We start from the raw sequence: 64,674 nt of genomic DNA, 5'->3' as shown, positions 1-64,674 counted from the left end.
AATATAGAAATTGAATGTAGCAAAGGTAAGTTTGGTTTTATTTTACTAACATAACTTCAAGTAAATAGAATTTTGTGTTACATGACGAATTTCTTTTTTATATACAAAAGCATTATGGTGGTTGCACTTTAAATGCATTCCATATAATAATTAAAAAAAAAATAACGCATCAAAATTATGATGCAGAAGATATATACATTTTTTTAACATCTATAAATAACATATTTAAGTATTGTTTTTGTTTTATCTGATTGTATTTAACACATTGAACGCCATGGAGAGGGTATTAGTTGGGCCTCACTTGTTTAGTCCGTGGGGCCAGTTTAAAAGTCCTTACTTACAACATTTTTGTGATAAGTTTTTAGTGTACCATACCCATTCTTAAAGATCTTACTTATTTTTCCTCACAGAAGACAAACATATTTTTTAAGTTGACTTTGGCTCGGGGTGATGTGGTATCCCCCGCGGCATTAACAATCGCCCAAACAGAAAAACTAAAAAATCAAGGCGGCGTTTAACGTGTTAAATTTTAAAATAAATTTTTAATCCATAATTTGCTTTAAAAATCTAAATTAACATTATAACGAGAGTTCATATCAATCAAGTTTAGATTTATTTGTGAAATCAGAATTATTACTAACTGTGTAAATATAATATGTTGAAGAACAAGTTCATATTCATGTGTTAAGAATCTAATCGTGTTAATATTGTGTACGTATCGCGAAGTTTGAAAGAGTGAAATATATAGGGATAGAGCGAAAGAGAGCAAAGCTAACACAGAAGGACTAAGAGAGAGAAGAGTAGGGAGAGAATCGTTTATCGAGTTTATCAGCTAGTTTTATATTTATTGTACTAATAGTAGTTGCTAGTACTAATAGTAGTTGCTAGTACTAATAGTAGTTGCTAGTACTAATAGTAGTAGTACCAAAATAGCAAAAACAAAGGGAGGGAAAAGGTGTAAATCGATGTTATGAAATGACTTCTGACAGTCAGCATAAAATAAAAGTTACCCAATATTAACGTGATTAGAACGTACACTTGAATACGTATAAAATAAATCGTAATAGTTCAAAATATATATCGTATTATGTATAAAAACATGATAAAATGTAACTAACAAACGAGTTCCTAAGATTTGGTATAAGGGTGGCGGTATTTTTATCATTTATGAAAAAGATAATTTGTAAGGGGTGGAGGGATTTCTCATTACGTTTATTTGTAAGAAAGTGACGAAGTTGCATCGTTTTAGGTTATATTTTAATAGTATTCGTGTTGCTCGGGTTTTAATTTTTCGTTTTTCAAATGAGGACGTTTTGCGGCAATTACAGTTATAAAACAATAATTTAAATAAGTAGGAAAAGGATTCTTCGGGTCATATTTCTCGAAAGTGTTTGGCAGTGAATAGTTTTTACTACATAGCATTTATAATATGACAGATAATATATGACTAGTACAAAGTATTTGTATGTGTTTAAATGGTTACATTTATAAATCGCCCGTTAGATTATGTACCCGAGTAGAAATTTTTCCGCGTTCCTTAGAAGGACCGGACCGGGCATGCCTGATCTGGACCGGATAAGATATGTGACGCAGAATATTGGTCTGGACCAGATCAATCTAGTTTGGTCCGGTCATTTTAAAAAACACGAATGTATATTTTTGACAAAAATTGTTTAATAAAAAAAAAAAAAAGCGAATTGATATTATAAATATGTTAACATAATTATTATGATATTTATTTCCCTTTATTTTTTCCAATGTATTATTCGATCCCCGCACATGACAAACATTTGTATTGGCCATACAGGTGTTTGCCGTGGTCTGGGTGTTTGTGCAGTTCTTGTGGGTCTCCCCACCGTGCCTCAGAGAGCACGTTAAGCCGTCGGTCCCGCTTGTTATCATGTCCACCTGATAGCGATCGTTACTCGTAGTAGGGAATATATCCGCCAACCCGCATTGGAGCAGCGTGGTGGATTAAGTTCTGATCCTTCTCCTACATGGGGAAAGAGACCTATGCCCAGTAGTGGGATATTACAGGCTGATACGATAACCATTTCCTACTACTTACGACTGCTCCATTGTCTAGGAATGGACTCCCTGCTAGACTGTACTGATAACTGTATATATACTAAGTGTGCTTAAAAACATTGATAGCGTGATTCAGGCTCAGTTAGCGTAATTTCTTTTAGGCTATCCTGATCTGGACTAGAGCTTGCCGGAACTGGCATGCCTCATTCTATCCTGATCCGGTCCAGATACATGATCTGGTTGAGCTTGACCTTTTTTCTAGTCGGGTACCTAACTATATACGCATACATTATTTAGATACACCTAAAAATAAAAATATAAATTTAATTTCAGATGTCTAATTTTAAAAATTATTAATTTTTAGAATTTAATAAAATGACTTATTTTTTAATTCATGACATTCATACTTGCGAAAATCCGAGGACCATTATTCCGTTCGCTGTCAATTTTCTCATCTTCTTATTGGTTTATTTACATAGCTCTGAATGATATCACGATAATTATGAAATGTATTCGGCAACTCTAAAGTCCAGCCGGCCTAGCATGCATACAACGAGATATCTCTTGACGAGAGAGAGAGATAATGTCTACATCGAGTATTTTCTCGATTACCCTAACATGCGCACTACGAGAGACAAAATTCTCTTCCAAAGATCATGTTTCTCTGATTGATTGATGATAATGTTTCTCTCCTTGTCGAGTAGAGAAACATTATCAACCATAATCACAACTGAATATCATTCTTATTTCTTATGTCGTAAAGTTGAATTTACAAGGTTATTGACCAATTTCAAACGAGTGACACATGTTTTATTTAAAAATGTTCTCGGCCTTTTGGCTAAGATAAAAAGTGTATATCTAATTTAAAAAACTCTAATATGGAAAATAAAACGGCGTAAGTAAATGAATTTAATTATATATGTAAAACAATATGCTCGTGTTGTGCTTTATATCTTGTCGCACATTAGATAATTGTAATTCTATCACGCATTGTTTGTTTGTTTTTTTTTTTTTTTTAATTTTTAAAATTTTTTGAATTTTTGAATATTTTTTTTTTGATTATTGATTTTACTTTTATTCTATTTAATTTTATTTTTAGTTATTGATTTTTTTAATATAATTTTGTTTTGTTTTTTATTCTGAATGTTGTCTTTTCTTGTTGTACTAACCCAATATGGACTTATACTTTGGTCTGAAATAAAGTATTATTATTATTATTATTTAGAATAAGAAGCAACAGGGCGCAAATACGTTTTTTGTGTCATTATATGGCACACTTCACTCGACTTTTCGCATTTCCCGCTCTTCGTATACCGAAATTATATAATTATAATAGGGAAACGCCACGGTATACAAAAAATAGGCACCCGGTTTTATTTATTTTTTATTTATCGTCTTTCTCGTCGACAATATTGAAGACGAGAAGTTTCTCTTCCTAAAACGACAAAATTCGACAAAATTACGATGTCATGTTAGCTTCCGTAGAGATAAATATCACAGATCACTAAAATTTAATGATTATCTCTTCTTGACGTAACGAGAAGAGTATCGCGTGCACGCATGTTAGCTACTGTAGACATAGAGAGATAATACGAGAAAAGGGGTAGACAAAATTTTGTCGTGGCGCGCATGCTAGGCCTGCAGGCTTCAATTTGCGTACGCTTGTTTTGAATACGTAACGTAAGACGCGACCTTTGCTAATGTTTTATTATCGTTCGAACTAATATAGCCATGGAGTCGAATTATTTAAATTATTTTTTTAAACGTTTCAATCAGTAAAGAACTATGAATTAAAAATGACAGTTGACGTAAACGTATTTTTATATATCAAATCATATGTTTGGAACTTTACGATAGATAGTTAGTTGGATGGGTGGTTTAGAAAAATACTGCATTGCAATATAATTATCATTTTGTACAATTTCAAGACTGAATATTTTAGTTTATAATCCATCATTTTTCATACATGTTTGTAGTAAATGTAATATATTATAATAATAATAATATTTTACATGCTTACATGGCGTCAATGGGAATTCCGTATAAAAAAGTGTCTACTCATTACCATGCAAAAACTAAATAGCGTCTAAGTCAACAAAGGTATTAAAACTATGTATGTATATGTATATCACTAAAAAAACCGACTGTGCTTTAGACCACACGACTGAAGTAAAACTAACGAAACGTAAATCTCTCTCTTCACTAACTTATATCTCCTCAACACCCGTTCGCCTCGCCCGATCACAATTTTCGTAACGCTCTCGTCACGCATTCACCAGCTTACTCCCCAAGCTAAGTGTGCGTAAAGAAGTTTTACTTCAAAATTACAAAACAAAAACAAAAGTTATTTAATAGACCTCTCCATACCGGTCTTAGTCGTCTAATCTACGATTAGCGTCACGCACTGCGGGACATTTTGACGCGAGCACGCAGCATACCTAACTAGAACACGCTTGCGACTTATCTAAATTGCGCGTCTCGCATTTGCATGTAACATTCGTACACTTTTGTTTTCGATATCGGACCGGACTTTTGTATGTCGAGGATCTATGAAGTTTATGGGAGGGGGGGAGGGTTGGTATTATACGTAAACAACAGAGATCACAATGTTTAATAAGCGAGGCAAGACTTTAGTAAAATTTAAAGATGTATGTAGATAAAAATTGATAACTTGGAACTTTTTATTCCAAATTTTTGTACTTTAAAAAGTTTATTATTAATTAGTCGTAGTATGTTTATTGCATATAAACAATTAATCACAGTAAATAGAAATACTACATCGAAAAAAAATACTCCTAATCTCGTATAAGTTTTTTCTACCAGGATAGTTGATTGCAAATTGTAATTGGTTTAGAGGACATTGGTCTTGCATTTCCGCAGTATTTTGCAATCTAAATATTCTGTTTCTATTTAAAATATTCTGCCGATTCGAATGATTGATACTAGTTCGAATTAAAACCGTTATTGAGATAATATTCACTTGTCTTTAATGAAGTCGAATTATAGTTTCTGGTGGTATGGTCGATGGTCCTTAACTTTTTTTACTTGTACATGACTTTGTTAAAATTTAGTTTAGGTATTTTTTTATACTTGTGATAATAATGATATGTCGCTTTTAAAGTGAACTTAATATGTAAAAAGAACCACTTCAGGTTCGGGTCTTTTAACTGTATACTTAGGATTTGATTAAGAGTTTATCTCACACAAGTTACCGATAGGCTTTATGGCAGGGTTAGCGCTAAATTAACTTCAACTTATAAACTAAAACTTTTAAATAGACAGCACACTTCAGCCTATCGCAGTCCACTGCTGGACATAGGCCTCCCCAAGTTCGCGCCAGACATCCCGGTCTTCCGCAATCCTCATCCAGCCTACACCGGCAATCTTACGTAGATCGTCGGTCCAACGGGCCGGAGGGCGTCCCACACTGCGTTTGCCAAGACGCGGTCTCCACTCTAGGACCCGTCTACTCCAACGGCCATCGGTCCTGCGACACAGATGACCAGCCCACTGCCACTTCAACTTGCTAATTCTGTGGGCTATGTCGGTTACTTTCGTTCTCTCGCGGATAGTCTCATTTCTAATCCTGTCTTTGAGAGAGACCCCAAGCATAGCCCGTTCCATTGCACGTTGAGCGACTTTAAACTTGTGGACCAGTCCCTTCGTCAATGTCCACGTCTCGGCTCCGTATGTTCACACAAGCAGGACGCATTGCTCGAAAACTTTTGTCTTCAAGCATTGCGGAATCTTCGAAGTGAAGACTTGACGGAGTTTGCCAAATACACAGGTTGCGATTAAAAACATCAGACAGATGTGGAGTTTGTAATAAATAGAAAAATATATCAATAACTTATCAGTTCGATACGAATATACGTAAGATAAATTTATCAGCAGCCGAGGCTCATGTTAACAACTTTTATTTTTACCCGTTTTTCGATTCTGTAGGTTAATATATTAGTATTAAAATGTCAATCGTACCATTTAATCTAATGTGTTAACCCTTTTTTTATCTCTTACCGTCTTGACAACTTAAGAAGTATTTGTGTCTTTTTCTGGTCCTTACTGTTTTTATTTGAAAGTTTTAGGAGATATAACTTTTGTTAGTGTTGAGTTTCAAGGTTTAAATTTTTTATTATTATCATTTAAGAATATACTTTCGATTTTATTGTTCCCTTGTCGTGTTTGTTTAAAAAATATAATGTAGTTAGACCGTCTTTAGTTTTATTTTAGATTGGTAAAACGAAACTTTGTCTTCTGACTATAAAACTGTTTATCAGTTTTATTATAAGTTAAAGTTAAATCACCTTTAGAAGAATGTTGTACAATTGTTGCTAAAGCGTATTAGCCATTAAACAAAACATTTTAGCTGACTCGTGTATTGTAAATTAAATGCAAACTCAAGCCGTTTCTGTTATCGAAAATCTGTATTGTAATAGTATATGTCAGGATCAAATTTCATGTTTCAAGGCAAAAATAGTTTGCAGGTGCAGGTGAAGCACTGCAAGTTGCGTAGGGAACATTCATATTAAACATAAAAAATCACACTATCAGCCGCTAATACTTTGGCTAAAATAATAAATTAATAAATAATCGCTTTAACGGCTAAATCAAATGATTTTCATGTGCGGAGATCGCACTCGCGACCGCTAGCGCAACATACAGTGCTGTGACCGCTGCGCCAACGCGTCGTAGCGTAGGTATACAGACAAAGCATTTTCTGATATTTTCTCTTTGGAATAAGATTCTTCCTTCTCTAAATTAAACTTTTATTTATGTATGTCTTGTATATTTTAATATTTAATATTTTTTGGAACGAAGTTCCTTACGGCAGGCTTGACATTTGGCTGGGCGACCGAACTGAGAAAAATGTGACACTAAAACCGTAAGAAAAATATATAACGGCAGTGACGTAATATCAGTCCACACGACTGTATAATATGACGTATGTAAAACCGAACTCATTTAACATTAACGCTATAAATGTTTGGCGTTTTTCGGTAAAATAATGAATTAAAATAGCTATCGTTGGGGTGTAGTGTCTATTTGTATATTCTTTTTTTTTAGAAGTCTACTAAATGGTAAACAAATATGGCGTAAGTACGGAAGTCGACCACAGAAAATTAGATAGTGTAATAGTAAAGTGACCCGTAAAGTGACACAAAGAGTAAATTAATGAACAATAAGCTACAGATGAGAGTAAGATTCATTTTATATTCAAATATTGTTGAAATTATTTCAAAACATGATAAATATATTGAATATTTTTGTTAATAATTAGCAGAGGTACAAAATTATGAAAAAATAAATAAATAAATAATCGAGCATCTTTATAAAAGGCAAAGTTATTTTATATTAAATGGGATAGTGTTTTAAGTGTTCAGGGTGAAATTGATATTCAGAAATATTCATAATATAAACTTAAAATTAACTAGAAAATATATATAAAATTAAATATATTTTTTTTTTCAAATTGGTTTGCTTCTATAAACAATCCGAAGGAACTTCGTTCCTACCTGGTGTCCCATGACACCACATAATTTTTTTTCTATGTATTATCGTTTAGAAATATCAAAGAACTGCTGCAAGAACTAGATAAAATTCTTTCTCATATATTCTATCGTATTTAAAACTTTATCAAAAACAAAATATGGCAGTAAAATCAGACTGGAAGTCTTCAATTTTAACTATAATTGTAACTTTATATTTTGTTATGCAATAAAAATCAAAAAACTCGAATAATAATATATTTAACCTGTATTTCGAATCAAAATCGTAGTAAATATTACTGAACGGAGTTTTACGATTTTCAAATTTACGATTCTACTAAATATTTTTACATCACTCCGTCGTCATAATGGGTGGTCGAAATGTTTTAACAAATAACGTGCTCGACGGTTAATACAGGTATACTCGGATGGTAAAACAAAGATGTAGATCAATATTTACACATTGTTTTTGTTACTTCTGATGATTTTGAAGTCTATGATAATGGTTTTGTACTACAATATTTAAAAAAAAATTAACAATTCAAAGTACATATTTTTACACACATCGTCTTTGCCTATGCAACTTCATGTTTTGAACATGTTTGACGTGTTATAAGTTACAACTGATATACCCTAGCTATATACTTAATTTGGTCTGCGTCTGAAACCGTAATATTTTCTCATATATACCCGAAAACATTTGTAAAATATTTGATAACATTTAGAATTATCATCATTACAGCCTATACAGTCCACTGCTGGACATATGCCTCCACAAGTTTACGCCAAAAATAACGTGAACTCATGTGTTTTGCCCATAGTCACCACGCTGGGCAGGCGGGTTGGTGACCGCAGTACTGGCTTTGTCGCACCGAAGACGCTGCTGCCCGTCTTCGGCCTGTGTATTTCAAAGCCAGCAGTTGGATGGTTATCCCGCCATCGGTCGGCTTCTTAAGTTCCAAGGTGGTTGTGGAACCTTGTTATCTCTTAGTCGCCTCTTACGACACCCACGGGAAGAGAGGGGGTGGCTAAATTCTTTAGTGCCGTAGCCACACAGCACATTTATAGAATTATAGTGTGTGCTATTACCAAATTAAATTTTATTTTGGATTTAAAGTTTATTTTTCCTCATTTACAGTCCAAAAAACTCGCAAAAGTTGTGGTCACGTACCGTATACCTTTTATTTTTTCTTTTACAGAGTATTACGACGTTTTTTTTTTTTGTAAAATAAAACCGTGCAAGCGACGGTCATAAAATCTAAAGCCATTCTTAAACTCTTACGGTATAATATCGTAATAATACGCTCACTAGTTGGCCCACCTTTGTTTCACACAACTGAATATATTTTATGATTCAGGTTTCCCTTAAAAGGCTATTGTTATTTACTTATACTTGGCTGTTTTATTACCGCTAAAGGATGAAAGAAAAGCATTGTTGGCTGTATAATCTCTTCGCGAATATTTTTCAATTATAATACTTTGTATTTAGTTATGTTCAGTTAGTTGTCTGTGCATTGATTATCTGTAAAAAGTTCTTAGTTCAGATAGACATATAATATACTTTTTTTTGCCCGGAAGATGAGCGTAATGACTAATAGAGAACCTTTCAAGAATTTTTTTTCTGTTTATAAATGGGTCCGCGCCAAATGTATATTGCCAATTTGGTACTATCTTATATATAATATTCTTGTGTCACAATGTTTTTTACCATACTCCTCCGAAACGGCTGGACCGATTTTTATGAATTTTTGTGAGCATATCGGGTAGGTCTGAGAATCGGCCAACATCTAACGTTTGAGGATCAGCTACTAGCAGCTTGTATATAACTTTCAATTTTTTTTTTATATTTGAATTTCGAACTAATATAAATTAAAATATTCTTTCCTATGTAGATGTCGCTTGCAATTAAGACGCGTTAATATTAACAACTTAAACCCCGCCTTGGCGCAGCGGTCACAGCCATGGATTGCACCTGTTGCGCTGGCGGTTGCGGGTTCGATTCCCGCACATGACAAACATTTGTATTGGTCATACAGGTGTTTGCCGTGGTCTGGGTGTTTGTGCAGTCCTAGTGGGTCTCCCCACCGTGCCTCGGAGAGCATGTCAAGCCGTCGGTCCCGGTTGTTATCATGTACACCTGATAGCGATCGTTACTCATAGTAGGGAATATATCCGCCAACCCGCATTGGAGCAGCGTGGTGGATTAAGTTCTGATACTTCTCCTACATGGGGAAAGAGGCCTATGCCTAGTAGTGGGATATTACAGGCTGAAGCGCATAATAATAACTAATATCCTGCTATTAAGCTTCATACAGAGGTTTAATATAGCCTATTACTACCATTGCCTGTAATTTACTGTATTGTTTCGATATTTACTACTTAGTTGTTAGTTTATCAGTACACTTTAGGTATATTTTATTAGCCTGTTTCAATAGTTTTAAAACAAATAAACAAATATTTTTTATTTATAATATCAATATTATTGACGGCTCGCGACGTGCTCCACATTTTGCATCAGTTAAGAGACAATAAATACGTAAAATGAACGTTAAACTCTGCCGTCCCAGTTTATGACTATAGACTATTAATATCTTGTCAAGCTTTCAAAGTAAAACAAAAAGTTTCTTTCTACACAAGTTACTGGTTATTTCGTTAGTGGGAAAAATATTAAAATATCAATGTATCTTGTAGTGATTTTAATAATTAAAGGGTTGTTAAACAGGTGATAATTATACAATTACACCTAGATACGCTGTAGTGTTATTAAAAATTTATCGTTAAGGAAATCAGTGATATGTTATTTCCTCTAGTAATTAAAATTTTATTACTAAATATACTAAAGTTTATAACGCCACACAGTGTCTCAGTTAAAAAGTTTTATAATTACGGATTTGTCAGGTAGAATTGTTTTCACTTGGACTTCGATTTGAGATGCCTAAAATACCGTAGCCCGGAAAACGTCTGGATGAAACTTGTACTAAAAACTTTCTTGTATAAGACTTTTAAATCGTTATTTCAACTGTCTTGGAATATACGTTACGATACCTTTGCTATATTTGTAACCGACTTAACCCTATTTTTAAATCTTATTTTATAGCTTGATACTATAGGTACGTACTATACGTATTTCATACCATATACATACATCGATTTTTAAGGACCGAATATCCTTGTCTATAATAATAGTATACAAGTATTAACTCGTAACATATTTATATGTATGTATGGCTTATTCAAATTTTTTATCTACACAATAATACAATAACAAGCGTGAGTTAAGTGCCTAGATAGACATACAACGTTGCGTACCAATGGGATCGTCATCAATCATGCGGCAATGCCACATGACGGTAGTCAGAGAAGCGTGGTATGTCGATATGTTTACTTACTATTTACTGATAGATGATTTTATTTACCGAGTTTTTGTTACCAGATTAATAGAGGGAAGATACGGATATCTATACTAATATTATAAAGCTGAAGAGTTTGTTTGTTTGTTTGAACGCGCTAATCTCCGGATTGGTCCGATTCGAAAATTTTTTTCAATGTTATACAGTCCATGTATCGAGCATGGCTATATATAATCACGCTAATACTAATAGTGTAGCACAATTGGAGAATGATTCAAAATCTAGGTTCTTTTTCATTTTTGAGAGCTTCCGCTACGTGCGGTGTGTAAACAGTTAAAGTTTCGCAAATGATTAATGTTAGGCGTTAGCCCAAAGCAACTATTCCACGCGGACGAAGTCGCGGGCAGAAGCTAGTATTCTATAAGGTATAAAGAAAGTTCGATTCCTGCACATGACAAACGTTTGGTCTGGGCGTTTGTGCTTGTGTATTGTGTTGCCGGAACCCCGATACAGAAGAAAAATCCTACTGGGGGTCGTTGAGTGTAAAGCGTTTATTATTATTATAAAGATTATGCCACATTCGTTCAGCTAGACATTTATATAATAAGACTATTTCTAGTATAGTTTTATTTTAGTAATCAGTGATTTCTTATAATCAATATCAATTATAACATTAACAAGGGTAGAGTCGCGGTCTAGACATGCGGGCTATTTATTAATTAACTTGTGACAATGTGCTCAATTTCATTTTTTAACCGACTTCAAAAAAAGGAGGAGGTGAAAAAGGAAAAATGTCACGTAAATACGCATTATCAAAGATTACTCCAAAAGTTGTAATCAGATCGCGATGAAATTTAAATGTCCATGACCACATGATAAACATCGGCTTTCGATTAAATTAAAAATCATCAAAATCGGTACACCCAGTAAAAAGTAATGCGGCTTTTCGAGTTTCCCTCGATTTCTCTGGGATCCCATCATCAGATCCTGGTTTCCTTATCATGGTACCAAACTAGAGATATCTCCTTTCCAACGAAACAAGAATTATCAAAATCGGTTCATAAACGACGGAGTTATCCCCGAACATACATAAAAAAAATATACGGTCGAATTGAGAACCTCCTCCTTTTTTGGAAGTCGGTTAAAAAAGATTTGAATATACGTCATGAACGTAAAAATACAACAAATTGTTACCTGTTTACACCTGGTGCTAGCTGCTAAGTAGATGCGGCCGAGTGGGCTTCAGCGCCAATGGCTTTTCAAATTTTTTACATGCGTTACAATTTTATTATAAGAATGAATTAGGTTTTTTGACGTGACAACGTCTAATAAATCGATGTACGCCGGCTGCATGCACGAAAAAGGATGACTCATTGTCCCGTTACGCTGAAGAAGGAGTCCCTACAATTCTATTTATACAGACGGCCATGAGCATACTAAATATTAACGCTTAAATGGTACATATTTTTCTACAACATCAATGGGTCGTTAGAATAATGCGGGTTGGGACCAAATAGGGTCACCTTATCTTGACATATGACCTTCGTTTGTGTGTCACTGCCATTGGGCGTTTCGACTATTTGAATATGAAATAACATAGAAACAGACTAGAATTTTCGTATTTTTTTTTTATTAATTTATTATTATATAACACTTGTAGATAACCTTATCCCGTATGCATAAAAACTACAATAAAAACTCAAAATTAAAAATGTTAATACAAATAGATATTAATTTATTTTAAAAAAAACTTTATTTAACTATTAAAGTATTAAGTAAAAAGAGTTTTATGACGTCATCAAAAATTAGTATGGCGGATTACTCGGTAAACTACAAAACACTACGATAAGACTTAACAGCAAAATAGTAGCTATAAACATTGAGTGATACCGCGCTGGTTGCTTTGTTATAGGACAATGTAATGAATGAATTCTTAATCAGGTAGAATTCTTTTATTTCTAACATTCCAGAACGCATCCTATTACCGCGTGTGATGCAGTGATGAGATGAACGTCATAGGTTCTTTCATTGTTTTCTGTTACTGATTCTATCTTTAAAACGTTTTTATACTTTTGTTAATAAATTATTTGTGTGTGGTATATTATTATTTATACGCCATTATTCATTTATTTTCTGGAACGAAGTTCCTTACGGCAGGCTTGACATTTGGCTACGCGAGCGAACTGAAAAAAATGTGATACTAAAACCGTAAGAAAAATATATAACGGAAGTGACGTAATATCAGTCACACGACTGTATAATATGACGTTTGTAAAACTAAAATATTACTAGTAAACTTTTTTAAAAATTATTTATGTAATTTTATACTGTCGACAAAAATAAATAAAGACGTGTTTTTTTTATTTCTCTTAAGTTTGAATTATTATTATTTTGTTTGATTTATTTTATTTTACGGTATTTGTTGTTTTCTAAAATACCAAATTTTCTAAATACATTTATGTACTTAATTAAAAACCAACCAAAAAAATTAAAAAAAAAAAAAAATCAAAAACTAGAAAACATGTATAAAATTCAACATTTTTTTTTCAAATTGTGTTGCTTCTATACTATCCGAAGGAACTTCGTTCCTACCTGGTGTCCAATGATACCACATAATTTTTACTTTCATTTTAGAATGATACATATTTCAAAAGTAGGCAACGCTTTAGAAGTTCATAGTACGTATGACGTTAAGTAATTGACTAGTAGCTGCTATAATAATGCTGATGAATCATTCTCAGATTACGACTAATGTTTGCGTATCTGTACTTTTTTTTACTTAGATTCTTCTTATGGATTGACAAATTAAGAAAAGAGCACAGGAAAATGAGAGAGTTTCGGAAAACTTAATAAAGTCTGTCTAGTTAGCTAGTAATCGAGTAAGTGTAGGTATGTATAGGTTTTGGTAAACAGATAGATATTCAATGTACTTACCTGTATATATGTAGATTATTTCCATGTATTAGTCGCTTAAATGTCATAAGGCATTACTTATAACCAGTTCAGTAAAGTTTTAGCTCTAGCGCAGAAAGATAAGACAAATCGAACTGATTTAGTAACCGAACATGGATATTGTTTACACTTATTATTATTATTGTTTTAAAAATAATTCTTATACCTGTAATATAATATCTGTAAATAGAATTTAAAGAAATTTCACAAATCCATTTTCGCAGTTGGCAGTAATCCTGATTTTTTCCGTCTGCTCGTTTGTCACCCCTGTTATTAACCGAGTTCCAAAAAAGGAGGAAGTTCTCAATTCGATTGTATTTTTTTTAAATGTATGTTACTTCAGAACTTAACTTACTTCGCTGTGTGGCTACGGTAGTAAAAAATATAGTCACCCCTCTCTTTCCGTTGGTGTCGTAAGAGGCGACTAAGGGATAACACAGTTCTACTACCACCTTGGAACTTAAAAAGCCGACGGATGGCGGGATAACCATCCAACTGCTGGCTTTGAAATCCACAGGCTGAAGACGGGCAGCAGCGTCTTCGATGCGACAAAGCCAGCCCTGCAGTCACCAACCCGCCTGCCCAGCGTGGTGACTATGGGCAAAACACACGAGCTCACGCCATTTTTGGCGACCTACGTTGTATTATACCGCATAACTTAACATAATTAACTTACTGGGTGTATCGATTTTGATGATTTCTAATGTAATCGAAAGCTGATGTTTATTTTGTTGGTCACATTTAAATTTCATCGAGATCTGATTACAACTTTTTGAGTAATCTTTGGTAACGCGTATTCAACTGACTATTTTTTCGTCTATCTACGTTGTGTTACTTATCGATGTAATTCAAGTCGGTTTTTTTCGTTTGCCAGCAAACACAATTATACCTATAAAAAATATCAGTTGATTCTTACCAAAACATAGCTATTAAGTTGCCCACCTTAGTAACAGACAATCGTGGTGCGTAAAACATATTTATTTATTTAATACATTACACTTTACGTGAATCAATGTATTGTATTCATTTCCTGAATAAAATGAGACAGTCACAAAAACGGTAATTCAACAATTGACGTGTCACTGACACTTCGTCTGATGCAATCGATTCACAGTTGTGCCATTATCACAACTAACAAGACAAATGACACATGACAATTTCACAACGTCATAATCACTACTACAAAACACTTTTATTAGAAGCCTACATAATTTATCAGCATTCTATTCCCAGGCTTGTAAAGCGTTCAAGTTTAAAATGCCATATCATTGTAAGAAGTTTGAGATCGTCCGTAATGTATTTAATTTCCTTGTGTTACAGTACGTTGAACTTAGTTTTTGCGTATCGTTTACCCGTTGAGCCTTTTTTTTAAATCTTGATGCTGGGACCGACCTTATTTGTAAGTGCATCGAACTCAAGGTTAAGTTGTATGTTTTAATAATATGTACCTATAATTTAATTTTATTTAATTTCTTTACTATTAATTATTACCGGTGACTTAAATTTGATAAATGTATAGAATAAAATGCAGTCAATTCTTTCATTAAACAAAGAAAATAAAATCACGTCTTTTATAAGTAAATAATGGGATAAAATATTACCTGTTGCTACTTCTGTTCCTTTTTTACATTTATGACATTTCACCTTTGTTTAGAAATTATAAAAAAAAAATATCTTTATGTTATCTTAAGTAAAAATACGAATCATTTGTTAATACAAATAGGGTTATTTGAAGTTAACTGCCTGTTTTTATTTCCAAAATTTTTTACTTGCATGTCAGCACACCATTGTTAAACGTTTCTGTTTCTTTTATGTGACCAAAGTTAATCTATTTTAATTATTTGTAAACGTTTTGTTAGATGTTGAATGGACTGCAACTTTCAATTCAGATAAATGGTTTTTGCAAAGTACTTTGTGTCGACGAAATCACTGTTAGCCATTATCTATTTTGTTCTATTTTATGAGTGTAGAACAATACCTTTGTTTTGAGTATTAGAAAGTATTCAATGAAGGTACAATACATGAGGATGTTAAATCAAAAAAATGCTTATCTTTTTTTTACCCTTAGTCTCCCCCATAGCTCTGGCCACATTACTCGCCACAGAGAGAACGCTACTTGAGAGCGCTATTATTCAGCTGCGATCTTCTGTAAGAAAGAGATAATTCTTCAGTCCGGCTGCACGATATTTTTAGCAAGATATTTTCTGCTTTGCACTACCTAAATAAGTAGTCATATAGTATTAGCAGCACAAGATTCTCAGCGACCTTACCGCAAGCAATTCTCTCGAGATAAAATTCAAATTCAATCATCTATATAGGTCGAAGCGTGACATTTTAAAATTAATTAGCATACCTGTGTCTAGCGATCCTAACGGACGCATAACGATATCCAATATGTAAATGCGTATGAAATATGTTTATATATTCTTACGATAAATTATACTTTATCAGATATTATGACTTGCAATCTGAATCTAAAAGTTGAAGTTTATTAGTTGAAGTGAAACAGGCACTAAAGGATTCTTTTATCATCTGCTGATGAAAACTATATTATTTTTGAAATTATCTTTGAGATACACTTTATCAGCTTTATCAGCGTTTAAGATCTTAATATCTTTGCGTTTTTACCCTATTGTGACCCTTTAATAAACTATGTCAATTTCTATCAGTATTTCATTTTTTCAAGCGATTAACGACACTAACGGGACAGTCTAAATAAATGTTTAAAAGCGATGAAATTTGCAACAAAATGGCAAAAGTAGTTTCTCCTAAAATAATTAATAATGTATGTTTACTTTTATTTATCTGTTCTACGCTATGTCACATGATTTTTTTTTTTTTTTTATTTAGCATTTGAAAATTTAACTTATTATGAGTTATTGGATTTAAAAAAAAATAGGAAAATAAAGCATAATTAGAAAATATTTAGATCGTATGGTCTTGATTCATATTTACGTAACCATATTATCTCTTGAATCAGGAGTCTGTCACTTGAAAGCAAGAATTATAAAATATTTAACCGTTAAAATATGAAGTTGTTGACCTCAAATTTTGGGGTGCGTCTATCATAGTTTCGTTAGGGTCACTTTAAAAACAATTGATTAATAAACTAACGCATACTTGAAGCTATCTAAGCGGTCATAATAATGAAATAATATGTGCTTATGTTAGCTGTCAATCTTTCATTCATACTTCTTGATAATGTCAGTGAAAATACAACACGTTAGACAATGTGAAAAAAAAGTTAGTTAATGTGAAAAACCTTGATATTTATCCTTAGGTTATTAATTATTTGTTACTCAAATGTTATAAAAGTTTTGTACTATATGAGTGTTAAAAATACCACGAGGTATAATATAGTCTGTGGAAATGCTATGTTTTATTACCAAAATATTGTTTGGTCTAAGTAAATACCACTTAATAGTTTTTATGACCGCCGATCTGTAGTCGAAGATATAAATCTCTTAGAATAAAATAATACAACTAATATTGCATATTAAAATATACCTAATGTCTTTAGAAGGACACGCGCAAACAAGATTTGGGTAACAAAAATTTTAAAAAAATTAAAATGAATAACAATATTTTAAGTGGCAATGTTTAATAAATTTAAATATCGAGGTGTTTGATAGAACTTATTGTGTCTTGAATATTCATTTAATAAAATGTTTATATTTATATATATATATATATATATATATATATATATATATATATATATATATATATATATATATTTAAATCTATACATATAATAAAATGGTAAGAAAGTCAAAACTGTACATTGAATATTTATTTTAAAGAATACTTGGGGTGTGATCTACAATCGATACCGAAGCCAAAAACATAGTTTTTAGAATTTTTGTCTGTTTGTCTGTATGTATGTCCGGGATAAACTCAAAAAGTACCAACATATAGGCTACAAATTATCACGCTATCACCTACGGGGAACGAGCAGTGAACCTTTATTTCTTCAACGCATTCTGTAACAACGTGTAATCTAACGACGCATATTTGAATGTTGTTATTATGTTAATAACCATGCTATAAGCTAGCTTCATACTATAAATAAAGACATTCTGTAGTATATTTAGTATCAGCATTGCACCCGTGCGAAGTCGGGTCGGGTCGCTAGTATTTTATAATATTTTTTAATAAAAGTCTTTAGTTATGAACCATCTTGATGAAATGAATGAATGAACTTGAAAAGTTTAAAAACAATGTTATCTAACCCAAAGTCGTGACCTTGTGTAATTAGGTATTTGTTAGGTGGTTCTTTACCGCTTTTCGAGCGCATTGCGTCACCGTTAATTGAAATAAACGAGGCCGTTGTTGTTCACGAAAAACAGTGAAAAATCATCGCTCGAGTTTGGATACGGTAATTACACGTATCAATGATAAAATCGATAGTTTAACTGCGTTGTACGTAAATTTGGTATGGATTTTAAAAATACGTGCAATTATTATATTATATATGCGGATTAAATTTTATTTAAATTCTATATTCATGGTAGGGAACATATCCACCAATACGCAGGTGGATTAAGCTCAAACCCTTCTCCTACACGGAGAAAGAGGCCTAAAACCAGCATGGATGGACCTGGGATGGTATAGGCTGAATTGTAAATATTTACTATGGAATTAATCTCAAACTAAGTTACTTTAGTTATAAGGAGGAGGTAAAATAGGCAAAGTTAGGACCTCTTTCAATTTAGGAAATAAACTACGACTCGGTTTTACAGATTGAGAAAGCGTTATCTGTACGATAATTTGATAATTTGAATGGAGTTCGATGGTGAAATAGAACAATTATATATCAAACTGTATATAAGATCTATCGAATTACTATCCATGATTTAGCAGCAATCGGATAAATCCAATGTTGGGTAAAGGTTTCTTTGTAACAATAAAGAAAAAGTTACGTGTAACCCGCTACACGTCACTGTAGATTAGCTTCACTGAGTTTTCAAACCGTAGTGCAATAAATTCTTCTGTTGCATAAGAAAATGTGGCTATTGTAAAGAAAGGCCGCTTAAACCATTCATAGTAAATAATGAGAACTATAACATGAGTAGGTTATTGACAATGTAACATATATACGTAGTTTGATCATACAATACAACACAATACAAATATACTTTATTGTACAACCAGAAACCTGTAGGTAACATAAATTATGCAAGAAAAAAAAAAAACAAAATTGTTTTTGCTAGCAAACGAAAAATACCGACTTCAATTACATTGACAAGTGATACAACTTAAGTAGACGTAAAAAAATAACACGCACTAGTCGCTACTACGTTTTTCGAAGGTTCCTTAAGGTTTCTCTGCGATACAATCATCAGATCCTGGTTTCCTTATCATGGTACTACACCTTGGATATCTTCTTTTTAACAAAAAATCATCGACATCGGATAATAAACGACGAAGTTATCCGCGAGAAACCTCCTTTTTTTTAAGTCTGTTAAAAAGAAATATGTATAAAAGGCGTTCTTTACGCTAAAGAGCGATCTCTTCCAGACAACCTTTAGAAAAAGGATATGAATAAGAATAAAGGGGCATAGAAGTGTACTTTAAAATAATATATATAAAAACATATATAACTATACATACACTTAAATAGACAAACTTGCAGGCATGAAACTACATATACATAAATACATATTAAAAAAACATTAAGAGAAATATAGCTAAAAATCAGTAACAACATTATATGTTTACAGTGACATAATTATAAACTCATAACTTAATTAGCGAATTTAAGTAATGACCTTTCAAATTATTTTTAAATGACACTAATTATTGTGCACGCCTAATACCTAGTTACGGGTAAAGAATTCCATAGTCGGGCCGCTTGGGCAGAGAAAGAGCTAGAGTAAAAAGAAGAAAAATAGTACTTTTATTAAAAACTCTACTGATTCAGTAAACTTTGTAATACCTGCCATATATTTTTATTTTTCCTTGTCATAATTTGTTGCAGACGTTCGGAAGCTATGAGTGAACATACATTTTGGCGTTTTATTTATATTTAAATAGATTATAATGTAAAATGAAAAAAAATCAAATAAAGTTAAAAGGCGTGACTAACATCCATCATTAGGAAACTCGTAATAAATTGCTGTATTTTGTAATTTTAGTTTAATAGAACATTTACCTTATGTCGTTAATTAATTGTTAAATAATTTATATGTATTACGTATAAAATTTTTATGTCAAAAATCGGAGTCGGTGACTATTGTATTTAAAATACTTTTTATATAAAAAAAACAAACGGTAACTCATGTGACCACGTGAATATAAATTTGAGCGTTATGGCAAAGTATAAACAAATTGTGTTTTACCACCCGACGAAAGTTATGTTGTTAACATATGATTACTTATTGTTGCAACAAATAATCGCCCTTAATATATAAGTAGCTTTAATCCAATGTTTAAATGATCCGGTGACTTAATTTATATTAATAAATAAAGAAAAAGAAAAAACTCGGTCATAGCTGCGAGGTGCATGCGTAATATTGACTAATAGAGTGGTTAAATCTATGTCAAATCTGTTCCATAGTTTCTCAGAAAAACCTTTTCAAAACTACCTTTGAATTGAGTGGAAACAAGTAGCGCCTTTGTCTTTAGTGAAAAAGATCATTGTTCACGATTAGCGTACACTCATACAATATCCACTATACCTATCGTAAACCTTACATCTATAGTAATAAGGGTGTACATAATACAGCTGTTCTTTAAAGTTAACAACGGCCTTTGTGTCAAGAGCCGAGACCTATTTGGAAACGGTCTGTTTACGTTCAAGATTGAAAACAAATACAATCAGCGCTCTTTCGCTTTTCTTTCCTAATGAACGGTTTCAACGTTTCGTGTATATTTTAAGACGTTGCATTGTTTTCATTTTATCTATTTCGTGATTCATATTCTAGGTATATTATTCAAATCGTGCGTGCAGCCGGGGCTTTGCTCTGTTTTGTTTACTATTTTAACGCAACGTCCTCATTAACCGAAAATTGATCGTCATTAACATATCCTCGTATGAAACTGCAACGTCCCGCAGTGTGCGCGTCAAAATAATTATTATCGGCGGCCGGTTTCCGCACGTGTGGCACCGGGTGGCTCGACGCGCCAGTTGACTGCTCGACGCCTCCCGAGGCTCACGACAGAGCGGCTCGTCGACAAAAAACAACGACCTCTCAATCCGTACAAGTTTCCGACTTAACCCGCTTTTCTGACCCGTTTTTTAATTAATTACGTAACAACAAACGTCATGATGCAACTTCGTCGCTAACCCACTTACCGTCGGAGTCGGTGTATCGATACAACTCATGAAAGCACGTGTTCACCCCGCGCCGTCCGCTGCCCTTGTCCAATCCTAGGAGGGCGAGGGGTACCGCCGCGTCTCCGCCACCCAATCACGGCTCGTTTACGAATTCGCCCCGACGAAACACGAATACAACCGACAGGGACCGAAGAGCGCGACAACCCCCAGTGCAGCTTCAACCCTCAACATGGCTACTATGGTGGCCTCGTCACCGGTCGTTGTGTCGAAAAAACCTTCGATCAAAAAGTACAAGGCGCCGACGCCACCGAGTAAATCAGACGTAGATGAGAACTGTGAAAGTGACAAGGACAAAGAAAATAATGTGGTCGAGCGGGAAGAAAACGACAATACGGAGAATGATTGTATACAAACAAAACAAGATGAAAGGCCGGCATCTCAAGGCTCGCCGGCTGTTAGGAGATTAGCGCCTAGGTTAAACGCCAATGTGGACAGGAGTTCCGTGTTATCTAAAGCGGCTATGTTCGAGGCCGGCAGCCCCAGGTCGAAGGAGAAGGACCCCGCCGAAATGTCGCTCCGTGAACGTAAAGCGTTGTTCGAAAAGAATAAGGGTGCAGCGATCGTTCCGAAGGCTCCCTTCGGCCTCGCACCCTCCGCTAGAACACTGCACGGAGACACGAAAGGTAAGCTAGTTTCAATCTATTTATAGTTCAGTGCTAATGGTCGTAAGAAACACAACAAATAGTTTTTATAACCCTTGATCTTTTAACTATTGGATGAGGTATTCAGAGAAAAGTTTTTATACGCTGTCACATATCTTTTTTTTCACTCCGTTGAGTTCAGGTTCATTCATAATCTTATTTAGGGAGCACACATATTTTTCACAGAACGTTAAAAATATTTTTAACTTTTACATCAATCAGAACTTTAATAGAACATTATTTACTTAAATCGTAAATTACAATTTACAAGTATCAAAATATATATTCGTAAACTTGGAATACCCGTAAATCTTAAATCTCTTCATACATAGATAATAATTTAATAATGTTTTACTCCAATTTTATAACGTAATATGTTTTATATTATGATGACTGCGATTTAGCAATCATTTGACGTATTTTTTATTTTCAAGGTTTAGTATTTTATATGTCAATTATACTACAAATAGTGCTGAGTTAAATAAAAATATAATTCGCGCAATTTCCTTAAAAGTAATTATTAAACTATTAATCGAAGAGGATAAAAACCGATGTTTATCTTTTAAAACGTCATTTATTTATAATTTTTGTTTTTAATTTTATAGTTTCTTTAAGAGGTAATAATAACTTCCTAGTCTGGTTGCTCCAGATGTTGTGCAAGAAATTTTTGCTGTGTCCTATATCATAGTTTTAATTCGTTAATATTCTGAATCTAAACATAAGATTTTAAAAGCCAGCTTATCAAGGAGAGATGTTAAGTGTCAAATATTTCGTTAGGACAGACATAAACGCACAAAACCGGGCAGGTCGTCTAGTATCGTAATAATTTGTAAAAACTCGACACATCGAATGACATTTAATTGAACAGTTATTTTGAGTAATAAAATATCATCTAAAGTTTCTTCTTTCCTATATAAATCAATAATTATGTGCGTTTTTATCGATTTTTGAGATTCTTACAATCTTTTTCACTTACTCGTTGATAAGGATTACAAGTTCCAAGAATTAACGGTCATTGACCTCAGTTTTGTGGCTCTTATTTTGTACTGTTTCCATCCAAAATTGCAAACTGCAAATTATTACTATATTTTTTTTGTTCGGTAAATACGATTTTAAGTTTATTTTTTTTTTATTTTGATTTTGTCTGAACATAATAGATTGTTCTCTTTATTACTCTTTTACTACTTCTCGTTAATTTGTTGCATTTTTATTTATTACTAGCTGTACCTACCCTGCGCGCGTTGCTACGCTTTTTTTGGTCGTACCAACTCAGAAGCCTTTATGGGCTTATGCACAACACTTTGCTGAACATCATGACATGATCAAATGCATAGTTTACGATTCTGTAAAGGACATACAGACAAACATTCATTTATATATAATGTGTGTGCGTGTGTGTGTGTGTGTGCGTATGTGTGTGCGTATGTGTGTATTTTATAATGGTTTTTTAAAAATGTGGTAATTGATATTGTCCAATAATAAAGTAGGATTTGAATTTGTCTAAATAGCATGTGGATAATTTGGATATTAACAGCGCAAATTAGATTTCATTGTCAGTTAAGTCAGCTTAGAAAATAATATTGATTAAAAAAAACCGAACAAGTTCGTATTTATGTATACGAAGCTAGCAAAAAATCAATGTGTTTCGTATCCGCCAGTGTCGGGTCATTGCATACATCAGCATAAGGAGATCACGAATTACTATGTACAAGCGATAATCATCTGTATAGCTTACTATAAACAACATATTCGTTTTACTTTGGTAATTTCGAACGCGAGATGTTCTAATGTTTTAGTTTTCATTAAAAAAAAAAAACAACTTCAATCGACAGCCATAGTACAAAATACATTCTTATAGATAAGTCTAAAAATCTACTCATCAGATATCGCTCCGTCGAGACCTCACGAAAAGCAACAGCTTTCGAATAAAAAAAGAATTTTTAAAATCGGTACACCCAGTAAAAAGTTATGAGAACATACAAAAAAATATATAATCGAATTAAGAACCTCCTTTTAAAGTCTGTATAAACGAATGATTTTTTTTTTTCAATATAGGATCGATCATAAATATATAAAGCGTAATAGCTGATAATACGTTTTAGCACCTGAGTATAACTAGTACTGCTTTGCTATTTAAAGTTTTAGTATATTGTTCTATATCGTTTAACCTTCTTCAATAATAGGTATTTTAAGGCAGAAAATGGAATATTTTAAAGATTATAAATTAGGCTAGATTGTTCCTTGTAAGTTAAATAGTTACATTAAACACATAAAATTATAATTAGTCGAGTTAAAAGTGACACTTAAAACTTGTTTAAGTATAATTTTATACTCGTATTGTTTTATAAATATAAACTTTTCAATAGTAGAATTAAGTTGTCTCTATTCAACACAAAAGCGATACAATACAGCCTGTAATATCCCACTACTGGGCATATGCCTCTTTCCCCATGTAGGAGAAGGATCAGAGCTTAATCCTCCACGCTGCTCTCCAATGCGGGTTGGCGGATATATTCCCTACTATGAGTAACGATCGCTCTCAGCTGATATGATAACAACCTCTCAGAATCTCTCATACTTAAACTTATTACTTAATGAAAGACACCTTACGATTAAATTTCTTAAAAGTAAAACGTTCTAAATTAATTTAATTTTATGCAACTAGTATACTAATCATTTGAGATGATAGTAAAGAGATTGGGTAAGAATATGATTACATACCAAGGTGCCTTGAGAGATGGTTGAAATTGATGTAATAAATCAATTAAAAGTACAAATTCACTGGCATGAATGCAAATTTCATACTAGTTACCCACTAATAGACAGCTTTCGTTAAGGAATTATTTAATTTTGACTATATCTATACTATAAAGAGGAAAGATTTGATTGTTTGTTTGCATTGAATAGGCTCCGAAACTACTGAACCGGTTTTAAAAATTATTTTACTGTTGGGAAGCTACACTATATCCGCGGTGACATAGGCTATATTATTTTCAAAAAATATTAGGTAAAAAATATTTTGAATTTTTTGTTAAATACCGGTTGGTTTGTTAATACGGGTTGGGATGCTAGTATTATATAATTTTCTAATTCAAATATTCATCATCTATATCTATAGTATAATAAGTTTGTACCTTAAATTAATTTGTTACATCCATCTCAACTGTGTGTCGCGGCAACTTCTAAAGTGTTATATTTTTTTGCTACATATATTAATAAACGCTTCACACTCAACGGATCTCCTAGTAGGATTTTCTCCTGTGCTGGGGGTCCGGAAACACATACAATACACAAAAACGCCCAGACCAAGACTAACATCTATATGGTTGATATAAATGTCTGTCGTGAGTGGGAATCGACCCCGCTGGCGCAATAGCCAGTGCGTTAACGTCGTCTAAATAAATATACTATATAGTTATAATACATAACTAACATAAGTTAGCTAAGTCTCACCGTGCACTGTTAAACTGTTAATTGTTTTTGCTGTAAATAAATAAATAAATAATTATACTACACTTAGTACGAAGTAGCTTGTTATTATGATAAGAATTAATTGAACAATATCTCGCTTTCTTTTGTAATATTTTTTCCACCTTTATTTTCTTTGTAAAACTTAAAAATTTTTGAATAGTTGTAGGTACGATTTGTTTTTCTAAAGAGCAGGCCGTGATGAATCATATAGTAGTATGTTAACATCTAAATATAAAAACTCTTTGTAATAATTTTTAAACAATTAATTCTGTCAGTTGTTATTAAATAAATGAATAAAAAAATTTGTATCATAATAACAAGTTACGTCTAGTGTAGTTATTATATCTATAAATTAATAAGCGAAGCAAAAACTTTGTATCCCTTTTTACGAAAATTGCGCGGACGGAGGAGTATGAAATTTCGCACACTTATAGTTTACATAAAGAAGGAGTGCACAGTGATAATATTTTTTTGAATTATGCATTAAAATATATTAAATCAATTTAAAAAAAAAAACATTACATACACTACCATGTATTTGACACACACACACACGCATATTACTCTACTCTTTAATTTTGATTGTCAAGTCCGTAGTCAAATTGAAATTTTTTAAAATGGTTCCTTTATTTTCATAATTTTTTTTTTTTTTTTAATTTTTTTATTATGCTCGAATTTCAACTTTTGGGCGCCACTAGTTTATATTATCATGTTAGCTATGTGTATATTAGTAATAAAATAAATATAATAGTCTACTGTTTTTTTCTCATCAAACCGCTCTTTCATTTACAATAAATAATGAATTTAAGTAACACGTTTATGTTCCAAATCGGATAATTTCAGTATACTAAGATTCATTTCCATGCGACGCAACGAAACTTTAAAATGAATATATTATTGAGAGATAAAATTTTTAAAAATATCTTTTTTATAGTCTTTGTTAAGAGATCTTGCAAAACTAATGATGTAATGTGATTGAAATCACTAAACTTTGTAATACGTTATATGTTTCGGAATTAACTAAAACAAATGAAAAATTACGATAAATAAGCACGGCCCGTCCGCGGATTATGTTTCAATATTCACAGAACGCTTCCAATCTTTTTTAGAAACGAAAACAATACAAAATAACAATGCTCATTATTATTGAATGTTCCTGGAATTAAATTAACTTACGTATGTTAATTCACAATAATATAACCGCAAATTATTATAATTTTCCTCAAAATAAACTACCGGTTATGAATGAATAAAAAATTGCACTTCAATATTAGGTAAGTATACAATTTTTCATATCCTTATAGTGCTATGATTATAAAGATACTGGTCGCTGTTGATAACTGTTGTTCTAGTGGTCGCGGTTTCGATTTGGCTCGTCACTCGTCGCATGGGCGTTTTGTGTTAGTGTTGTGCTTACTTGATTACTTCTGAACACCACTGCTAGTTTCTTATCGTACTTCATTTTTTTAAAAGTGTAAACCGTTTATTTATTTATTAAAGCATTTAAATTATATAAAAAGTTTGTGGTAACTTCGTTTATATATAAGTACTAAGCTATTAATTCTGCATTGTTTATTTCAAGTGGCGTCGATTACACCACAACCACCAGCACAGACGGTTTAACAATACTTAATACGTGTATTAATTACTTATTGTTTATGTTTAAGATAATTAATTATTTATTTATTAAGACGGGGAGGGAGGGGTAAGGGGTCGATTTAAACGCTCGGAAGATTAGTAGGTTATAATTTTACTATTATGTACTGAAAAACTAAATAATTGTGAGATCAATTTTATGCAAAAAATTGAAGAGACTTTTATAGGTAAGTCCTCCGCCATCGACCTTTATACATTATTATTATTTTAAAAAAAATCTGAATCACTGTCACACTCGCAGCATGACTTCAGAACGATTTTACCGATTTCATTAAATTTTTTAAGAAAATTGAAAAATTTCAACAAACATCGATACTGACCAGTATAGTGACTAGTAAACAAGACTTCAGTCGTTTGACAGGTCGGAAAAAAGAAAAACGTCTGTCGATTTCTATTCTCTCGTAACGTAGCTTCGTAACTTTATAGTTGTTTGCAGACATTAATCCGTAGTATCAAATGTTATAAACATTTGACTCAACGGGTCTCACTCACCGCAACTGTTATTTTGAAAATCCCAATATTTTAGCGAAGTTGCAGATGCCATAATGCATTGTCAATTTGTCATGTCCCTTTTATGTTGAGGTTGTCTGAAAGATATGGTTAGAGATAAGACTGCCTTTTGTACATACTTGTTCTCCTTTATACATACATTTTTTCGTTGGATGTAAAAATATCCTTTTTTTAGTTAATAATAAAGCATATTTGTATTGTAGTCGGGATGCAAGTATTTTTCTAACTTTTCTTTCAACAAATCGCCCAGTCTGCTCCAGCCTCACCGACCGAGATGTTTATTTCCTGTAACACAAACGCATCGACGCTGCCTCTGTTTAATGTGATATTAATGGCATCAAATGTAAACATTTACATCTAAGTTCCGTGGATCTAACATTATTTACATACTTTCTACGATTTTTGTTTGTTTTGTGTTTTGTTGTACAAATACATGATGTTTGATAGATCCATGTGATATTTTTGAATTCCTAATATAATTTAAACTTTTAAATCGTTAATAAAATACTTTTTTCATTCATTCAAGTTCGAATAAAAAAATATCTTATAATTAAAATGATACTTGTTACATTTTTTTTGTACCGAATACCTAGAGATATTTATTTTATAAACCAAAAAACTAAAATTAAGTATATCTTTAATAAGAAAAAACGGGACTAATGGAAATTCACTTTTCGATCGGACTTTTTCTCTAAATGTCGGGAATGGTAATATTTTATCGTAAATCATGTAAACAAACCTGATAGTATTGATATAATAAACTTAATGTTATAAAATAAAAATATATATACACTTAGTTAAAGTTCATTTGTTTTAAACTTATTTGTAAAAATTAAAAAAAAAATGGACTACAGTTACACAAAGTCTTGAAATAACCACTTTAAAACTGTCCAGCGCAATAGTAACGATTCTCACTTGAGACAAATTTATTTTGTGTCAATGTGAATTTAGTTCCTGAATCTACATCTTGCACTGTTGTCTGTTCCGTCTTTGTTGAAACTTAAAAAAGTACATTATATCAGCTGACCCGTTGAACGTGTTGCCGTCTCTTTTTTTCGTGAATATATATTTTTGTCTTTATAAAAAAAAAAAAAAAAAAAATACGCAATTTGATGCGGTCATCATCACGCGGAGGTATATTTTTAACCGACTTCAAAAAATCAAATTTCTTCTTCAAATTTTTATGTATGTTCGGGGATAATTTCGTCGGATGATCCGATTTTGATAATTCTTTTTTTGTTGGAAACCAGGATCTGATGATGGGATCCCAGAGAAATCGAGGGAAACTCGAAAATCCGCATAATTTTTACCTGGGTGTACCGATTTTGATAACTTTTAATTTAATCGAAAGCCGATGTTTATCATGTGGTCACATTTAAATTTCATCGAGATCTGATTACAATTTTTGGAGTAATAATAAATAATGCGTATTTACTTGACTGTTTTTACGTTTGCCAGCAAACAATTATTAATTTATAAAAATTTTGTACATATTTTGTATGCATTATGATTTTAATCCACGCGACATTATAACAATATTGCAAAATAATTGCTTACATCGTCATTGTTATCGACAATCGGAATACTCGTAGCTGTTTCGTCACGCTCTTTAATAAATAATGTATTGTTTTCATTAGTTATTATTTGAATAATAAGGACAAAAGATAAAAAATTATATTTTTATTGTTTTCTGCCGTGTTCACGAATTTAATAGAAACAATTGAATAGATGTAATGAAAACTTTGTACAATAAGCGGTTTTAAATACGTATAACGGTTCTGCCTTGGGAACTGTCAAATGTGTTAAGTTGAAATAATTATTACGTTTCCTGAAATATCACATTTTTTAAAATGTTGTATCTGATTTTTTTTTAATTTTTTGCGCAATTTTCTTAATTTTTAAATTTTGCAAGAACCTTTTACAAAGTGTTAGCAAAAACCACAACCAAATCGCTCCAGTCGTTCTCGAGTTTTGAGCCTAGCAAGACATTCCGGCTTTCGCTTTTGTTTGTAAAGTGTACCTATTTATCATAAAATGGAAAAAAAAAACGTATCTAGATGGTAACGACTCATTGGCGTTATGGTCACAGCAATTTATATACTGTTAGTTTAATCCCCGCAACATAATTATTTCTGCGGTTCGGGCGTTGGTAAATGTTTTATTTTTCCGGACACCAAAAACAAGATTTTAACCTTTTGATAAATCAATGTGCTGGGGTCGGATTAGTTCGAAAATAGCAATACCAACATACAGAATAAACAGGATTGTCCATGGTGCAGTTGTTCAAAATTTATATACGTACATACATTTCACTTCATTTATACATGTAGACTAGCTGACCCCGCAAAACTTTGTTTTGCCATATATGTCATTAACCCCCTTGATCACCCCCCCTTTATAACTTAAGAGTATGAAAAATAGATGTTGGCCGATTCTCAGACCTACCCGATATGCACACATAATTGTCACATGAGATGAAGATCAGATACACATGAGAATCGGTCGAGCCGTTTCGGAGGAGTTAAACAACAAACACCGCGACATGAGAATTTTATATATTAGATATCGTTCATTCAATTTTGATTAAATTTACAAATTTTATCTATGAAATCCTAATTTGAAACGTTACGGTATGATTGTAAATTTTAATTAGTCTTGCGACAGCTCGACAGCTAATCTATTATCTTAAATTAACGTTTTAAAACAGTAACGGTGCTTGAACGGTAAACTATCGATCGGTTTTGTTTAAATTTAAGTGTGTCACCGTATTTGTGACTCGCGAATATATTGTGTATGACGTGACACACATCCGACGTTCAGTTTTACATGAGCATGTTTAAACATGTGGCACGTGTAACGGTCGATTACCCGGGTATTGTAAGAGCAATTTGAGTTTTGTTTTTCTTTCTGATTTTTCTTAGCAGAATCATCAGAATCAGTGGTACCACGTGTACCCGTGTCATCCAAATCTATCCGAGCTTGTGTTTTGCTGGATGTCTTCTGTCTGATTTTGAATAATATCGTTAATAGTAATTAATATGTGTACTTTTAGAATACATATTGCAAGTATCAACAACATTGGTATCCGTAATAACATACGATGCGGAAGTTAACTACTCGTATATGTCTGCTAAGCCGTGACCGTCACCTGTATAAATTAATTATGTGGGTTGGTGCTATAATCACAGCTTGTTACTACCCCAGCTATTGTACAGTATAGACCACTAAATTTCTGCTCAAGGTTTCGCCCGCGTGGATTGGGTATTAGGTATACGATTTTCGGCTATTTCGTTTTCTTCTGTTAGACCGATAACTTAGCATTTTCCAGGTGAAAGAGTGTTGTTTTTTAGTTTGTCTTCTTATATACTTTAGAGAATCGTAAACTAATTTGATTATGTCATGATTTTCAGCAAAGTGTTGTGCATGAGCCCACAAAGGTTTCTGATATAGTACGACCAAAAAAAAAACGAAAAAGCGTAGCAATGCACGTATGGTACCGCTAGTTTATTATAGACATAGACAAATATAAATCTTCTGTATAGTAATAGTTTAGATACAGATGTTTGTCGCGGTCTGGGCGTTTGTAGGTATATCTGTTGTGTTGGAATTCCTACACAGGCTTTCATTCTCTGGGGGTCGTTGATTATGACGCTTATATAATTGTTAATTAAAATAATAATATTGATGCAGTAAAATGTTTTAAAGTTATATTATTATGTTTCGTAATTATAAAATAAAATAAAATATGAGGGAATAACAATTCGATGCTCAAGGAGTTAAAAAAATTAATTTAAAGCTTAACTCCTGTTTATTAAATCTCTTCTTGTGATAAACGGAGAATCGCGAATCCATAATTCGAAAACAAACATGCTATTTTCTCACTTTATTTTGACGTTCATGTACTCGAATACACTATGCAATACGATAATTTGTCTCACCATAAAGATCGCCTTTTTCTGTAACGCATTTGCTATTTGTTTCGCATTGAAAAGAAATAGAACAAAACAAATATTATGCAAGGAACAGATTTTACTTCGACTCACAAAAACGGGTTTACTATGTTCATTCAAACAACGAGCTGGAGACGATAAAGTAGAACGCGTCTAATGTTCACGAAAGTTACAACGGAAACAAATAATATCGGGTAGAGTGATCGCATATTGTAGACTACGACCACGCGTGATGTAAAATAACCTATGTTAGTTTTAGTAATGTAAAATTTGAATATTGCGATAAGTAGTTATACTTTAGTAGTGTAATATATATCGGTTGATGAATTTGTATATTTTAAACTATACGACCACACGCGATGTAATATAGCCTGTTTTAGTTTTAGTGATACATTTTTAATGCTATATAGTCAATCGTTACGGCGACGCGTTCATAATAATGTATAATGTGTATAAAGCTACATTATATATTAGCAGCCTACAAAAATGTCTTTTATAGTATGTAAACTACAAGAAAACGCGTTATGTATTATAGCTTATGTTAGTTTTAAGATAAGCTTTTTAGTATGGTGATAAATCGTTATATTTCTTTTGGTAGCACTTATTTTGCGCCGCTATCCCCACTAACAATCAATTCTAGTCCTCTGCCCAAAGGTTGCCTGGGAGAAATCGCTGCTTTAATTTGCGATAAGGCCGCCTGTTTCAACTAATGCAAATTTATTATTATTTTTTTATTTAATTACTTAAACTTATATTACTTTTGTGTCGGTGTGCAAAAAGTGTAAATAAATAAATATTTCAGCACTTTTAGAGTTTAAAGTAAGTTAAATAAACATTTTAAGTTCTTAGCTCAGCGTAAGTTTTTGAAGTCTCGCCAAAAGTCGTTTAAGTTTTATGCAGTATTTTCACAGCATTAAACTTGTAATACATTCTTACAAAACTGAATTACGTCATTATAATAATATAGTCAGAAAATGTCATCTAGATATGATAATTAATAGGGTATATTATTTTAATTAAATTACATATTTATATACTTTTTTCGTATTATTTAAGCATTAATTTACTTACGAACTATTTTTTATTATAATTTTGTAATAGTGTACAATGTGCGACTATGCTAATAATATGGTATGGTCTGCCAAACTGGACAAATGAGCTCTTGCGTAATGTCTCTCGAAGTAGGTCCATGTGACGTATCGAATCTTCTTGCTCCTTGTGAAATCTTGCATAAAGTGAAGTGACCTAATATATAACTAATGTATATATAACAGTATGATTCTACAAGGCCTAAGTATTGATGTAACTCCTTATGTATTATTCAGTCTGTAAAATCCCGCTACTAGGCTTATTTATTTAATTAATTAACTTTAGAGCTGACAACCCTAATTAGAACTTGTAATCTTTTAAGTTTCACTAAGCTAAAAGAATTGTAAGATACTTTTTATTTCGTTAAACAGTTTTTCCTACCAACCTGATACTATAATAACAATACATTTCCTATTTTTATAATGAAATACTAATTTTTTTTATTGTAATTGTTTTTTTTTTTTGTGTTATAATGATTGTCATTGTGTTAGCTATGTATCTTTAAGTACCGTTTGTCTCATATAAATTTCTTTCATTTCATTTGAATAACGAAAATTACCGCACAATACACACGATCTAAAATCAGTATGAAAACAAAGTAGTTACAAATTTCGTACATCACTTACAAAAGTAGAACAAAGTAACATACACTTAAATATTGTAAAAATACTCCATAGAGTATTTGAGAAAGTAAATATATAATTTAAAAGCTATTAAATTTTCAACCGACTAACGTTCGGTAATGATGTGTTATACTTATTTTTATACTTTCTCATAGTTTGTCCATTATGAATGAAATGTCAATTGTATAGAACAGCTGACGATTGTATACAAGAGTTTTGGTAGGGGTAATTAGACGATAATAGTTATTTTCATATGCGTTATGTTTTGACGTTTGTTAGAATATGAACATACATGAATATGACTTTAGTCTAGAGTTGAGAAAATAGTGACTCACCGCTGTCTCTTTGTTGAGCCACGCCCCTTAACTGGTTAAATCATAAATTAAAACGGTGTGTTCAACCAATTCCTACAGACATACGTTATAATTTACTAAGATTTAATTAGTAAAGAGGCGTGAATCGAGCTCGGCCACTTGATATGGTCATCGCGCTAACGTCATCAATGCAAATGACACCCAATTTTTTTTAATAGACGAAAGAATTCGATAATTGATAAATCGATTCATCTAGCCTAACTGGATTAGCTCGATTAATGTTTTTGAAAGTCGTTTTAAAGGTATCAAAAGATAAAAACATGAATAATTATATTATGTATTTAACATAAATATATAAGAAACGATGAAACTTGGTCGAAAATTAAATATTACTAATTAAATAGAATATTTGAAGTAATTAAATTCTCAAGTAAGAAATGTATCAACTCATAAAAATGATTGCATTTTAAGAAACAACTTTTGATCTTTTTTAACTATAGTATCTAGCTTTGACTACCTCATTGGAGCAGTTGTCAGCGACTGTACGTTGTATGTATGGACTAAAAAACAATATGTACTCGTATATCTGTTACCTAAAACACATAAAAGTAATAAGTTGCCTACCTTAATAACAGACGATCTTTTAATAGGTAGTATTATAAAAGACAAGCCAGTATTTGTTATCCACTAACCTGCTGTCCACAAACGCGGTGAATTTAGCTCCGACCCTTCATACAGGAAGTAGTTTATGCCCAACTGTGATACGTTACAGTTCTGAATAAATCAATCAAGGAGAATTTAGATGGTTTTCAATGATATTATAAAGGAAGGATCAGACGGTTGGTCCAGAACTTGGACATATAAATAGAACCCAAATTTACTCAGTTACGTCATGAAATCTCCGAATAAAGTTGTGGCGCAAGTCGTCAACCTTGTCAGGGCAGGTTTGTTTACCAACCTTAACACTACAAAGACTGAAATTTTAGGACACCGCGAAAGACCACTAGGGGTCTTTTAATCCCAACACTATTTGCTATGGTATTTGTTTCACTTTTTAGACAAATATCGATTATTTTGAATAAAAGGAAAATAAAGTTATTAGTATGTCTACTTTATTAATTTTTGATTATTAACTTGCAATTATGATCAAACTTATTTGCAATGTTCACAAAATAACGTTTTTCACTGATTATAACTTCAACGTAAAGGTATTTTGTTTATTTACTCGCAACTTCTATTCTGTTTAATGTTGTAATATGTAACCTAATATTATTTTATTAAAAATCATGAAATATCAAGTATTTTTTTTTCTAAAAGTACTAGAATAATCGACAGCAAATTTTCAAAACGGGTCATTTGATCCTTGTCCGTCTTTCTAGTGTTAAGATGTTTCCTTTTTGTTCAATCGATCTTTTTATACCATTCTAATGATTGAAAGCTATTAATACCTACAATTTCTATTGCGTTATTTGTCAATTAGATTTAATAATGCAAAAAAAATATCGTTTTGTTATTGCTATTGTTTGCTAATTTTACCATTATTTCGCAAAATGTTGAAGTTTTTATTAAATCCCTCATTGTATTTGCTGTCATGGACTTGGGTGTTTTCTAACTATGTACTATTCCACAAAATAATTGATATTCAAACATTATCTGTTATTATAATTGCCTAGCCTTTTGATGTATTGCTTATATTATATATATGTACATTTATTTAAAACATATAAATACTAGTCGACCTGCCGAAATTCGTGCTGCCATATTTTTATGGCATATATGAAATAAAATTATCACGGTCGATAATCGAAATAAAATAAAGCCTACAAGTTGAATAAAGTCCCTTTGTGTCTGTCTGTAATCTGTCCTGTAGTTTTGGAGATTAGCCCGGTCAAACATCGTGATACGGGGCTCTTATATATATAACTTAGGAACAGACGACCGCGTGTTTATGTTTAACATATTTACTTATATATTTTGACTTGGTCCGGAAACCAAAAGAACAAAAATTTTTATAGGCCTATACAAACACTTATCTTGAACAAGATCAACCCTGCAACCACTATCGAAACAAAATGTCGCTTCGATCAGTGTGCTAACTCGTCATCAATGACTATTTCATAGAAATAACTTCAGTCAGTTCGGCCTATTGCAGTCTACTGCTGGACATAGGCCTCCTTAAGTTCGCGCCAGACATCCCGGTTTTCCGCAATCCTCATCCAGCCTACACCGGCAATCTTACGTAGATCGTCGGTCCAGCGGGCCGGAGGACGTCCCACACTGCGTTTGCCAAGACGCGGTCTTAAAATAACAAGCAAAAGGCCAACAAGGACAGATATCCAAACCAGAAAGAAATATTTATGCAAATACAAATATCCATTGCAATTGTAACACCGAACACAGGATAGTACAAACAATATGTGCTAACACTCCATTGCTTGATGGATATTTAAGCTTCGACTTTTCTTCTCTTTTTCCTTTCCAACTTACATGTCATTAAATTAAATTTTATAAACGCACTAATCTCGTGAACTTTGCATTTAATAATGTATGCAGTCTTATCTACAAGACGCTGGCTACTGGTTTTTACACAAAGCAATTACTTAGTCACGTCAGCCTTCAATTAGCAAAAGATAAAAACTATGTTTGAATTAATTGAAGTTAAAACGCTGCAATAAAACATTAACGAGTTCGAATCCCGCTCGGAGTAAGATACCTGTTTAGTGCTAGGATTTTTTTGTCTAGGTTGTAGACGACTGAGACGACGATGGATGTACGTTTATTACTCTTTCTCGCATAGATAGGTAGCTCTAGATAGCTGGAGATCAAAAATAACACTACTGCTTTTATCCCCACATTTCCACAGGATCGGAAACAACGAAGCTCAGCTACTTGTTATCATAAAACAATTATATTATAATCATAAAACAACAATAACCGATCTGGTGTAGTGGTGCGAGTTGTCGCCTAAAACACCGACGGTTTGCGGGTGCGATTCCCGCTCGGAATGGATGTTTGTTTTTGTAAAAATATTTTTTTCCGGTTTGGATGTCTGTCCTTGTGTGTCTCCTCATTGTGCCTCAGAGAGCATGTTAAGCCGCCGGTCCCGGTTGTTATCATAAATACCTGATAGCGATCGTTACTCTCATTGTAGGGAACAAACATATCATCCGCCAATCTACAGTAGGGCAGCGCGCTGGATTAAACTCCAATTCTCCTACAAGGAGAAAGAGTCCTAAGCCCAACAGTGGGATGTTACAAGTTAAATGCGATGCGATAAAACATATATCTTAATCAATAAATATTCGATAGAAGCGTTACCACTAGTAGGAAGCTTGATGAAGGTGCTTGATAAATTAATCTTCAACTTTTCTTCTCTTTAATAAATCAGACCTCTGCCTAGCAACATCAGTGAGTTCTGTAGTCTAGACCTTTAGAGTTGTATGTAAATCAGTAGTATTCTCAAGTCTTAAGGCTTATATCAAATTATATGCTAGGAGATATTATGATTATGACATTTTATGTCGTACAAAATGAGTTCAAGCGAAACTAGAGAAAGTAATATAACATTTCCAGAATATAGTGTTGCGAATACACATATACATATATTAAACAGAAAAGCGGAACTTTTAAAATCGCTTCTGAGAATTCTTTTGAGTCATGTTTTTCCCCTCGGTTGACGCGAAGCCAGCAAGTTTTGATTTTACGTAGAGATATCCTTTGTATGGTATTAATATCCTGTCGCTAATATTTTGTACAATGTACAAATATATATTTGAAAAGTATTTTAAAATAGCACTTGTTAGAAAAAGTAATGAAAACGGTTTTGGGAACTTTGTGAATATGAACGAAGTTTTTGAAGCGGAGCGTAAACGAAATAAAATTAGAACCAAAATCAAGTAAAAAAAAAAGAAACGAGAAACTGAGGTAATTATTACGACATCTTTAAATACGGATAAATAACAATATCTGTAACAGTTTGTTTTTTTTTTAATCAAAAAAATCGTATTGTAATAAAATTAATAATACCTGTGATATATTGCACAATTTTAATAGTAAAGCTGTAACTCTTGCGAAATCACGTAAAAACTTTTGACCCATTGCAAAACAGTTAAAAGGCGTCACCGGAACCAAGCGACATTTCCGAAAAATAAAGATTCAATCAACCGCGAAAATGTTCACGAGTAAGCGGGCGTGGGTACCGAAGATCACACCTTAGTTTTATTATAACGATAGGCCTTATTATAACGTGTATAAGGATCATTTACCTGTACTTATGTACCCTATTGACAGATCTCTGTGACCGATGTCTGCCGATCCGTCGCATTTGGTCGTGTGACGCTCGGTCAGACGCATTGCTCTCAAGTTATCTGTGTTGTATTTATTTGTATTTTTTTTAAATATCGTATCTGTGACGCTAGATGAGATTTTATAAATATTTTTAATAGTGTTGTGTCAAAAGATGACCGGTTGCACTTAAGTTATATGTGAGTTTAAAGATTTATTGATTTAAATTTTTTTTTTTGCGATTTTTATATTAGTATCTAAAATTTGTTAATAGTATATGTCTATAGATAGATTTATAGTAATATAGGAAATATAATTTGTTTTACAAAGTATTTTAAAAAAAATTTAGTCGTTGCGCTATTTCTTTTACATTTTGCATACTTTACAGAAATTTTAAACACATTTAAGTCAAAAACTTTAAGGGCTATTAATAAATAGTAACAATCTTTTATATATTTTTTAAATATTATTACAGATCTTATTTATTATAAAAAAATTTACTTGGTTTTCCATATTTTTTCACTAAAAAATTTAAACCGTAGTTTCCGAGAGTTGCAATATTATCTGTACGTGACTACATTTCGTAACTGTCAAGCTATCCGCATTATATATATTTTAACACCAGCAAGGCAATTACGCGGTTTCCTCAATAATGTTATTTGAATAGTTAGGATTGTATTTTACTATGTTTATCTACGAACAACGTGTTATTATAAAACATTTGGTTCAATATAAAGACGACATGTTCACTGTCATATAATTAACTAAGTTTATTTTCGAAATCTTAGTTTCGTTGCATTTGTTATTAATTACACTAGTTTTTTTTTACTATGTATTACCTATTAAAGTAAATACACCATGTAAAAGGAGAAGCTACTAAACTTAAAACATTGATTCAAATTAAAAACAAAAGAAAAATTAAAACTAATGTACTTGGAAAATGTAAAATGTCAACCATAAATCTCAAACCTGTATCCCTTCTGTTACTATGATCGTGTTTTCTGCCATTAAGCTGTATACTCGCTTATCCACTAATATTATCTTCATATTTACCTCACAATCAAAAAATTAAAATCAAAATGTATTCAAATATCCTTCAAAAGCACTTTTGAATCGTCATTTTACAAATAAATTTTTTAATTGCTTTTAAAAGTGAAGCTATCACCGATTCAGAATGTGACAATGCGTCAGTAATTCAATGTTATCAAGCCACATGGGAACTGTACACCTTAATTCCCGTAGGCATAATGTGTTTATATAAAAATATAAGAAATGTGCGATTGTTTGAACGCGATAATCTCACGATATTTCTAACCGATTTCAAAAATTCTTTTAATAATTACTTTATCAAAGAAAATTATACATTTAGTTACAACTAACAGTCGTCAACGCAGGTGAAACCGTACAGGTTTACTAGTCTATTTCTAAAATATCTAGATAGTGAAACGTTGTTTATTTATGCTTTTTACTTTAAATGGGCTGTATTAAATTACTTTAGATATAATTTAATATATGTATGCCACATTATTAATGTTTTTAAAAAACATTTCACGGTGACATCACTCTTGGACTCTGTATCGGGTAGCAATATAAACACTGTGTCTGGGAAATCTGTTCAGTTTTTAGCAAAAGATCTGTCTAAAATTATTACTAAAATGACGAGAGGAAGGTCTCCTGGGCACGATGGCCTAAGTATAGAACACTATAAGTATGCCGGCGAGCATCTGCCTCGTATACTTGCGATGCTTTTTAACTGTAGTCTGGGACATACCTATTTACCAGAAGCGTTAATGCGTACAATTGTAGTACCTGTTGTTAAAAATAAGACGGGTGACACATCTGACACAAGCAACTACCGGCCTATATCGCTTGCAACTACAGCTGCAAAAATGCTTGACAGTTTGCTTAACGGCTACCTCGGTAGGTATGTGGAACTTGACGATGCTCAATTCGGGTTCAGGCAAGGTGTCTCTACAGAAAGTGCTATTTTTAGTCTTAAGCATACTGTCAAGTATTATACTCAGAGGAAAACGCCGGTGTATGCTTGCTTTTTAGACCTATCCAAAGCTTTCGATTTAGTAAATTATGAGCTCCTGTGGGAGAAGCTGAGGGGCACGGGTATGCCGGCGGAATGTACCGAACTCTTGAAATTTTGGTATAAGCACCAAAAAAATCAGGTTAGGTGGGCGGGGGCCGTTTCAGATGAGTATACCCTTACGTGTGGTGTGAGACAGGGTGGACTTAGTTCTCCCACCCTTTTTAATCTCTACATCAATCAGCTGATTGAGGGTCTCAGCAGCGTTCATGTAGGATGTTATATCGATGGGCAATGCGTCAATAATTTAAGCTACGCGGACGACATGGTGCTGCTGAGTCCATCAATCGGAGGGTTAAGAAAATTATTAGAGATTTGCGAGTCGTATGCGAGGGCTCACGGCTTAGTGTACAATGCTAAGAAAAGTAAGATCCTCGTGTTTAAGGCTGGTAAACGGTTACCGGGTCATGTACCGACAATTACCTTGAACGGGGCAGCATTAAGCAGAGTCAACAAATTTAAATATTTAGGCCATATAATCACTGCTGATTTGAATGATGATGACGATATTGAGAGAGAGCGTAGGGCGCTGGCGGTGAGAAGCAATATGCTCGCACGCAGGTTCGCACGTGGTACTGCGGGTGTCAAGATTACCCTATTCCGGGCTTTTTGTCAGTCCTTTTACTCGGGTGGTCTGTGGGTGAGCTACACGCGTCGAGCCTACAACGCACTACGTGTTCAGTATAATAATGCCTTCAGAGTGCTGTTGCGGCTACCGCGGTTTTGCAGCGCCTCAGGAATGTTCGCGGATGCACGGGTTGATGGATTTCACGCGATTATGCGTAAAAAAGCATCGTCTCTGCTGCGGCGCATGAGGGCCAGCAACAACAGCATCCTGAGGACAATCACGGCTCGCCCTGATTGTTCTATTCAAAAATACTGGATAGAAACAATGACGGGCCAACTAAAATGATTATTTTATTTTATTTTATTATCATCTTACTAACAATAACTAACATAGATTATAAGTAAATATTGTTACTAACACACTAATATACTATGGATGTACACGTCTGAAATAAACGCTTATTATTATTATTATTATTAATGAATGTTCCGCGGCTCTTAAGTATCTTATAGTAATGGGGTAATATACTAATTCTGACATGGAGGGTAAATAGGTTGTATTCAAGGAATTATTGGACATACACACATCAGCCACTAATTGCTTAGAAATGATAATATTTAATATATTGTATGTGTTCAATGTAAACTATTATTAAAATATACTTGACAAGAAGAACATTTGGATAACGACGGCAATGTAATAATAATAAAATTTAGGTATTATTATATATTATTAAGCCAGCCCTGCGGTCACCAACCCGCTTGCCAAGCGTGGTGACTATGGGCAAAACACATGAGTTCACGCTATTTTTGGCGTAAACTTGTGGAGGCCTATGTCCAGCAGTGGACTGTATAGGCTGTAATGATGATGATGATGAGGTATTATATTATTTCTAGCACTTAATATACATACATAGGTAATTTATGCGCAACGTCCTATTATGAATATATGCTACGACTTTATTATCATATTAATATTTGAAAATCGACCATACGGGTACTTTAAAATTGAAATTAGTCTAGAAACCGGTAATAATACACGAGTGCAACAACCAAACCATTGGCACTGAACACAGCTATCGAATACTTGACTATTGACCCCTTACTAACGAATTATTTGCTCTTTCAGATAAACCCGTTAAGCAATCGCAAAAAACTCCGACTAAATCTAATACGCCAGACAAAAACTCTAGGTCTAACTCTAAAGATAGCTTAGCTGAGGACAACGTAAGTCAAAGTTCTCTCGGTGGTGGGATAAAAGGCAAGCTGGCGGCCCTTTTCAATAAAGAGCAGACGATAAGCGAGACGACAATAACTAATAAGTTCAAGATGGAGAGAGAAAGAGAAATGGAGATGCTACAGAACAGATTCCATTACAAGGTAAGTCCAGTTCTTATTTGTTTGAGGTTATGCTTGTATAATTGTCTTCCTTATACAGTACTTCAAATAGGCATAGCAGAAAATTAATGATTTCTTTATAAAACTCGAGTGATTTAAGATTTCATGCTATTATAGATTGCTATTTATAGACAATATTTATAATGTGGTATTTGTAAATTCTCTAAATTTTAACTTCGTTGCCTAGTAAGGAAGTATTGAGTCAATTTACGTATTTTTGTTTTCAAAAATTAGACATCTCCAAAAACCCGTGATGTGAATATTTGTTTTAAATACGCAGTGGGTCAGCTTGATTTTCCTCAAATTATTAAAACAAGTATGTTAATGTGAGTTTTAATGACGCATTGGCGCAGTGGTCACGGTATTGGAACTTACGCTGTCGATCGCGGGTTCGATCTCCGCTTATGCCAAATATTTTTAGAGGCCACACAAGTCTTTTCCCATGGCCTGGACGTTTCTGCTAGTGTATTATCCATGTTCCCGATACTGGAGAAAATCCTTGTGGAGCCGTGACTCATTTTCTTAAACATTAGGTCTAAACGGTCAATTTTTATTTTTTATTGGTTATAAATGTACCAACTAACTAACTATACGACACTATGCGATGTTCTACAGCACTCTTTGTATAAATTCATTGGATTATTTCTTTTTATGAACAGCGAATACTTATGAACTTTACTTATGTTAGGTCTTCTTGTCAGATTCTAATAAGTCATACCGTATTGTTTTATAAACCTTAATAAATAGTAGAGCAGGCTTTTTAACGCGAAAATATATTTAAAATTGGATTGCACGATGATGAGATAAGCGAATTCCTTCGAACAATGCTTTTGTTTTACGAGAATTATATTCTAAACAATTATTTAAATATTTTATTAGTTCTAATTTAAAGTACATGACGTTTTCATAGGTGTATATGAGTTATATCAAAACATTAACTTTTTATTCGTTTTCCATTACGTAATTTGAATTTCCAATATTTTATCCTTTTAAAAATTACCGGTTAATTTTTACTGACTGTAATATGTACACTGATTCCACCGATAATTCTAATCCAATTTGCGTGATCCTTTTTTTTTGTTGGCGGAATATTTGTCTCAGAAAAAGTTTATTCAGTTTGACTTAGTATTTTTTATTTAGTTTATGAGCATTTTTGCTAACTTAGACGATATAATTTTTATTTGTGTTTACCGATTTATTAGTGCAATAATTCACGCGTTACCGTATTTTTAACCAACTTAAAAAAAATTTTGGTTCTCCCTTCGAATTGTTGACAATTAGAACTGCATTTTTACCGATATTAAAAAAAAGAGGGGTTTCTCAATGATATAATATTTTATAAACGTCTATAATTGAGACAGACCTCTGCAAAAAAGCTGAGCTAATGGTCCGGGAGCCAGTAACAGATTTTCATGACCAATTTTCTCCCAATCGAAATTTAAGTGGAAATAATTGACTAAATTTGTACCTGACTCCTGGACCATAAGCTAGCTCGGGTTAAAGAGAAACCTCTGAGAAGAAAAGATCGGGTTCCTTCGAGCTCTCACTTCGCCGGATTAGACTAATATTAATAGCTAAATTTAATTATTTTTAATGTTAGTTTGCAGTTTTGTTGTATAAATAACGCACCCTTCTATATTCTAAAGTTATTTCCGTCGCTATTCAAACATTTATTTCTCTTACGCCGAGTTGCACGAAACAAAATCAAAATTTAAGTAGAGATTAAACTAATTTAATCACAAGAATTTCATACATTTCTTGCTATTAAATTAGTTTAATCGCTACTTAAATTTTAATTTCTTTTCGTGCAACTCGGCGTTATTGAGTTAAGTACCCTTACCTTGATAAAACTTAGAACGCACAATTCGTATGTTTTAAAACTAAACCATACGATGATACCTTAAAGGATTACAATTCACATTTTGCGTTAAGCCTAAAACGATTTATTTGTTGTTTATAACTGATTGATAACAAATGGTGAAAATACAAATAAAAAATAACTTTATTTAAGAATGCTTCGAAAGCACTTTTACAACAAATTACAATTACATTAGTTTTTAGTTAATTTAATCTTATTTCTTCGTTTTATACTTGACTTGTTTCCAACTAAAACGCTTCTTAAATTTTTCCTTTAATGTTTTCGAGTTTATAACAGACGGACAAATCTAATTTACTATCTAATCTTTTTCTTGGTAATAAACATGCTTAATATATAATTTGTCCAAAGTCACGTAGGTTTCAGGAATTGCGATAAATTAATTAAAATTTGTAAAACAGATACGATAACATTACCATTTCTAGTTATTTTTATTTAATGAAAAAAAAAAAAACTAACATCGAAATCATTTCTATTCTATATTCAATAAATGATGTCTAAACTGTAATTTGATCTTCAGTACTTCTGCGGTGGCGTTAGTGCTAAGTATGTAATGTAACCCGGCTGGTTGCTAGCCGTTAGTTGTGGTCATAGTTAATAAGGTCACCTGACCTTAATACTTAGTAAGGGTGAGAATACTGGGTCATTCGAGATCAGTATTGACTTACAATTTATTTCATTAATGTTATTTTGTTTTTGAGTAATATTAAAGTTTATTAATATAAATGTAAGCTACTAACTATTACGCCAAAGATATATAAACAATAAAAATACTAAATTTATTCTTTAAACAGTGCTAAAACATAATTTAAGGGGTTTCATACCCAATCAAGTCAATTTTTTCCGAAATTTCGTTTTTACGTCAATATCTGAAATTTAAATTTACTTGCGCTATTTTTTGAAATAAGGACTGACTTAAAATAATTTTTTAGGATTTTATAGTAGACCAGCTGACCCCGCAAACGTCGTTTTGTATTATAAACCCCCAAAATCACCCCCTCCCCTCTCCTTTATAATTAAGGGGTATGAAAAATAAATGTTGGCCAATTCTCAGATTTACCCGACATGCATACAAAATTTCCTAAAAATCGGTCCAGCCGTTTCGGAGGAGTATGGTAACTATCATTGTGGCACGAGAATTTTGTGCTTGATTTAAGAGAAATGTAATTGGTTCTAACCCTTAGTCAAATAAAAAAAATATATAAAATGACTTACAAAATTTTTAACAAAACAACCCCTTATGAACCTAACAAAGCCTAGTAAAGTCTACAGCATACTGTTATTATGTATTAACTTTAACACTCTACGAAGTTTCGTTTTCCCATACATATATGGTTTTGTTAATTAAGTGAAACTCTTTACCGAGAGACATTGCGATATTTGTAAATTATATTAATACATTGATGCAACATGTCGCGAACAATATGTTTTCTTTTACTTTTGCAATATTATCTACGTACGTTACAGTTAGAACGCAAGGAGGTGATAATTACGATGAATTTATAGTTTATGTGAAAGTCTGCAAACGATGAACATTTTCAATTATGTACTTATTTCACTGGCTGTTTGAACCCGCAATCTCGATTTCGACGATAGACATTTTATACACTGTCACTTAGCTTAGCTTAATACAGTTCACTGCTGGACAGAGGCCTCCGCAAGTTCGTGCCAAACATGACGTGTACTCGTATATTTTACCCATAGCCACCACGCTGGTCAGGCGGGTTGGTGACCACAGGGCTGGCTTTGCGCACCGAAGGTGCTGTTGCACGTTTTCGACCTGTGTATTTCAAAGCCATCAGTTGGATGGTTATCCTACCATCGGTCGGCTTTTTAAGTTCCAAGGTGGTAGTAGAACAGTGTTATCCCTTAGTCGCCTCTTACGACACCCACGGGAAGAGAGGGGGTGGCTATATTCTTACTGCCGTAAACACACAGCAATTTTATGTATGTTACATCTGGAGTAGGCATATGTTAGTCGTGGTCTGATTGACTGCGTTGGGTGCGTTTTAAACCGTGTAAAGAGTTTTATTACTTGACTGTACTCGACATACATATCCAATCTATGACATTAAAAATATATATATCAGCAATAAAACTTACCAAATCGCTTGATTAACATAAAACATTCTGGAGCTGCAAACAGATGCATCATATTAATTATCTTACTTTCTTTCCTTTCAGCCTCAACCGCAAAAACCGGGAAACAATGATTCTGACGACGATCAAAGCGAGCACGAATCAGAAAAAGCTCCGCTGATGGGAAGCACTTTAAGCTTATCTCAGACAAACAAAAAGCCCGAGATTATTGCGAACGTACCAAAAGTTACGGCAAAAGCCGAACCAAAGGTGGAACAGGAAATAGAACATGACAAAGTTGTGGGAGCACAGCCTGTTAAGAGACGAAGTAAGTAAACCATTTGGTTTGTTTAGATAGGAAACTCTGATTATCATCACCTCTGTTTCATATTTTCACTGAGAGCTAAAGCAATTATCAAATGATGAAAATAACTAAAGATAATATGGAATACTTATGTGATCAAATGTTTCACACATACGTTATTTGTACTTAGGTAATCCTTAATCGTAGGACAGTAGATTGTATTGCTTAGAATTTGATAACATGATATATTCCATTTTTTTGGCTTCGTTTTAATTTGCGATCTTTCAATTTTCAGGTTCTCAAGACTCCCCGGTGGTATTATCTGTACTGGATGACGTGAAGAGGATAAAAGTAAATAATAAAAAAGAAAATGGTGCAGTTGTCCAGCAACCGACGAATTTGTATCCACATTTATCTGACATTGAGACTGACAACTCTAACACGCAAGAGGAATATTCGGACTGCGGTGGATCAAGGTGTGGACACTACACTTTGGAATGCATTTTCTTCTTTTTATGCATTTGAACTTCGTGGTCAAGTGTTTGGCTAAAAATTGAAACATTTGACAAACAATTGCGATTATATCTTTATCCTTTACTTTGAAATAAGCAAAAAGACAACAGTGCCACCATTTTGTCAAAATGTTCAAAATGGCGGACGATACTTGAACGTATTTATGGCATAAATATGAATTTAGGTTAATAGGTTATTTAATACGGTGTTATACAATAATTTAAACCGTAAGGTTACCTCGCATAGATGTAGGACTAGACGGCATTGAAAGGTACCTAGGTACTTAGGATGCGGGCAACTTATGTTCTAGATATGGTTAGGCATTGACTGGCCTTAGATGTCTGACTGGTGTGCTGTTTGAAAATGAAACTTATGTAAAGTTACGAGACTTTGAAATAACTTGATTGTGACTGAAGGTGTCAAGTTAGTGTTTGTAATAAATTGTCACCTATTGACTTAAACACAGATGTCAATTTGCGAACATAGAATGTATTATGGAGTGCCTAAAGAAAAGAGTGAAACTTTTGATTTTTTTAAATGTTTTTACGTGTTTTCGATATCTTCTTGTGACTGATTACTTAAATAAATAAAAAAATCTTACAAAATCCTAAAAATAAATAGGACGTTTAGTCTAGCTACTTAAGTAAATCTAATTAATAAAATAAATACTCCTTCTGACAATATATCAAGCAAACGATAAACTTTTAAAATCATATACTCTAGTGAAGTAGATAGTCTATGAATTTAGCATAGATTTGATATAACTCTTCCATACTAAAATGTAGTAGAACACAATTTTTTATATTAAATAAATCAATAAAATTTGCTATTGCAAATCTTTATTGATGAAAACTTTTTTCTGATTTTAAATTATCAAATTTATCAAAACGACTGTAAAATCTAGGATTTAGATGTCAAGACTGTAATGTTGCCTATTATCTTGTTGAAGTAGACATAGACTTTTTGTAAATAATCCTAAATACAAAATTAGTACTTATTATCGTAGATAGTCGAATCCACAAAAATATCCATAATTTATCGTACATATAAATTAAAATATAATAATCAAATGGATTGATAAAATATTTAACACATAAAATATGAAGAAAAATAAATACATTATCGAAAATAGAAATAGAATATTTAAAAATAAATTAAGTAACACTGCATCAGACTAATATATCATCATTTTAATACAATATTTTGAATAACGCAAAAAATACTCTAATAACATGTTTAAGCTCATTAAATTATGTTCAATAAATAGGAAAAAAGAAACAATAAAACGACGCCATATTTAAATTTGTAAAGTTAACTTAATAATAAATGAACTTACTAAAAACATAAATAGTGTAAATAAGAGAACTTTTGAATTAATGGTTTATAATGGTGTTAACAAAGCACAAATAATTTTCGCCAATGCTACGTAGAATAGACAATACGCCAATACAAATTATTCTTATACTTATAAATAAAACGTTTGCAATATATGCAATATATTCATTCATATATCGTAAATAAGCGCCATCTATTGACAGCATTTTAGTTAAATTAAACACTTCCGTTTAAAGCAGTCGCACAATGCGTATAGTTTCTCAGTGCCAATTATTTTTCGAAGTATTATTTTTTTTTTCAAATTGGTAAGGCAGAATTGTGTTAATTAAGTTTACTTTCAGTTTTATTTTTATAGATAAAGTATTGAAAATTTTGTTTAACAAGATTGTAACGTCATTTAGGGGTCGTCCATTAATCACGTGGTTCTCAAGTGGAACGGGTGTGAGGGAAAGTGGTCGGAAAAACATCACGAAATATCACTAGGAGAGGGATATTTTTTTTCGTTGATCATACGTTTTCTAAACCAAAAAATATAAGCAATAAATACCCTGTCACCTTAATGCGTGTCAAAAATTTATCACGATGCTTAACTTTTCAAAATTTGAATCAGATTACACCTGTATTTAAAGAAAATGTTCTGTAAAATTCACAAAAATACATGTTATTTCTTGGTATTGAGGGGGTAGTCCAAAACCTCGCCAAATAACACCAAGGGTGACGGAGGCTGTTTAGAAAATATTCTGAAAAATTCGTAAAAATACATGTTATTTCTTGGTATTGAGGGGGTAGTCCAAAACCTCACCAAATAACACCACGGGTGACGTAGGGTGAAGTCGTACATCATATGATTAATAGGCGACCTCATAACAGCCCAAAAGCCCGCGAGGCCGAGGGCCGGACTTTCGTCATTTTATTGAAGCTAAAAGTTTCTCAGCGCATGGCTCCTAACACATGATATATGAAATTGAACTAATCAATATCTTTGGCAGATACCATCAAAGGTGTTTAAAGTGCCAAGATACTTCTATCATAAAAGGTTTTTTTTAATATTTCGTTCGAAGTAATATTAGGAATCACGTTAATCATTGTCCCAACCTTTTGTAACTTAACTTACGTCATAGTATAAAAGTAGATTTCATATATGTTACTTGGTCATACATGTTACAATTAGAGGATATTTCCTCAGTAGCCGGACATATTTGACAGTTCCAACCGGGCTAGACAAACATTTAGGTTGGTAGTGAGGGCAAGCGTGAAGCAATTTTTATACCTGGTATCTACCAAAACCACTATGAGTTGAACTTCATATTTGGCCATTGCTTCTACCGGTGTTGGAAGCGTGCGCTGAGAAATTTTGAGCTTTTACGAAATGACAAAAGTTTGGCACTTGCAGGCTCTTGAACTATAATAGCGTTTTGTAAGTTGTCCTGAATAAATAAGCACAAATAAAACTGTTGTGTTATGCTTAAGATATTTAAGATTATATCATGCCGCATAATAAATCCCTTTTTCTGTCTTGCCAGTCTGAATGTGCCTAAACTTATATTAATTTTACTAATAGTATTAATTATAAAACATTTTGTTGTATATAATGTTAGTATTAGCATAAGTCTTTTTTTTTAATTCGGTTACATATTGCCTATTTGCGTTATAATTGCTATTCCATCGACAAAAGATAGTTCGTGTAAAATAGTAAGCTTTAATTTGCACAAAATAAATAACGTCTTATATTGCATAAACTCAAAATTTTCATTTACCGAAGTATAGAAAAGCATAAGGTAAAATAATTATTATTCAGCAAATTTTTTCAATATGTATTTTCCGTTTATGTACTCCTTATTTTATCTGTCAATCGTAAATTTACTTATAATATTTCAGAACCCTTATTAATTTTTTTAAAGAACAATAACTTTGACAATATTTGTCATACACACATACGCATTAGACAATTATCAATCAGTTTCGACCAATATAATATGTTTAATTAAAATGTTTAATGAGAATCCATTAAAAATATACAGTAAAACAGACTAAGTAGAAGTCCGTTTTTGAAGTCAAAAATATTTAACAATTGAGCTTGAGGTTTGAAATTATAATATGAATTTGTTACACAAGTAACAATCACTTTCAGTTAACTTTCTGTGATTTTTGTTTTCTTAAAAAAATTGTCATTTTTTGCATATCATTACATAGTATAAAACAAAGTCGTTCCCCCCTGTCTGTATGCTTAGATCTTTAAAACTGCGCAACAGATTTTGATGCAGTTTTCTTTCGTAAATAGAGTGATTCCTGAAGAAGGTTTACATGCATAATATAGTAGAGGAACACTGATAGTTTTTGTAACCGTGCGAAGCCAGGGCGGGTCGCTAGTTATGACTAAATTATAATACTGGTGTCAAAAAATCACAGTAAAGTTTTCAATATATCTTGCATGTAGTCGAACCTAGAATAAAATTAAATTTATGAAATATTGCATAATATACTTAAGTATCATAGTAAAAACTTCTTTTTCAGGTTTAAATTTTAAGTTTTTGTCTGTGATAATAGAAATGTTCTTTTTTATTGGATTTTGTAAGAATAAAATACTTATTGAAATCATTAAATGTTTTTCATTTTCCATGTATTGATGTGATTTTTTACAGGATTCTTAGTGTGCAAAAAAAAAAATAATACAGGATATTAGGATGATAAGCTATTTGTATGAAAAGTCTTTCTGCCAACTGCTTATAACCTAAATTGTAGATTTTTAAACATTAAATAAACAGTCTTTTGAGTTTTTATGATCACTTGACATTTTTCGCCACTCATATATATTGTAAAATAAACCCAATAATTTAACCATTCGTATGAATGAATACCTTAATCATAGTAATATTGTACAAACCCCAAATCTACGTATTAATTTAGTATTCACTCGGTCTCTTACCGCTGTCGTTCATACGATTATTATAGCTATAAAACAACAAGGCCATTGCATACGTAACGTGTTATTTTCCGGACGGAACGGAACGTGACGTTTTGGAAATATCGTTTCATAGAAAATGTAAGCGAACGAGCATACGTCACGGAAGCATGGACGGGACGAGAACGTGAAGCGCACGCGGAGGAAAAAAAAACGAGTGTGCTTTAGACCACACGACTGAAGTAAAACTTACAAAACGTAACTCTCTCTCTTTCTATCTTAACTAATAAACTTATATTTCCCTCTCAACTTCCGTTCACCTCGCCTGATCACCCTTTTCGTAACGTTCTCGTCACGCATTCATCAGCTTACTCCCCAAGTCAAGCATGCGTAAAGAAGTTTTACGTCAAAAATTCGTTATCGACAATGTTTAACACGTCCCGCTCCGCGCGTGCCCCGTCCCGTCTGTGATAAATAAACGTATAAAGTTTAAACAGTTGTTCCACTTTCAGAAATTTTCCAATTTACCACGCGATTTTCCTGTTTTTTAGTTTTATAAGAACCTTTAGCCAAGGTCCAGCCGTTCCCGAGTTTATTAGAGGCTACCAACATATTTAGCGATTAATTTCTTCGTATATATATATTTATTTAGATATAGATAAAAGAATTTGACTATCGAAATTATTCATTACTTAATGATTTGATATAAAATGTTCCAATTTTCTGCGCATTTTTTTTTTCTTCATTTCCGTAAGATTGGTTGATTGCTTCAGGCTGAAAGACCCTGTTGCTGAGCATAGGCCTTGTTTCGCCATGGGTTGGCGGATATATTTCCTACTAGTTGCCCCGTGCCCACTTCGTTAAGCGTTAATTACTATTTTTGTGATGCAAATATACAGTAAAGTTTTTATCTCGCTCGCATTTTTCCGACTTGATTTACATATACTTACTATTATTTTTCACTGAAGTTTTTGTTCAATAACAATTAAATACGAACTTGTGGAGGTCTATGTCTAGCTGTGGACTGCGATAGGCTGAAGTGATGAATAAAATATAGATATATAACTCCTGAATAACTTTCTGTTAGTGAAAGAATTTTCATAAGTATTTGCGAAGATTACCCCCTACAAACAAACAATGTTAGAAACTTTTTCTCTTTATAATATTAGTATAGACAATCAGTGACTTTCGTTATCAAGTGTCTAAGATAACAACCAGGCCCTCGGTCCTCGTCCTTAAGCACTAGTGCTTAATGTGCCCGCTAGGCACGGTAGGGAGACATCCGGACTGGAAAGAAATATTTGTACAAATCCAGCCGGAGCGGAATTCGAACCCACAATCGCCAGAGCTTAGACACGCTACATTACACCAGAGGGTAGATTCTGTAAGATCCTTCTACGTACAAAGTTTTATTAATATTGATACAGTGGCTTTTGCATGAAAGAGTAAAATACGTACATGCAGCTATCCTCACAAACTAGTGTTTATAATATTATTAGTAAGATGTTTTTGTTTTTTTTTTTCTTATGGATAGTAATCATCATTTAGTAACCTAAAACTGTTATATTCACTATACTCACTCTACATACAATCTACTTATATCTATACAAATAAATAAAATTGGAGTGTCTGTTTGTAATATTAAAATAACCGCTTATTATTAAATGCATATGGATGTATACACGGTACATATACCAAAATATCATTTTTACAATTTTTGTCTGTCTGTCTGTTTGTTTGTTTGTTCCGACTAGTCTCTGAAACGGCTGGACCGATTTAGACGGAATTTTTGCTGGCAGATAGCTGATGTAGTAAAAAGTAACTAAGGCTTCTTTTATATTACAAATCTATTTATTTTATAACTCTGCAAACTGAACATTAACTTTTTTGTTAAATTCCACGCGGACGAAGTCGCGGGCACAGCTAGTCTATACATACAATATATTCAAATAGAAAACTTGTTCCATGAAAGTATCAAAGTAAATTAAACTGACGACTACAGTACGAACTACGGATACGAATATTGTAAATGATGAATTTTATACTGTTAGACACCTTCTATCGACAATATTTATTACCAGACACTATTTATTTTAAAATCCTAACAAACAATTTTTAAAGTTCCTTATACGAGTAAAATTTATATTATACTACAGGTGCTAAAATATTTGTGATTTCTCACAAACGAAATAAAAAAATTAGGTAGGTAGTAAAAAAAAGTAATCAATTACATACGCATTATTAGGGATAACTCAAAAATTACTTGTCAAATCTCGATCCAATTAAATGAGACAACATGATAAGGACCGAGTTTCTATTAGAAAAAGAATCATCAAAATCGGTACTCCCAGTAAAAACTTAAGACTATGCGTGTTACATAAAAAAATACAATATAAATGCTGTCTAATTGAGATTCTCTTTTTTTAAGTCAGTTGATTAATGAACCTTTTTATTTGACCGAAGTGAAAAAGGAGGAGGTTACTCAATTCGAACGTATATAATATATGTTTATGTATAATAAAACTTCTTATGGGGATAAATTCGTCGTTTATGAACCGATTTTGATAATTCTTTTTTATTGTAAAGGAGATATCCCAAGGGTGGTAACCGTGATAAGGAAACTAGGATCTGATGATGGAATTCCAGAGAAATCGAGGGGAACCCTCGAAAATCGTAGTGACGACTAGTGTGTTTGTTAATTTTTTTCGTCTACTTACGTTGTATTACTTGTCGATATAATTGAAGTCGGTTTTTATCGTTTGCTAGCAAACACAATTATACAGAAGCTTGATGATTTATGTAGTTGTCTACTTATGAACGAATCCAGTCTTAAAATCGTCCTCTACTTATGATAATTATTTTTCCTCATGGTTGGTAAAAAACATCACACTTATGCTATCATGGTTATATGTCATACGTACTGCTATGTAATTATTTTTATTTATGATAAAGTTTCTCGCAGAGACCGCCGTTTTAAATTTTATTATTTATATGCTATAATGTAGGAGGATATATAACTTACTAATTCATAATTTTAATTATTAGTATTTTACGCAACAATAGTGAGGCAAAAGTTACAGCTACAAAGATTTATATTTGGATACAACCTATTTTTTCAGGAAATATATTCCAGTAGGCCAATGGGAGGAAAAATCATATAAAAGTTATGTAAATAAACAAAAAGTTACTTACTGTCCATATGTAGAAACAAAAAAATAGCGCGCTAACAAAAATTTAGGTACACACCTACAAGAGATTTAATAAATTTAAGCGAAAATATATTATAGAAATTGAATCTGATAAAAAGATGATTAGACTGAAAACAAAGGTGTTTAATTGCTAAATCATATTCCAGCATTAAACAAAAAAATAACGAACGCACACTAAGAATCCATTGTTGAATTAATTCGCATCATTGTATGGAAAATGATATAATTATGTTTAAGAATTGATTTGTCGTGATACAGTCGTGTTTGGTGTTTTATAATCTTTTGAATTTTATTTTAGTGTCGAGGATATACCTAAGCTGAATAAATCTGATAATTGGGCTGAAACGTCGTTTGGAAGGGAGGTTATGAATGTAAGTGTATTTGTTTTCTATTCTATTATTAATTATTAGAACATTTTTTGTTGGGTGTTTAGATAGTGGTATCTGAAGGTAGATTTTATTATACCTAGTTGTTGTTTTTTAAACGGTTTTATTTAGCTCACCCCGTTTGTTTTATTTTTTATTTATTATTTATTCTTGGGTCAAATTTAGTAATTCAAATTTCACCCTCTTCCTGTCAACCGATTAATCTGAAATTTTGTATACACTTTGGATTTTGGTGACAATACAATTATGTTTATTCATTATCATTATAAATTCAAGATGGCCGCCGCTACAAAATGGCGGATAATTTATGTTTTATTAATCCCATCAATATGGGTATCAAATGAAAGGGCTCAACAAGCAGAATACAATATACTATAAAAAATTGAAATCCAAGATGGCGGCCGCTACAAAATGGTGAATAACGTAGGTTTTATCAATCCCATCAATATGGGTATCAAATGAAAGGGCTCAACAAGCAGAATACAATATACTATAAAAAATTGAAATACAAGATGGCGGCCGCTACAAAATGGCGGATAACGTAGGTTTTATCGATCCCATCAATATGGGTATCAAATGAAAGTGCTCAACCAGTATAATCAATGTACTATATAAAATTAAAATCCAAGATGGCGGCCTCTACAAAATGGCGGATAACTTAGGTTTTATCAATCCCATCAACATGGGTATCAAATGAAAGGTCTCAACAAGTAGAATACAATTTACTATGCAAAATTGAAATCTAAGCTGGCCGCCGCTACCAAATGTCTGATAACAATTTTTTATCAATCCCACCAATATGGGTATCAAATAAAAGGGCTTGACAAGAAGAATACAGTCCACTATACAACCTCAATATTTAAGATGGGCCTTGCAATAATGAAGCACTAAATGAATTAAACAGAATGCGAAATAAAAACTAAAAACTAGAAAATAAAAATAGGTAAAAAAACTTTTTAAGTTAAACGGTTTTATGTTAAACATACATTGCAATGTTTAAGATAAATGTACTAAAAACCAAAAAATAATAAAATAGATACAGTCGTGGGAATTATAAACATATGCATAGACTAGACTAAAATAAAACCGTGGGGCACGTCAATTGTCTACAAATTATCGACTTAATGTGCGATAGAAGAATCGTTTAATTCGTCGTTAAAATAGGCAGTTGGCCCGCAGACGGTGAGGAAATTACTTACTATTTTCTTGCTCATGGAAATTCCAATAGTTATACACTCCATGTAAATAAAAGAGATGTTTCAACTAGTTTATCGTTGGACATTCACACTGCTGGCTGGCGAGGAATCGTTTCACTGCTCGTAGTTTGTCTTTAATCGACAAAACATATGATAAAAGTACTACTCGCTCACCACTATGAAACCCTAAAACTCGCTTATAATCGAGCTTGCTAGCTTGTTTCCACATTCTAGCCCTACTTATCACACGTCCATCGTTGTCGGTTGAACAACTGCCTAATTATAGTGTAACATTACAAAACAAACATTTTAATCAACGATTGTAGACAATTGACGTGCCCCACGGTTTTATTTTAGTCTAGTCTATGCATATGTTTATAATTCCCACGACTGTATCTATTTTATTATTTTTTGGTTTTTAGTACATTTATCTTAAACATTGCAATGTATGTTTAACATAAAACCGTTTAACTTAAAAAGTTTTTTTACCTATTTTTATTTGATATTAAACATATTTTTAATATTATAAAAATACCTATGTGAATAATGTTCAAATTGCTCATGAAGTTAATATTTTTTGGTAATTAATTCAGGATCGATTTTTCTTTATATTTTGTATATAATATATTCATTTATATTTTATTTATTATTGGTATTAATTTCAATGTACAACATACAAATCATAATTATTAAAAAAAAAGATTACAAACGTATAATTAATAACGTAAATAACACAAAATTTGTTGAAGTATTATTCTAAAATAATTCTAGTAAGCAGTGGTGTGTAAATTTCAGACCATATTTGGTCATATTTTATAATAAAAAAAATAATATGTGATTATAATATTATTATAATATTCTAAAGGTTGTGAAGAAAAACAACACAAGTTACAAGAAGGCAGTTCAAAGTGACTCTGAAGAATCAGGCAGCGCTTGTGAAAGCGAGTTAGACGATTTACTGGACGAGGCTTTAGAGGAAGAGGGACCGACGCCGGCTAAATTAAACAAGGTGAATGAGGTAAACTAATCATATTTATATTTAAGAAGCGTTAGGAATCACTAATATTTGGTAGTGAGAGGAAAAGGGAGGATTGTTGTCGGGATCTTGTATATATACTCAATCACTTTTAAAACTCTGATAGCGCGATGTAGCATACGTCAGTTTTCTCTAATTACGTAGTTAGTATGTTGCGCGATAGATGTCGCCACAAATACATATAAATGTCCGAAAGAAGTAGGTATTTGTTAATTGAATCCTGTGATAATGTTAGCTAATAATAATAAGATTTATTTATTTTCTCACCACAATATTTCTAACATTACATAATTAGATAGGTACATAATAACATGAGCACTAACATTGTGGGAGACTGGTGCCTAAGCTAGGCTCGAGGCCTGTGTTTCAGGACACCAGGTCTCCACCCCTTAATAAAGTGCATTTCAATTATCATCGTCATACGGATATTAACAATTTTGTTGTAAACAGTATAATATAAGATAATAACTTTATGTAAGTATTTACATCTAAGGTTGGTATATTTTATGTTAATCTATAAAATCTTTCAATTCACACGAGTGTAAGCGAGATTTTATAGCCTAGGTATTGTAATAATATAGGTCTCTATTTAAAACTCTATGCGAAAGAAGTCGCGTTCAATAGCAAGTATTTACTTACTAATATTTTATAGACTTCGTTAAGTTTAAAAAAAAAAAAAAAAAAAAAACGAGTATCGTCATGGTGTATAACCATTAGCGTAAACCAACCATGCATGTGTATTTACATTTTTAAATAAATATAACGAGCGTTCTCATATTACGGTCAAAATTGGGCAGTATCATCTTCATATATTAAAACCCTTAAAAATGTGATGTTTTTCTTTTTCTTTTTAAATGTCCGATTGATCGTAATATAATGACGCTTGCAGAACAGCAGCCTATCTTCATCGAGTTTCGTGTATCAGGACAAGGGTTTCAAGTCGCCGCTGAAGGGGCAAGTCACTCCGGCGAGGCACGACCGCGGGAACGAGCTAGTGCACAGCGTCAGTTTCTACAGGCGTATGCAGACTGTGAGTCTTTGAAATTTAGCTGACTCGGCGAACTTCGTATCGCCTAACAGTCGATTCTTTAATTTTATTAAAAAATTTTTTTTTTGAATTTTTCTCTCCGTAAGAACCATCCTCGTACTTCAAGGAATATTTAAAAAAAAGAATTAGCGAAATCGGTCCAACCGTTCTCGAGTTTTGCGCTTAGCAACACATTCAGCGATTCATTTTTATATTATAGATTGTACACCACATAGAGTAATTTAATACAGAATTGTAAAAAAAATAAATAAGTATAATGCACTATGAGGGGGCCTTATCGCTCGATAGCGATTTCTTCCAGGCAACCTTAGGCAATAGTAGTAACTTACCGAACTTTAATTAATTTTGTTTCGCTTAAGACCTATTTCATATCGTTAAAAAGAAATAATTCTAGTAATGTGCTGTGTGGCTACGGCACTAAAGAATTTAGCCACCCCCTCTCTTCCCGTGGGTGTCGTAAGAGTCGACTAAGGGATAACAAGGTTGCACAACCACATTGGAACTTAAGAAGCCGACCGATGGCGGGATAACCATCCAACTGCTGGCTTTGAAATACACAGGCCGAAGACGGGCAGCAGCGTCTTCGGTGCGACAAAGCCAGTACTGCGGTCACCAACCCGCCTGCCCAGCGTGGTGACTATGGACAAAACACATGAGTTCACGTTATTTTTGGCGTACACTTGTGGAGGCCTATGTCCAGCAGTGGACTGTATAGGCTGTAATGATTGAATGATGAATTCTAGTAATGTAATCTAACTTTCAGTCGTCAACGCCCTCCACCCCGATGCGTGTGATCCGCCACGCGTCCCCCGAGCGGGAAGCGCCCGCCAGCCCGGAGCCGGTCGCCAGCGTCACCACTGTGAGGCAGAGGATCAAGGATCTGCAGAACGAGATCTCCAAGCAGCAGACTGTTATATCACAGGTGATAGGAAAGCCTGGAGATACTTCTTAGAGATTTTGTACTAGAAGTATGTGTGCTGCAGATAGCGGGTCTTGCTATTCCTAACTAAACTTGCAGAAAATGCAGTCCATTAGTCTACATTATAATATAATAATAATAAAGCCTTATTTACCACACATCTATATATATATATGAAATGGATAAAATTATTCACGCATATGGTGTTTCTTAACTTTCTGTAAGTTTCTTTGTCAGTTAACAAAGCCCTCCTCCAATCTACACCATTCTGATATATCTCTAAGCACCCTAATCCACGCTGTGCAGTCCTTATACACATTTAAAACTTATGTGTGGCATTACATAATAAAATCCATCTGATGTAGTAAATAAAATTTTTGCTTTGTCGCATTGTTGCAAGTTTTAATTAAAATTAAAGCAATTAATATAGTAAACAGAAGAATTTGACAGTTTGTACCTAAATTTCATCATATATATTTATTTTTATAGGCCAGTCAAGCTCTTAACCTATGCGCTGCCACCATCGAGTTCAGTGGGTCGACCGAGCAAGCGGAGGGCGAAAGGCTTCTTCTTTTGGCAAGTGAGTATAACTATTTATATACATAGAAAAAACGAGTGTGCTTTGACCTTGACCAAACAGATTTTTGCTGTGACCTAGCTTTTGCTTGTGTATTGTGTGAGTTTCTGAACCCCGGATATGGGACAATTCCCTACTGGGCGGCGTTGAGTGTGCATCGCTTATTTATTTGTGGTGGCCAATATGGACGTAAATTATATGTTAACGTAGGTAATTTATAAGCGACCATAATTAATTATAACTTTGAGGACTGGTTTTCAAAGACTTATACTTCTATAATTATAAATAAAAGAGTATATGCTAGTAATGTTTTTTTATTGATTGAATATATTTTTTACGCATAATTAAAAAAAAAAGGTGCGTGCGTACAAAGTACACATGTCGGAAGTGAAACTTCTTTGGCAACCTAATTTTTAAGTCTCGTTTATATTCATACAAATCTAAAGCTTTAGATTTCCGTTCCAGCGCCATCTAGTCAGTTTGCAATGTAACTATCGATATTAATGTAACAACTTTTGTAGTTTCTTTAGTACACACTAGGTAGCTCTGTTGTTCGACAAAAACGTTGTACATCTTCGTGACGCTAATATTATTATTATTGCGTTCATCATATATGCGTCATCTGTAAAAAAATTACCCTCATGCACGTAAAATATTATCATTCTGCACTCCTTCTCTACATAAGCTGTAAGTGTGCGAAATTTCATACTTTTCTGTCGGCGCAATTTTGGTAATAAGTGGCAGCTAGTTTTTGCTTCACGTATGATGTTAGTTTTTTTTTTTTAATTTATTTATTATTATTATTATTTTTATTATGCCATCTTCCAGCACACCGCCGGCAAGCCTGCCTGCACGAGGTCCAGCGGCTGCAGGTGGAGGGCGCGGGCCCGGCCGCCGCCGCCGGCCTGGCCTCGCTGCACGTGCGCCAGCTGCGCCTGCCGCTCCGGAGGGACTACGTCCGGCAGCTGCACGCTGGTGAGTCACACACCACTTTTATTGTTAACTCAAACTTGAAGCCTAATTCAACAACTTGATTTATAACGCCTAGAAAACTAAATGTGTTCTTTTTGCATTGTTAAATATTGGGCGTCCCGATTATAATATACACCGTTACCGTGCCTATCTTACGAAATTTGGATTTTAACTTTTGATTCCTGAAAGTAAGACAGCTCCGCAGCCTTCGTGGTTAAGAAAAGATGTCAATTGACAGACGCTGCTACTACTCATTTAGAATTTTAGTTCCACCACAGTGTAGTCGAACGGTTTGTTACTATTTTGAGGTTACGCTTAAGAAAGGTATAGGTCGCGTCATGTAAAAAGAACGCTAGCCTTGAAGTTGCGCAGAAGCGATTTATCGGTCTATTTGGTGGTATGGGGTAGCGGGCGGGCGTGTTTATCACGTGTAGCATACTTGCCGGTGTGCTATTGGTTGGACAGTTCGACGTCGACTCAGAATACTATCGCGTAGAAAAGTTTTAAATTACGAAATAGTTTTACATAGAGAAGTGAGAAAAATTATTTATAATAAATAATTCGCGCCATGTAAAAAGAACGCTGGCTGTCAAAATGCGCAAAGGCGTTTACAGTGTTGCCAACTCTTGAAAAAACTTTTTGGTGCTTTCCATTTTTTTGGAACAGTCTTATTTGGTAAACAAACCACTGTCAATCGTAATTCACGTTTTTTCCGCATTTATCACTCACCTTCACAACACAGCATAAAAACTAAAAAATTTGTTATTGCTTTTGTTTAAAAAAAATTGTAATTTTGTAAAGTGATAATTATTATACTTATTTAGTCCGAATTATTCGCAATGGTATTTCTAGTATTTTTTAATGTACCTACCAATAACCATTATACGAAGCCGCGAGTGAAAGCGTAATCAGAAAATAAAACAGTAGTACTTTTGTGCGCGAAATACCCATGCGCAAACGCACTCCCTCCAGTTTCTTTCAGCGTTCTTTTACATTTTACATGACGCGAACTATATATGGAATAATTGTGCATAAATATATATTCAACAGATGGTGCTGTGGGACACCATGCCGTTTGCCTTCTGAAGTGTCGCGACCGAGTCCTGGCAACGAGTATGCAGTTGACGAAACCAAATGCTCCTTTACTTTTTCCTGATGAAATACGGATGGATGGACTGACTAGTGACTTTAAGGTTACTGGATTTTTTAATTTTTTCAATTAACTAAACGCACAACGCTTACGCAACGTTCTGTTACATATAATTTGAAGTCATATTTACAGATGATAGCACAGACCTTACCTCTCATGTGTATTCGTAGTTTAGTGTTTCTCAATCAATATACAAATTCAAAACAAGTTTTTTGAAATTGGACTAAAATTTACTGCAAACACTCTAGTTCATATAATATTGATTTATTTTCACCAATTAAGTATCTTTTATTTAATTAGTTCCTTGGTAAATGTAGTAGAAACCTGTTTTTGGACTTTGGTATAATATAATATGTTAAACAACATAATAACCTGTAGCTAACTTGTAATAATCACACAACATTAAACTGAAATGAAACTTAAACATTTAAGTGCAGTCTTATTTTGGTCTGTCAGGTTTTATCATCCCAGGATCTACCTTCTGTTCCTGTGTACTGTTAACATAATTATGTTATATCATGAAACATGAACATGATAAATATTTTAACATTTTCAGGTTACCGTTGAAATATATCTACTCCAAGCATCCAAGGAAATTCTGCCACATGATGTGAAATATCATATAACAAACAAAAAAGTATGTATACATAACCATCTTAAAATAACTAAGTGGTCGTCCATTAATCACGTGAGGCTCGAAAGGGGGGAGGGATTCGGAAAAAATAACGAAAAATGAAATGGAGGCGGCTCTAACAAAATATCACGTGTTTTTTTTTTTCGTTGAACGTGAAATTTCTAAACAAAAAAAAAACAAAAAACCCTGCAAGCTTGATGTCTCGTGATTTTTGGGTATGGGGGTGAGGATACAACCTCACTGCATATCAACAAGGGGTGGTAAGGGCTTAAAAATCACGTGTTAAATGGACGACTTCTAATTATATATTTATTACTAATGTAGTTCTTCTAAATAATAATCATAATTTCAGGGCAACTCCAAACTGTTAACACCCAAGTCCAAAGTGTCAGAATTAAAGGCTCCCCGAGTACAAAGTCCAGCGGGACCAATGTCAGTCAGAAGTCCACAGTTTCAGTTGCACGGGTATTGCATATTCGCACTACCACAGGCTACGCGAAAGAGTTTTACACTCAACAAGGTATCTATTGATTTATTTTCCTTTTTTCATGAGACAGCTCGTATTGAACTCCCTTTTAGTACCTCAGACCCCAACTACTTCTTTTAGATAAAAATAATGGGATACTCGAAATATGTACTTAGGTAAAAGTTATTACTTCAAGTTCTTTATGTATATTGTTTTGGTAGCTTTCCAGATCCAACTAACTTCCATGCCATTCTTCATACTTCTATAATTATCTTTCACACATTTTATCCGGCCCTATTTGTCAATTTGTCTGTGTGGTCAATACACCAGTTGTATCCTAGAGTAGATATCGTACAGTGTGCCGGTTCACAGGTCCCACACGGAAGTCCACTGGAGGGGTCCCTGAGCGTGGACATCAGCGCTCGCGTGGTGGTGCCGGCGCCGGAGCCGCACGCCGCCTTCCTCACGGCCTTCGACGACGTGAGCGGGCTGGGCGCCTGGCACCGGCGCTGGTTCCGGCTGCAGGCGCCGCGCCTCGCCTACTGGAAGTACCCGGACGACGTCGCCAGGAAGGTAGCTAGGCGATGTGGCGACGTTATTGGCACTGGGCACCGGGGCACATTGGCACACATTAGTACCCAGCCGCAGACAGCAGCGTTGTGTTCGCTACCATACTAACGAAGGGATCACAACAAAGTACATCTTTATGCACGCAAATAAATAGACAAGAAAAAGAATAAAATAACGCTAAATGTAAATGTCCAATAGGCGGTCACGTCACTAAAGAGCTATCTCTTCAAGTCAAGCTTTGGGCAAAAGACATTAGAAGACTAAAACAGAACACCAACATCATGCACACTGGGTATTAATCGTAACTTCTATAAAGTTACCAATCTAAAATATTCTGTCTTACTTTTCAGATGCCAATCGGTGACATCGACCTGTCAACGGTCATCTCTGAAAAAGTCATTAGAGCACCAAGAGATCTCTGTGCTCGACCGAACACAATACTCTTCGAGTCCTCGGTACCAGCAGGCCTTATTGTCCCAGACAGTGGTTCTCTGGTGTACGTCCACTGTCCTGATGGTTCAATTAGAAGAAGACACCTCCTTGCTGCAGACACTCCAAAAGATCGGGATATGTGGCTCGACAAGCTGAACAGTGCGTTGGAGTATGTTCGTTGTTCCGCCACGGATGATGAGTGAAATTAAAATATGTATTGAACTTAGTGATTGTGTTAGTGAATGAAGTGTGTATCAAGCTTTATTACTGTTTAAAAATCATAAACAAGGTATGCTTTATTTGAAGCCTTTATACTGTCTACACGTAACATAGAAGTTATGATGTTATTACTTTTTTCGTGTAAAGTAAATTACTTGCAACCTTTTATTATATTTAAACATAGGTACTTATGCTAATATCAAAAACTGCGTCATTTATATACTTTTTACTAATCATCAACTGTAAGTATGACAGCTGGAATTAAATTTTTAAAAGGACACAGATAATTTCTAATAAAAACTCGTTGATAACAAGCCTTGTAATAATCATGAAGCTGAAAATCAGGTTTTAAGAAGACGTACAGAGGTAATAGAAATTTTCAATAGAAACATTGTTTGTAGTGAGCCCAAATTAATATTATTTTTTTACTTTTTATACTTTTTAACAATGTATTATTAACACATACAATTATTGTAACAATTTATTCATGAATATTTAGATGAGTAAGTCTGTTTAGGATAGTACTAACATATTTTATGCCACTTTTTATACTCATAATAGTGGATGTCGATTTGTATTGCAATAATTGTATTTTTATTTTGATATATGTTTAATTGTAAATAAAATCAATTTATTAATAATAAAAATACTGACCGGTGTAGATATGTGTTTTATTTCTAATCAACTGCAATGTAACCAGACAAAATTTAGAGTAGTGCGCCTTCTCCATTGTATTGTTAAAAGGTCTAAAAAATTTCGAACGGTTTAAATACCATGTAAATTATGTACATAAAAATATGCATTAATGATATACACGATGCATTTTGATGTGTATTTTATTTTCTTATTCTATTATAGAATAATTATTCTGAATTAAGTAAGTATACAAGGTGTTATTAAACTGGCGTCCATCCTTTGCTTCGGTTCATATAGACTACATGAAGGCATACCATATCCGAAATTATACGTGAAAAAAAAGAAGCAGTAGTAAGTACAGTTCATTACTACGTGTCTTAAAAATCGACAGATTTGAAAGGAAAATGTTGGACATAGGAAAGTTGGCTATGAATAACTGATAACTGTAAAACTCAGGTGATT

General features: G+C 33.1%; 1 protein-coding gene across 1 annotated transcript; it reads left to right on the top strand.

Moving 5' to 3' along the window:
* The first annotated feature begins 21,324 nt into the window (after window positions 1-21,324).
* Window positions 21,325-63,560, top strand: LOC123665356 (anillin). Its single transcript, XM_045599669.1, has 15 exons — window positions 21,325-21,778; window positions 41,485-41,735; window positions 45,814-46,036; window positions 46,308-46,488; window positions 54,270-54,342; window positions 56,419-56,571; window positions 57,479-57,619; window positions 58,401-58,559; window positions 59,046-59,136; window positions 59,962-60,108; window positions 61,156-61,298; window positions 61,812-61,892; window positions 62,242-62,409; window positions 62,728-62,928; window positions 63,276-63,560. Exons 1-15 carry the CDS (start codon window positions 21,325-21,327, stop codon window positions 63,558-63,560), a joined length of 2,751 nt encoding a protein of 916 aa, XP_045455625.1.
* Window positions 63,561-64,674: the final 1,114 nt, after the last annotated feature.

The sequence above is a fragment of the Melitaea cinxia genome, chromosome 24 (assembly GCF_905220565.1).
Source record: "Melitaea cinxia chromosome 24, ilMelCinx1.1, whole genome shotgun sequence".
Lineage (NCBI taxonomy): Eukaryota > Metazoa > Arthropoda > Insecta > Lepidoptera > Nymphalidae > Melitaea > Melitaea cinxia.
This window is presented reverse-complemented; position numbering and strand designations above follow the sequence as displayed.

What these genes read in the sequence shown, in the direction of transcription:
- LOC123665356 (XM_045599669.1), top strand. Translation starts at nt 21,325, where the DNA reads ATGGCTACTATGGTGGCCTCGTCACCGGTCGTTGTGTCGAAAAAACCT. An exon ending in TCGGACTGCGGTGGATCAAG is followed by an intron (nt 46,489 to 54,269) that starts GTGTGGACACTA and finishes ATTTTATTTTAG; the next exon opens with TGTCGAGGATATACCTAAGC. An exon ending in AGCAGACTGTTATATCACAG is followed by an intron (nt 58,560 to 59,045) that starts GTGATAGGAAAG and finishes TTATTTTTATAG; the next exon opens with GCCAGTCAAGCTCTTAACCT.